Below are 72,089 nucleotides of genomic sequence, written 5' to 3' on the forward strand. Positions count from 1 at the left end.
GGCTTCCTTTAGACTGTTTTCCACACTCACAGGCTGGGCAGAGATTATCGTTGTTGTACTTCAGAATGGGGAAGCCTCGGACGAGTTCTCCGGTGACGAGGTTGTTGATATATCTGAAGTTCAAATGAGTTAGCTTGCGGTGCCATAGTCAGCTGACTTCGGATACTGCTTTGGATAGAAAACACAGTTGTAGTTTCCCAATGATCAGAGAGACGTCCAAAGGATACATGGTCCATTCGGACTTAGATTTGATCAAACAGGTGCTTCTATCACTTGTCATTATGTAGCAGTATTCATTATCAAATTCAACCCGGTGGCCTGCTTTGCATAGTTGGCCTACACTGATGAGATTGTGTTTGAGGCATTCTACGTAAGCAACCTTTAGAATAGAGAAGTTCCCTGTAGTAAGCACACCGTAACCCCGGATTATTCCATTCGCATTATTGCCGAATGTGACATTTCCACCGTTGCATATAGGCCTGAAATCCCGAAGGTATTCTAACCTTCTGGTCATGTGCAAGGAGCAGGAACTGTCTATTAACCACTCCTCTTCTTGTTCCTCCTTGCACATTGACTGAAAATTACACGGTTAGTTTGGGCACCCAAACAAGTTTGGAGCCCAGAGCGACAGATGGGTTTTTCGTAGGTGCATGAACCGAGGTTGTAGGGACAGGTTTTGTGTTAATCTTGAGACCTAGACCTGGGTGTTTGTGAACTTTTGGATTGTTGTGAGATTTTGTAAAGTTACGAGGTTTTTGAAAAGTGCGAGATTGGACTTGTGGTAACTCCTTTTGACGATAAAATCCAAATGAGAGATTTTCTCATTCATCCAGACACTATGTTTGGTCAACGGTCCGGAGGGTGTAGGATGAGTCTTATGACCAGTCCGAGAATGAGATCTGTCATTGGTGCCCTTGGAATTTGAAAAGGTACGATTTGAAGGAGTGTGAGCACGTGTAGATCTCCTAGGTTGTGTTTTTCTTTAAAGTTGAGGTGACTTGAAAAGTGTTGGAGTCGGTAAAATCCCCTTCCATTTTGGGTCGTCTGAGGAATAGATCTAAAAGCCATTACTTCGAAAAGACTTTACTTGCTTTTGGATTTTGTCAGAAGAGTTTGAAAAGGTTTTTGGGACAGTACATTCCTTTTTGCTTGATTTCTTGACGGAGGTGTTCTTCGAAAAGTAATTTGAGAAAATGAGTTTTTCTGGACTCTAATGTTTTGAAATTCTGGCATGTTTTTTGTTTTTTGAAAAAATTTCCCTCTTTTCGATTCGAGATCTAAGTTCCTCCTTGAAGTCCTATTTTGCCAGAGTTTTTGGAGAGCCGCAGTCATTGATGTTTAACTGCGGTTTTCTGGACTTGAGTCATCTGAACTAGAAGTTTCAGGACTCTGAGAGCATTGACCGTATTCGAAATTCTCTATAGGCAACTCATGATGAATTGGCTGAATAGATACTGAGCTCTTGACTGCAGTCTGCGGTAAGAAAGATTTGACTACCGCTTAATAAGTCAAGGTTGATTCTTTTGTGGAACACTTGATGGAAGGTGGTTGAACAGATTTTGGTTCAGGACTGCAGTGAGCGAAACTGCGGTCTGAAGGTAAAGATGGATAGTTCACAAGAACTTCGGGTCCTTCCATAAGAATTTCTTCATCAACAACCGATGAAGTCTGGGAGTTGGGATAAATTGTGCCACTGATGGGTATTTGATCACATGGATGATCCGAGGTTTCAGGAAGAATTTCCTCGATAACACAATTATTACTCAGATTATGGAGTCAACCAAAACGAGCTCTGATGTCTTCTGGAAAGGTTTTGTCATTGACTGGGAAATGGAATTCTCGGTCCGGAGGGACATAGGGATGGTCTGTGTTAAAACGGGGTATTGAATCCTCTGCGGTAGAGTACCCATTGGACCAACCCCAGTTGTACGTATTGTCAGTTGTCCCATTATTCACAAGATTCTCAATGGCCTCGCTTTTATTAAACAATTTTTCAATTAATAAGTTCAAGCGTACAATTTCCTTTTGTGTTAAATCCATCTGATCTAAAGCTATTCCTAATTGGGTTTCACATAACATTTTTGCATCCTTCTCTAATCCTAAGTCTTTTTCTACCATGGTCACTTTGAGTCTTTTGTCTTCTAGACGTCCTCGAACATGGAACATTTCATGGGACGCTATGTTCTTTTCGTCTAGGGCTTTGTTATAGTCTTACAGGATGGCAACACATGTGTCATTAAGGTTATCAAGGAATGGTTAACAGTCAGGCATGCTATAATTAAGAGTTTGAATCATAAGTTTTACCTGTTCGACTATGCTCAGAGTTCTGTCCTTGGCCATGTAGCAGTAGTTCTTTTCAGGCTTGATTGATCCATCTTCATCCGTAGTTGCCAACATGCAAATCTTACCCTTGCCCTTTATGTTGATGTCTTCATCCTCATCACCCGAAGACCATACTTGATGATCTCTTTTCACCTGGGCCACATATGCCCTTCCTTTTTCTTTATCATCCATCTCTTGTGTCATTCGGAGATAAAAGGCTTTTTCCTTCACAACATTTGCTTTACAGTCCTTAGCAAAATGATTCTCTTTGTTGCACTTGTGACAAATGACAACATCTTTTTTAACTTCAGTCGAGGGACCGGAGTCAGTTGGTCTAGTAGGTTGCGGTATTTCCTTAGCTTGATGAGGGTTTATAGGCTACGGTGATTGGTGAGGGTTTTTGGGGTAGCGAGAGTGATTATTCTGAAAGTTACAGCTAAAGGGAGGTTTAGTATACTGCTGATTTTTGCGAAAGGATGAGGGTGGTAGCCTGTTGAACTATTGGCTAACAAGACCAATAGCGTTTTGGAATTCCTCTTCATCATCGTATTCTGAATCTGCTTCGTATGACTGTGGTGGGTTGTCATACGAGGGTGATTAAAGTGAGGATTGAGGTGCTTGAGCTATGAGAGTGAGTGGGCCTCCGAAGTCTACACAATCTTTGAGCACGGTTGACTCTTATGCTTGAAGTTCACCATACAACTTGTAGAGTGATAGAGAATGAATCTTTCTATCTCCTTTGACAATCATTTTAGCCGTAGTCCAGTGTCTACCCAAACCGTTGAGAAACTGCAGGTTTGTCTCATGGTTACTTCGGACGGTGCCAGCATTTGATAGCTTCGTAACAATCAGATTGAACCTTTTGAAGGAGTCTTTTAGACTTTCACCAGCAAGAGCTTTGAAGTTGTTGAATTCATTGAGTGCGGTTGTGAGCTTTTTATCTTGAGCATGTTCTGAGCCTTCATACAGTTTCTTAAGAACATCCCAGATTTCTTTAGTTGATTTGCATTTGATGATGATATTGAAGTTGTCAGGAGCAACTCGGCACGATATCTCATAAAAAGCAACAACATCATTTTCCATCTTATCAAGTTCATCTTTGGTGGGACGATTCATGGCTGGTTGACCTCCTCCCAGTCTGGCTTGAGCGCCATCGGCTTGAACTGGAGTAAGAATAGGGACATGAGGTCGTTCTTCTACAGATCTCCACACATCTCTTCCAAGTCTTCTAAGATATCTTTCCATCCTTTGTGACCAGTGATGATACTCGTTGCCACTAGTATTGGGGATCTATTCGAACAACCAACACTGTTAGAAACACTGAGTGATAATGTTTGTGCCATATTTCCTTGTTTTGAAAAAAAAATTGAAATGAGCTTCAGTGGTATAGAAGGCCTTTTAAAAACAGAGTTCTAGTTTAAAAAGCAACCACTTTGGCTCTGATACCAATTGTTAGAACCCATTTTTATACGAACGGTGGATGCGGAAGAAAAATATCTCGAGATTTATCGTGTATAAAAACATAAGCATGAAGAACATATGATGAATTCATAAATAGATAAGAAAAGATGAAAAGAAAGAAAGAATGCATAAAGAACATGGGTAGGAGAGAAGACTCTCCCTTGGTGGGAGAGATCTCACCACTTTCTTTCTCTCTCTCTAGAGATTACATTTTGAGAAGGTGCACTACTAAGAAAATGACCAACTCTCCCTTTATATAGGACGGAGAGAAAATACACCTAAAATACAATAAAGGGAAATAAATAACCTAACTATCACTCATTATTTGTAGAGCATTTCCATGCTCCAACAGTGTTTTTGGGTGCATGGAAGTCTCTCTCAAATTCCACATTTGTTCATGATGTGTTGTGACTTCATTTGAGGCTTCCACACTATTGGGGCTAAGCTCTTAAGGCAAAATACATCAAGACTTCAAGCTACATAAAAGGTATGTTACCCTCACTAGTTTCTTGTATGGTATATGTCAATTGCATGCTAGTTATAGGCTTAATACCTTGGAAACATCATTGCATGTATAATTAGTGAAAACATAGATCCAAGGTATTTAGGGCTGTATGTGCACCATAGGATGTTGTAGCATACCAAAACCCATCACTTGTATCCAAGTGGGACAGTTGTCAGGTAGATTTGATTAATTGGTTTTCATTTTCTTATCATGTTTTAATTATGTTTAAAGATCCTAGTATGCTGGTTCTTCTTGACTTAATAGGTTTAGCCAAAAATCATGGCTTATTATTTTAATTGGTTTTTATTGTTCAGGACTTGCAGATGCACTTTCTGTAATGTTGTGCAGGTATCTCTCTTATTTCAACTTTTTTTTTACATTATTTATCATGTTGGCTGATGTGTCGACAACAAAAAAATATAGTCTCAATGTAAATTTATTGTAGCCTCCAAGAGCAAAGCTTTGTCATGATTGTGAAAAATGTGTTCTTCAGTTTGATCATCATTGTGTTTGGCTGGGAACATGTGTAGGACAAGGCAACCATTGCCGATTTTGGTGTGTACATCTTTTTCATTTTTAAATTTTATACTAAATTCGATTAATTGTGTGCTAAATTTTACCTTGGATCCAGATAAAATATCACTTTGCCATGTAAAATCTTTTAGTCATTTGACTTCTTTCAAATTTAACCTCTTTGTGTAAAAAACAAAATATCCCTGTTGACTTTCTTCTTCAAGAAAAAAGTTCAATATGTAACTATAACAAGTTAACCACATTATATATGAACACATGCAATTAAGGGAACTAATTTACGAATATGTTCTATTTGGATAATAATTGACAGTCGGTATATATATGAGGAATTTGCTTTATGCATCTGGACTGGAATATGGTACATTAATTACCTCAATGATCATGTGAAAGACTCATGGTTTGTTCTTCCTTTGACACGTGTACTCATTTTTGTATCTTATTTTTTAATTGACTGTTATACATAATTGTAGGTATATATATATATATATATATATATATATATATATATATATATATATATATATATATATATATATATATATATATATATTTGTGTATGTATATCCACACTTCGATTCTAAATGACTTATAAGTGAGAAAATTTACAGGAAAAAAGCTTTAATGGAAGGTCATGATTTAGAGGTATTGGGTGAGCAACTTCAGCTTCATGTTCATAGTTCCCTTATCTTCCCTAGAAGAAAACATAGAAAAACACTTTTACTTTCAAGACATTGAGAAAATCATGTCAAACATAGACATTTAGACAGAATACATGGTAGGGGCATTTATGTCTTTTCACCAATATTGTTGCATATTCTTAACTTATCCAATTTTTGTAATTTGAATCATGCAAAATAACATTCAAGTAGCCGATACTGGTTGAGGTTGATGCATCTTCAAGTGGTGAGGTTTCAAGGCTTAAAGTTGCCATGGAGATTGTCAAAGGAGAAATTACTCACAGGTTCCTTTTAATGTTGTACATAATTTGTATTTCTTTCATAAATATTATGCAATATTAGCAATGTATAATATTTACTTACTATTGGAATGATTATTTGTATTTGACATATTACTGCAATGAATTATCTTTCTTATTTATTGTATTTTATTTTGTATTATGAGACTTTTAATGAGTTATTTAATTTGAAAATTACTAAATCTATCAAAATATATAATTTTTAAAACATTTAAAATTACGACACGCAAAAATGTGTGTCGTCTTTCTTTATGACAGGGGCTTTAATGATCCACAATGCGAGTTGTAAATGTGCGTTGTAAGGTTATGAAACGCAAATGTGTTTCGTCTTCTTTATGACAGGGCCTTCCTTGACACGCATTGCGAATCCTAGGAGCGCGTCGTAAGGTTACGACACGAAAATGCATGTCGTCTTCCTTTATGACAGGGCCTTCCTTGACACGCATTTGCGTGTCATCTGTGGCTTTTATGACAACCAATGTGTGTCATTAAAGAGTGTTTTTGTAGTAGTAAATGGGTTTTGTTCGCAAGTTTTTATGGCTTGGGTGTGTTGTTAGGAGCGTAGGGCTTCTCACCACCTTTTTGTGGATATAAGGTTCGTTGGAAACGGACCTAGGATGAGGGAGTTATGATAATTTGAAGTTATTAGCAGATTTGGTCCTTGATGGAAAAAGCTTGCATTTCAGCCCATGCATGCAAAGGCGGCATACGCGTGAGTACGCCCACCGTAGGTTGGGGTACGCCCAGCGTAGGAATGGAAAATTGGAACGCGAGCTTGGGAGCTGTACGCCCAGCGTATGTTCAGGATCCCCAAAACCCTAATTTTAAGGGTTGGCTCACTATTTAAGCTCCTTAAATCCATGGTGTGAGCCTCTCTTTCATCCTCCATTGTGTTAAACCCTAAATCTCGAGTCATAGCTTCATCCAATAGGGTTCTGTGCCTTGTATGTGCATTTTTGGTGGATTTTGGTGTATTTCGAGAAGTGGTGGCTTGGTGCAAGGTGGTGGTGCAAGGAAAGGCTTGTGGATCTGGACTCTTTGCTTCATTTTCAGCTCATTAAAGGTAAAAAAGTTCTTGGCTTGATCATTAAAAGTTGAGATCTATGATTTTATTTGGTCCCATTTTGACCTCATGAGCAAGATCTAGTGGTTGGACAATACTTCAGAAGCTTTGAGTTGCCACTCTTGGCAGATTTAAGGTTATAAGTTCATAAACATGCTTGATTGATGCTTAGATATGGTCCATGCATGTTCTTGTTGGGTTTTAATGGATTAAAATGGTCATTGGGTCATGTAAATACATAAAGGTGTCGACTTTATGCATTAGGAGCTTAGTTGGAAGGTATTCTGAGGTTATGATGGAAGGACTTAATGGATTAAGTCATGAATTAAGTTTTGGAAAGTTTACGGGTATGCCCCGCATACTGAGGCCTTCGTGGTACGCCCTGCGTACCATTTTGTACGCCAAGCATAAGTGGCCCAGTATCATTTTGGGATTTGTGGGCCCAATGGGCTTAAGCCGTATGGAACCTTTGGGTTTTCTGAGATTTTGTTATTGGTCTAGTAATTGTTGGGCTTTTGGGAAAGGCCACATGGATTTGGGCCCAATTTGGAAAATTAGGCCATTAATGTGCTTTTATGGATCTTATAGTTTTGGGCCTGATTGGTTTTGGGCTTGGGCCTTGGTTATGAGTCTTGATGGGTGTAACGCCCGCAGATCCGGGCTAGTCATTTTAGAGATAATAGGGGTCGAAAACGACTTTTCGAAAAAAATATTATTTAGAATAAATAATCTTAACCATGTTGTACAATATGCCTCAAGGGTTCCGTACATATAAAGAACGCCGAAATTCGAGTTATAACGAAGAAGTTATGGCTCGTCGAAGTTTTACGGCAAAACCGGCACGGCACCGGGAGACGTAAATAGTGAATTTACGATAGAGGAGTTTTTAGCCTTAGTAATCTAAACAAAATTTGTAGTATACGTTAAACGGAGAACATACAAAAAAAGAACGCCCAAATCTGACTTCGTATGAGGAAGTTATGAATTTTCTAAGATTTGACATAGCAATGCACGGCCCGAAACTCGAATTTTAGTTCGAGCGGTTTTTGGCCTACGCAACCTAAATGAGAGTTGAAGATATCACTAATAGGAACACAACGATAAAAAGACAGACGAAAACGGAGTCCATATGAAGGAGTTACGAATTTTTCGCGGTCATTTAACAGTCTAATCTCCTCCTACTGTTAAATTTAATATCGGTCGAGAATTAGCCGATGGATTCTAAATGAAAGTTGTAGATCTTGTTTTTACCTACGCGTAGATATAAATAACGTCGAAAACGAAGCTCGTATGCGAAACGTACGGGGTTTAGAAGTCGGCAGGGTGCTGCTGCAAAAGGGGTGACGTGGCACAATATAGGCCACCCACGTTTTGCCCCCAGAATGGTGACACCTAGCTTGGAATCGACGAGTTGGAGGCCAACTCGACGAGTTGAGCAGGAATCCAGCCTATAAATAGAGGTGTCGGGTGAAACTCTTTTCTCACACCTTGTTATCTATGCTGGATGAACGATTTTATACATGTTTTAAATGATTTAAACTGTATATGTATTTTATATCTACGAATATGTTGGGTAAAACATGGGTAGATGAACGAGGAGGGATGAAAGAGGATATAAGTAAACATTGGGGACTATGAGACTTAGTGCCTAGACCCTGGCGACTATGAGACTTAGTGCCTAAACCCTGGCGACTATGCGACGTAGTGCCTGTTGTATAAACCCTGGCGACTATGAGACGTAGTGCCTAAACCCTGGCGACTATGCGACGTAGTGCCTATTGTATAAACCCTGGCGACTATGAGACTTAGTGCCTAAACCCTGGCGACTATGCGACTTAGTGCCTGTTGAGTTAACCCTGGCAACGATGGATTTTGTGCCGATTCCTTTGGGCGATCCTTAGGAATGATTGAATGAGGAATAGCTAATTCTTAGGGTAGATCCTTAAGAGTAAAGAAGATAATGGGGATGGGTAATTGGGTTGATTATTTGATGTTAATAATTATATTATTGTTGGTTGAAAACCCTATGTACTCACCAGGTTTCCCAACCTGACCCACTCAAGCTTATTTGTATCATAGGTATCGATACGAAGCCACTTTACACTGAGAGATTTAAAAGAGATGTAGATCACTAGTGTAATTGAATGTAAGTTCTGTTTATGCTTATGTTTCTGTATTGACAATGACACCCCAAATGTTTTAAAATGAATAAAAATACATTTCTTCGTAAATGCTTTGATAATGTATTTATCATGTTTTACTGGGAACTAATTCCGCAACATTTTCATTAAAAGAAGTACTCTGATTTTTATAAAGCATAAACAAAATCGGTCTTTTCTGGCCGTGAAAATGGGGATGTCACAGTTGGTATCAGAGCATTAGTTTAAGCGAACTAGGAATATGGATTTATTTCTAGACTTAAACATAGAATGCTAAGCGATGATCGTGAGGAGTGTGTCTAATAAAATTTAGGTAATACACCTGAATAGACACAAGCACTAGCTTATTTAGGGAAAATGCCTAACATGCTTTTTATGTGCTAAATGCTTTATGATGTTAAATGTACGATCAGATCTATGGTCTGTTGCCGACCGGATCTGGAAACTTTATGTGTTCAGAGTTCTAAACGTTTAAATACGGTATTAGAACTGGCATGTAAATTTTTGGAGTGATGGGGAGGTTTACACGTCGATCTTAAATAAAATCTCTCCTATCTTAATTCTCGTCACTACACACCAAACGTCTGATTTGGTGTATAGATCAAAATGGCAAGAACCCGAAGAGGAGTTGTAAGGTCCTGAAACGGATCTCACCAGTGATCAAATAGCAAACACAATCAATAACAATAAAGAACAAGCAGAAACAAGAATGATAACAAGCTTGCACACGCTTTCTATTAGGAATAACGTCTGGTACAACTTGTAGTAATAGCAGTCGTGAACTCTGTGGCATCAACAACTGACAAAAGACCTAGCACACCTCTATATATACTGGACCTGGGCCGGCCTTGGGTTTACGGCCGTAAACAGGCTTACGGCCATAAACTCATTGTTGGGCCGTAAACTACACACAATCTACCAAAAACTATGAATTGACTCAAAAGAACCTATTACATAGAAAGCCTAGACCAAACCACTAATTAGACCCTTCAATCTCCCCCTTGGTTTGGTGCTAGCTTGAAGTCAATCTTTGTCCACGATCATCACATCATCCAACCCCATAGCTCCATTCCACATCCGCTTGTTTATAATCTCAGCAACCATAGTGGTGTATTCTTTCGCAGCAGACTCAAATATCTCCTCAGCAACCTGGATCTGAAAATGACTTAAATGATGAATGTCCAATTTTCTAAACTGGAGCAAATCCCTTCTATCATAGAAACGAATGCAACCCTCCTTAAGTTTGATGACAGCAGATGCTGTGGTTTCATCAAATACCCAGTAGAGCATAGAGCTTAAGGATCCATCCGAGTAATCTTGAAGCACGGGAATCTGTTTAACCTGATTTGTAGCAGGCCACATCATCACCTGGAGGGGATTACCAGTTTTGGGATCAATGACATCAGGATACTGCTTTATCACAGATTCAGCAGTCTTCATAGATGGAAAACCCTTCTTTACTTGATCTTCCAGAAAGTGTTTGAAGTTAGTTGCTTGCTGATTATCTGTCGGGTTTGAGAATGGAGATTGAGACAGCTCTGAAAGATACACCCTGGTCCAAGAGTTAAAATCATGACAATCCTTGTAGAGCTCCGTCTTGCCGCTCTTTCTGCGAACAATCCACATTTTCTGGGGATCATGAAAACCCCAAGAAACGATTCCTGACCTATCACCATACGTGTCTCTAAACCTTACGACTTCGAGATCAGTAACAGTGATTGTGGATTGATTTCCTGGTGCATTCTTGTCGGAACTCCTCTTGAACAGGAGTTGTCCCTTCTCGGCGGCTTTGTCTTGTTTATCTCGAATAATCTCTGCAACATGTGGGGCATGAGCAGGTGCTTCTTCAAAACGATTCACCACTCGGGAAGTCTGAGCAGTTGGCACGGCAATGGGATGAGCCTGAGAGTGAAGATCGATTCTATGCTCATCTGCGGATGTCTTATACTTATCACCAAAGTCTTCTTCAACCTTCTTCTTGAGATTAAAGTAGCTGGAGGTCAAAATATTGAAATGATCTTGGAGCTCAGAGATTTGCCTGGACTTGATTGCTTTATCTTCTTGGAGATCAGAAACTTGAATCTTCAAATTTGTATTCTCACTCAAGAGTTCTTCAACACGAATGCTTAGCTCAATATTTTTCTGATCCTGCACATTCACTCTTTTCTGAAGCTCGTCTATCACGGAGTCATCTTCTCTTGACTGACCTTCTCCAAAAGCAATTCCTTTGCCCTTAGAGGAAGGTGCGGTAGCTTGTTCCTGAGCAAGATGCAAGGCCAAACGCACAGAGGCTGCATCGAAATCAATTCTTGGAGGAGAGAATCCTGGTGGAATAGAAGAGCCACCGGCTTCAAAAAATGTGCTAGTGCCTTCACGTAAAAGTTCCGTAGTTACAATTGCAGGAGTGGTAGTTGGAGTAAATGGCAAGCCCTGAGACAAGTTAGAATCCAGATGCCCGAATCTAGGATCTCGTCGTCTTCTTTGGAACGGAGGCTGCGAAGTCTGGTCTGTTGAGAAATCACCCTGAAGTGGTTCAGATGTAGGTGAGACAACGTCAATGGGAGGAATCCCTGATACTGTCACCATTGGAATTGTAGAAACAACCACTTGTTCTGTAGTTATGGGTGTTGATTCGAGAACGTCTTCTGTATCCCCACTATCCGTTGCCGTGTGAGCAACATCACTGAGATTATCTAGCAGCGAGTTGAGGTTGACATTTGACAGAAAGTCATCATTGGTTCCAAAAGTAGTTGGGATCTCATCTCTATCGAAACCTGTGAGATTAAGGTCTTCATATTGATTAGGCTCAGCAGTATTCTTGGAAGACCCTTCATTGTAATCTCCTTCAACTTGGACTGTTTGTAGGTCACGCTCCTCGGCTACTGACACAGCAGGAGCAACAGTCTATTATCCTTCTTGATCTGACACAGTGATCACATCTCCTTCCGAGATCACTTTTTCTGACGAAGTGGGCTCCGATGATATCTTATCTGAAGATCTGTGTGACTCGGTTGCTTCATTTGGTTCAGCAAATCGTCTGAACTTAACCAAAGGATACAACCCTTGAAAGATCACCTTCCCCCTGCGATTTTGTTTGATGAGCCCAATGGTGTGAGGGCCCAATGACTTCATATCGAGCGTTTCTCCCTCCTTTACCAAGTCAGGAAATTGTTTATTGATGAAGAGCTGAACGAACCGAGGGTACATTAGGAAGGTATCCCGAGTAGTGGCATTAATGTTGACCACAAATTCGTCCAGGATAAACCTAGAAAAATTGAAGCCGATCACCGCAGCAAGAGAAACTATAGCGCCAGTGTTTCTCAGGGATATTTCATCAGCACCGGACCTTCTGCCGGAGATGCAGCTCACGAACACGTGGGCTAGAAATCTCCAATAGGGCGGCAGAAGCTTCTTCATTGTAGGTGGAGAATCACCTTCGTACCCCATCTTCTTTAATATCTTCTGAGCATCTTCAGTACCAATCTCCGTGGGAAAGCTTGGAAGGTCATTGATCAGCAAGGTCTCTCTCACAAAAGGCTCATCGATAACAATCTTGCATCCTTGAATGATCGCATCCACAGTCACAGCTCCATCATCGTCTCTTGTCATTTTGGCAGTCTGCCAGAATTCCCGAATGATTTTCTGATAGACAACAGTGTTCATAGTGATGGCAGAGGCCAGACAGCATTCTCGTAATCCATGAATCATTGATTTGAAGTCTCCATGAGCCACCGGAGGATCAGCGAGAACCATCGCCGGGTTATGCATATCTGCAAATTTTAATGCTGCCATTTTATCTGCACTAAAATACACCAAGTAAGACAAGAGAAAAATTTGAGCAAATAATATTTTAAATAATTTAATTTCGAGCCTAAAAGTGAAATATTAATTTTTAAAATTAAATTTCAAGTCAATGGGGAGTTTACGTTCAATGGAAGGTTACGGTCAACGGGGAGTTTACGGCCGTAAACTCGTGACCGTAAGCCTGCGGCCGCAAACTGAGTTTACGGTCGTAAGCTCTTCACGGCCGTAAGCTTGGGCCGTAAACTCCGACAAACCCATTTTCGTCGATTTTAGGCTCAAAAATCGTTTAATCTTTGAAATAAACACATATCCACGGTCGAAAACATGATACCTTCGAAGCTATCGGAGCAATTTCACGAAAAAACAACAAAAAAAAAATTTTGAAGAGAGAGAGAGAGAGAGAGGAGGAGAGTTTGCGGCCGGAAATAGAAAATGTGGATGATTCCGGCTGTAAACTCCTTAAATACCCAAGAACCTTTTACCTGTTGGCCACACAGTGTAAGACACAGTCCAAGTTTTTCAAAAATTTTAAAAACAAATCTTTTTGAGGATTAAAATTACAACTGAAATTAAAAATAAAACAAAACAAAATAAAATACAATTAATCTGCAAAATTTAAAAATTAAAAAATAATCGTTAAACTTTAACAGTTAATTAAATAAAAAATAAAAATAAGATTAAAAATTAAAAAATAAAAATAAAAATAAAAATAAATAAAAGTAACATCAAATAAAATATATAACTTAAAGAATTTAATTACTGAGAATAAATTTGTGATGCTGGGATCAAAGTTGTTGGACAGCCCTATTCCACTTGTCGGTACCCTTATTTTCACGTCTTCGTCTGATCGATCGCCAGTATTGTGGTCCACTTAAGCACGAAACATTTGTGACATAATTTTGGACAATTTACCAATAACATGACATTTTTAGCCCTTATTCTTAAATAAATTTCCTAGGGACCATTTAGTTGACGACGACCAGGGATATTGTTGTCCACCTAAATTGAGCAGCGAGATCTACAAACAATATGTATGTGTTCAATTTTAATTGTACTAGAACGTGTTTCCCGCTTCCTGATATGCTCCAGCCATCAAGGACTTCCAGAATACTCCTTACACCGGGTGAGCAAACAATTATTAAGAGAGAAAAAAGATTTAGAGTGCATATGCTATACATCCAGGTCGGATCTCTTCCGATCACGCAGAGGATGAAACATATGACTAACTGAAGCTTTAGAGCGATTGAGAAGAGAATGATACATATAATGTGTACGAGGTCGGATTATGAGTCACGCAGAGGAGACAGTATATGGCTAACAGATAGAAAGAATTGCATAGAGAGAAGATGCAGAGAGATAGAATTGCATATGTCACAGTCCAGGTCGGAACTCTCGATCACGCAGAGGAGGCAACATATGACTAACAGACATAAAGCAAGAAAATAACCTTCTACAGACCTAGTTTATCGGAATTCCCCAGTCACCCCATCAAAACCGGAATTACGGACAGAATCCGCACATCAAGGAAAAGTGAATCCACAGTTTTAGATATGGGTTCTTTAGTGTGACCAGTAGATTCTCGTGTATATCTCCCTGCTCAACCTATCCGAGCGTCGCAATGTCAGGCTAAACGGATCTAACTAGGTCAATGTTTGTCAAGTCCTTGAATTACTTAAGTTCAACTCTCCCTAGTCAAGTCCATTTAAAATATTTCGTGCCTACCAGCGCATCGAGCACAGAGCGTAGACAATTCAATTTAGGTACGTTACGCAGATTTAGATTGCCCGTTATCATTTGCTAATATCATTTCCCGTCACAACACCTGCAAACAAGACTATCAGCAATATTTTTTATATTCTGATTTTTTTATGTTTTTGGATTTTTGAAATTTTTATTGTTTTTGGATTTTGATTATTTCTCCCCCTAAATTTGTTCATGGGTGAGAATAAAAATAAAAGGAAATAAAATGCGCAAATTTAAATTATCCAACCTACAGAAACATAAATAAATTTAAAAAATTAAGAAGAATTAAGAAAACAGGAAAACAAAACAAAAAAAAAACTTAATCCTCAAAACGAATCATTTTCAGAAATCCCACAAGCACATCGAAAAGAGCTTTGTTAAAAGGCTTAGTGAACAGATCCGCCACATTGTTAGCAGTGGGAACCTGTTCCAGCCGGATTAGAGAACGTTCATAACAATCTATGATGAAATGGATTTTAATATCGATGTGCTTGGTTTTAGAATGTTGTACTGGATTTTTGGCAATTTGAATTGCGGCCTCATTATCACAGTAAATGGGGGTTTCTAAGTAATTCAAACCGTAGTCCAACAGTTGATGTTGGATCCAGATAACTTGAGAACAACAGGCAGATGCAGCAACATATTCCGCCTCCGCTGTTGAGGTTGAGACAGTGTGTTGCTTCATGCACTGCCAAGAGACTAGTCTGTCACCAAGATATTGACACCCTCCTGAAGTAGATTTCCTGTCAAGCTCACAGCCTCCATAATTACTGTCAGAAAAGCATATAAATCAAATTCAGAATTCTTCGGATACCAAAGACCCAATTTTGGGCTACCTTTGATATACCGAAAAATTCTTTTGACAGCAATAAGATGTGAAAGTTTTGGATTAGCCTGATAACGTGCGCATTGACAAACTGCAAACATAATGTCTGGACGACTTGCAGTAAGATACATCAACGATCCGATCATCGATCTGTAGAGAGTCTGATCTACGGAGTCGCCATCAGTATCTGGAGTCAGAAGAGGTCTTTCAGCCATTAGCGTCGATGCAGATTTAGCATCGTGAAACCCGAACTTCTCAAGAATATCCTCCACATACTTGGCTTGATGTAGCAGGATGCCGGTTGAATTTTGTTTGACCTGAAGCCCCAAAAACATGGTCATTTCCCCCAATGAACTCATTTCGAACCTCTTTTTCATAACACCTTCGAATTCCTTGCAAAGCTGCGGACTGGTCGACCCAAAGATAATGTCGTCAACATAGATTTGAACCAGAATCTGATCACTACCGACATGCATGATAAACAAAGTTGGATCGATAGTGTCACGGGAGTAACCATGCTCGAGCAAGTGCTTTGTTAGAGTCACATACTACGCTCGAGGAGCTTGATGTAACCCATACAATGCCTTGTCCAACTTGTAGACATGATTAGGAAATTTCGATTCAACGAACCCAGGGGGTTGATCAACGTAGATTTCTTCCTTCACCTTGCCATACAAGAAGGCAGTCTTGACGTCCATTTGGTAAACGGTGAAGTTCATGTAAGAGGCATATGCAAGGAAGATACGAATAGCCTCCAAGCGAGCTACTGGAGCATAAACTTCAGTGTAATCAAGACCCTCGACTTGTCGAAACCCGCGAACCACCAATCTAGCTTTATTTCGCACTATAACCCCTGAATCATCCTGCTTGTTTCGATAGACCCATCGTGTGTAAAGAGACTTTTTGCCCTTTGGCAACTCAACCAACTTCCAAACCCCGAGTTTTTCAAATTGATGTAATTCTTCATGCATTGCATCTACCCAGCTGGGCTCATTCAGAGCCATTTCAACATTCTTGGGCTCTATTTGAGAGATAAAGCAAGAGTAAAGACAAGTATTCACATCTCCACTCTGACTTCTGGTTTTAACGCCGTCTCCCAGCTGACCAATGATGTTTTCGATCGGATGATCGCGTTGAATCCTGGAGGGTATCTCTTGGCTGATATCATTAAGCGAGACAGGAAGATTGTGAATATTGACACCTCCTTCATTTGCTGATCGATCCGCACCAGACGACTCTGCCACAAACTCATTTGAAATATCTTCAAGAAAGAGTAGCTCCATAAAGGTTGAAGTAACAGCGGAAGCATCTTTAGACATGAACTCTCTTTCTATAGGAGTGAGCGGTGTAGTTTCAGCATCAGGAGTATCACTCTGAACTGGAGATTTTGGACTATCATGATGTACGGATGACTCCCCCTCAGGCGAAGCAGAGGACTCCTCCTCAGGTTGTGAAGAGGATACCGTTGGAGGTCTGTAGACAACTTCTTCGTCTTCGTCTTCAGAAACATTCTTCGAACCGGAGACAGATCCAAATGAGCTACCTGAAGACACATTTATGGACTTGAGAAGAGATGTGTAATCAAACAACTAATTCGGACCTACTCGAGCATCCGTCTCATTTTCTTCCAACCAGCGCACGTCATAAGATTCTACAACCTGCTTTGTCTTCTTATTGTAGACCCTATCAGCGGTGCGAGCAGCATACCCTACGAAGTAACAATCATCGGCTTTGTCATTAAACTTCGGGTTGGTTTCTAAGTGAAGAAGGGTGCAAGGGCAGCCAAATACACGGAAATGACTGACTGAAGGCTTGTGACCATATAGAATCTCATACGGGGTCTTCATCTGAGCTTTGTTGATCAACATGCGATTCTGAACGTAGGAAGCAGTGTTTATCGCCTCGGCCCAAAAGAAAACTGGTAGTTTGGAGTCACACAGCATCGTCCTTGCAGCGTCTTTTAAAGTTTTGTTTCTCCTCTCAGCAACACCATTTTGTTGAGGTGTGTGAGCGGAGCTGTATTGACGCATGATACCCTTTTCTGCGCAAAAATGATCGAGTACAGAGTTCTTGAACTCTGTTCCGTTGTCGGTACGGAGCGCCTTCACCCGGTTGTTAGTTTGGTTCTCAATCAACACAATGAATTTCTTAATAAGATCAGCAACTCCAGCTTTGTTGGACAGAAAGAAAACCCACGTAAAATGAGAGAAATTATCAATCACAACCAGACAATATGAATTTCTGTTAATACTGAGAACGTTGACTGGTCCAAACAGATCCATATGTAGCAATTGAAGCACCTGACTAATTGAGTTGACCTGTTTTGGCAGGTGTGGTTTTCTGTGATGCTTACCTTGGGCACATGACACACACGTTTCAAACGTTATAAAGTCTTTGACAGGCAAACCACGGACCATCTCATTCTTTGCAAGATGATTCAAGTTCTTCGCGTTAGCATGACCAAGTCTTCGGTGCCATAGCATTGCATTTTGTTCTGAGATCTTTGAAAAGAGGCACGTAACTTGTTCTGGAAGATTGCTATTCATATCAATGATGTAAGCGTTTCCATCCCTTTTAGATTTTACAAGAATCCACTCTTCTGGGATGACAAATCCTGGCTTGAGAATCATGCATTCCTTTCAGTGAAATGTGTAGAATAGCCTTTGTCGCATATCTGAGACACACTCAACAAACTATGCTTCAATTCGGGAGCAAAGTTGACATTCTCGAAACTTAACACCCCATTTGTGACGGTTCCTCTTTGAGTGATTTTGCCACCTTCTCCACCCGCAAAGGAAATATATCCCCCATTAAAAGATTAAATGTTATGCAGTTGGGTGATATCTCCTGTCATATGCCGGGAGCAGCCGCTGTCGACGAACCAAGGTCTGACGACATTCCCCCGCAACTGTCCCTGCAAAATGTGCGGGTTTATTTAGATTTGGGAACCCAGGTCATTATTTTCCTGGGTTGTCCCGATGCCTTTTCAGATCTGTCATTATTTAATAACCTTTCAAAGGACACAGATGATGGATTGGAGGCTAATTTGGGCAACCATTGATAATTAGGTTTTCTAACAGTCCCGGGTGGTTTTGAAATTGGATTTTTATCAGTTTTCTTGGAGCACTTGGGTTTTCTACCAGAATTGGTTGAAGACCCATTGCTGCTTCTTGACGAAACCGACCTTGGCTTGGCCATGTTCGGTTTTGGCAAACTGCTTGGGACTTTGTTATGAATAACCTTTATATGCTTTTGAAAAACAGCCCGTTTTCTACTCCGATCATCCTTCCAATCATCATTCCGAGAACGATTTCTAGAGGACTTTCTAGTTAAAGACCTTCCTCTGAATTCGTTCTCTCCTCTTGGTGACCCAAAATGTACAAACATTCGATTAGAACAATTCCTAGCTATATGACCACCAATACCACAATTGAAACAAATTTGTTTGCTATTGTTAAAACTTGTACTGCATTGTTCAGATTTGTTTTCCATACCAACACCCTTGCTTCTCTCACATGAACAAGAATAAGAATTAGGTTGTGAGACAAGTGAGGGTGCATTAGATGGAGAAACTTGTGAAACTGGTGGTTTTTCATTATTAACATCACAAACATTAGAATTTCCAACCACATCATCAAACACTTTAAAACCATTCAAAAAGGTATCAGAAGATGTAGAAACATCACAAGAAACATTGTCACTAGCAACATCAGAAAAATTAAAGTCTTTATTTAAAACTAAAACTTCAGGTTCAGACTCAGTTTTATTTTCAGAAACAGATCCTTCAACTTCGTGCTTTGACTGATTTAAGGATTGATCTGCAGGAGAAGTAGAAATGTTAGTACTTTCAACATTAATAAATCCTCCCGAAACAAAACCGGATGGCTTGCCATAAACCATTGATGGTTCATTGGCAATCTCTTCCTTGGACAAAGGTTGAAACTGATATGAATGATTGAAAGGAGGAGGCACTTGATTATACCCTAGACCCTTTGACTGATTACGTTTAAATTGCATGCAATGGTCTATCATATTGGCAACTACCTCACTTGATACATCATATTTTCGAAAATCAAAATCAGCAGTTTCAAATTTGCCCTTTAATGTTTCAATTTCAGTCACTAACTCAGCGTTCTATTTCTTTATGAAGTCATAATTTTCACATTTATTACTATAGTCTTCCTGAAGTTTTCTAAAGTCCTTTATTTTAGATTCTAACTGGGCCTTAAGAGGTTTTTGTCCTTTTCTAAGTTGGTAACCCTCATACCTAAGGTCCTCTACTTCCCTACGTAGTGTCTCAATTTCCTCATGGAGAATTTTAACATAATCAATACAAGCTTGAGAGCATGAGGGTAGACTTACCTCGTTTTTATTTGGTTCATGAGAAGAAGATACCATCAACGCAAACTGCAGCTCCATCATTTGATCTTCAGCTGCAACAATCTCTGTCGGAGCATCATCACCAACCTGTGCGAAATGAGCATTTTCAGGTCCTGATATGTTCAGGGCCTGCATCTGATCCTCCCAGTCAAACGATTGCGCAACCATGGCCTTCTCGCTGTTGACCTGAGCACCGCTTCGATTGTTCCCAACTACAACCATTGTCCGGTCATTATACAATCTTCTATCCGGCTGCGGACACTCACGAGCAAAATGCCCTGGCTCGTGGCAGTTGAAACAACACAGCTTTCCCTTGCTAAACCCAACCTTCTTGTCAGCACTCATCCCCCAGTTGTTCTTTCCGGTCTTCTTGGCAAATTGTTTCGCCCTGAAAACTACCATGGCAATTTGCCATGTGATATCCATCTCTTCTACGTCTTCAGGGTGAATCTGATCGAGATCGGCAAATGACAATTGGGGTGGAAGATCTCGAGCTACAAGTGCATTGTAGCAGTTAACAAGCCCTATAGCAAGAGCGAGATTTTCATCACCCTCCTTTCCTTTTGATGAGGAAGCCACATTGGAGGAAGAAGCAGCTTGAGCAGCTATGAATGATTGGTTCTGAGCTTGCTGAGCAACAAAGGGTTGACCTGCAGAAGAAAAAGTGAGAGATGAAAGAGCATTGTTAGAAGAGATCCCAAGGTTTGCAGCTGAGTATGAATTCACATGATTTATCTCCCGCTGCTTGTCATCAATATCACAGGCCTTGATGACTGCCATCACTTCAGCAAGAGAGAGCCGGCTTAGATCCTTAGTCTTCTTTATAACAGCCACATTCATGTCCCATGACTTTAGGAGAGCATTCAGTAGCTTCTTGTTTATCTCAGACTTGGTGTAAAAGATCCCGGCTACAGTCATCTCAGTGGTAAGAGTTGTGAATCGCTGCAGCTGTGCTTCAAGAGTTTCTCCAGGAACGTAGTTGAACATGTTAAACCGTTGTCGCAGCATATCTTGGCGACTCTCCTTCATGTCTTCATTCCCTTCATAAACCTCGATTAGGGCTTCCCACAAAGCCTTAGCAGAAGTGTACTCCCTAAAACCTTGAGCTATAGCAGGAGATAGGGCCATAGTCAGAGTGGCCAAAGCCCTTTCTTGCTCTTCAACCTTCTCGAAGTCTTTATCTATGTAATTCTCAATCTTCTTGTCAACCACTTGCCCTGCAACAGTGGTGGTTATTCTGACAGGATCTTTTATGATGCATCTCCAAATTTTGAAGTCCTTCATCTTGATATACTTCTCAATCCTATACTTCCATTCAGGGAAACCTTCAGCGGACAGCAGTCTTGGAATTCAAGTGGTTGTGCCCATTACAGAATCCAGCTCGTGGTGGTGTGTTTGACATTGTGAATCCATTAATATTAAATTAATATTAAATAGATATTAGATTATTAAAAATAAATTAAGTTTCCGGTCAGACACAAGTTCACAGTCAAAGGAGAGTTTGCGGTCGTAAACTCTGTTCACGGTCAAAAGAGAGTTTGCGGTCGTAAACTCTGTTCACGATCAAAAGATGTTTACGGTCGTAAAGGTGTTTGCGGTCTAAGAATCCAAGTTTCCGGTTGTTAAAAAATCCTTATTCACGGCCCAATAACCAAATTTACGATTCAAGAACTTATTTGAGTTTGCGGTCGTAATCTAAGTTTACGGCTGTAAGCTATGGTCGTAATCTCCCAGAAACACAGTTTTTTTGAATTAAGCTTGAAACTCTTTCGCAGCAAACACCAACTTCAGTCATAAACAAAGAAGAACACGGTCAAAAATTCGATTGTAGGATGCCTTGACACTGGTTTTGCTCTGCTACCAATTGTAAGGTCCTGAAACGGATCTTACCAGTGATCAAATAGCAAACACAATCAATAACAATAAAGAACAAGTAGAAACAAGAATGATAACAAGCTTGCACACGCTTTCTATTAGGAATAACGTCTGGTACAACTTGTGGTAATAGCAGCCGTGAACTCTGTGGCATCAACAACTGACAAAAGACCTAGCACACCTCTATATATACTGGACCTGGGCCGGCCTTGGGTTTACGGCCGTAAACAGGTTTACGGCCGTAAACTCATTGTTGGGCCGTAAACTACACACAATCTACCAAAAACTATAAATCGACTCAAAAGAACCTATTACATAGAGAGCCTAGACCAAACCACTAATTAGACCCTTCAATCTCCCCCTTGGTTTGGTGCTAGCTTGAAGTCAATCTTTGTCCACGATCATCACATCATCCAGCCCCATAGCTCCATTCCACATCCGCTTGTTTATAATCTCAGCAACCATAGTGGTGTATTCTTTCGCAGCAGACTCAAATATCTCCTCAGCAACCTGGATCTGAAAATGACTTAAATGATGAATGTCCCATTTTCTAAACTGGAGCAAATCCCTTCTATCATACAAATGAATGCAACCCTCCTTAAGTTTGATGACAGCAGATGTTGTGGTTTCATCAAATACCCAGTAGAGCATAGAGCTTAAGGATCCATCCGAGTAATCTTGAAGCACGGGAATCTGTTTGACCTGATTTGTAGCAGGCCACTATTCCACCAGGATTCTCTCCTCCAAGAATTGATTTCGATGCAGCCTCTGTGCGTTTGGCCTTTCATCTTGCTCAGGAACAAGCTGCCACACCTTCCTCTAAGGGCAAAGGAATTGCTTTTGGAGAACGTCAGTCAATAGACCCTTCAGGAGTCGGCAACGCAAATGGAAACAGAAATCAACCACCATTGATTGAGCAAATACCTGTTGTGGTAGCCGCTCCTGAGCCAATCACGATGGTCGGAGTGCAAGCGTTGATCCAGATGATGTTGGATCGTCAAATGGAGGAAACAAGGCGTTTACTTCAACAAAATCGAGAGGAACTTACGGTGCCTATTGAACAGCCCGAGTTGAATGACGGGCAGTCTGAGGAAGGGAACGACAGCAGGACCATTGGTCAAGCTGATCCACCGATGATTAGGAGGAACAACCAAGATGACGGAGTCGAGAGGAATGGATGCAAGTAGAAAGATTTTCTAACTTGCAGGCCATCGACTTTCACTGGGAAGGAAGATCCGATCGGAGTCATGGATTGGATCTCAGAGATGGAATTAGCCTTCGTGACATGTGGTTGCAAGGGCAAGCTACAAACCACGTTTGCAGTACGTCAGTTCAGAGGAGGCGTTGTTCGCTGGTGGAACACCCTGGGGAAGACTCTAAGCCCCAATGAGCCCCTACAACCGACTTGGGCAGAGTTTTTGGTGCATTTCAAGCGCAAGTACTGCTCAGCCCAAAATTTGCTCGAGCTAGAAAACTAATTCCTAACTTTGAAGAAATGGAGCATGTCCATCGATGAATACACCAACAACTTCACCGATAAAATGGAATTTGCCTTGCGCCTTGTCCCATACGAGCTGACGAAAATTGACAAGTACGCAAAGGGAGTTCCATGGGAGTATGCGGTGCCAGTACGCCAGTAACCTACTCTTGAGGCGGCTATCTGGGCTGCTAAGTCTGTAGAAGAGATGATCAAGAGTAGAGCCGCCAACAAGGTCGAGGTTGGTGAGAAAAGGAAGCATGAGGGATCTTCAAAGACCAACAAAGAAAGCAAATTCTCAAAATTTGGAATTGGAGGTGAAGCTAAGTGGTGTGAGGGGTGTAAAAAGAAACACTTCGGGAAGTGTAGCGAGGAGATGACTTGCTACAAATGTGGAAAGACAGGGCATTACGCCAACAAGTGCGCGTCCAACAAGAAGGTGTGCTACGGATGTAACAAAGAAGGACATATTTCTAGAGATTGCCCAAAGAAAAACGAGGCAGCGAGGCCAAACACACCACCAAGGCCAAGGGCATTCCACATGATCCTTCATGAAGCAGAAAACAACGCGAGGAATCAAGGATGAGGACTTCATCAAGTTATGCAGTAGCCATATGGATAGTGTCATATGGTGTAGCCTATTAGAGGCATAGTCTAGGGTGAACTTGAACACCTATGTAATAATTTCAAGGAGTAATATAAAACCTTCGTTTTGTTATCTGGTGTGTTAAATTGTTATGTGATCTTCTTGTATGGTGACTTGGAAAAACTGTGGGACAATACTTGGGACGAGTATGAGTATGTGTGAAAGGTAGTAGATGCCTATACTACCGGAAGCATAGGACTCACGCTTGGATCAAGGAAAGTCACAAGGTTACCAAGAAGCTAGTAATTGATACCATTTTATTCAAGTATGTCGTTACCATTGTTTCGGTAATGACTAAGAAGATTGTTGTTATTCCGACCCTAGTGGTCATATCGAATTGAGTCCGACTACCAGGAGTATGTTACGTGGTTCGGAGAACCATGTTTGATGTAACATCTGACTTAAGCCGGAAGATTGAAATAAAAGATAAATCAAAGCGATTGGTAGAGGTATCGCGATAGTTGCTTGTAGCTAGAAATGCTACCATTTAACATATGATTAGAACATGAAGGAAGGTATAGTCTGTTCTGGAATTTGACTCGAAAATACCTGAGTCCAAGCAATGCATCATACAATGAGAGGTCATTAGAACATGACCCATTGGTCAATTATGATAATCGAAGGAAGAAACTTATCTCAAGTTTGTTAAAGAAGGAGTCTCCAATAAAGATTGAGATCGTGACATGAAGATCATGATTGGAAGTCTAACATGAGATGGAGAGCGGGTCCAAGATCGGGCACCGCCTGCAGTCAGGAAGTCTTAGAGTTAGATACTCGTTCGAAGAAACATCAAAGTTCCGGTTATTACATAGGATGAAGAGATAACGTATGGAGTCATCATGTGAGCCCTGTTTCGTTGATGATTCTGGGACATAATCATCCTAAGGGGGGGGGGGATAATTGTAACGCCCGCAGATCCGGGCTAGTTAATTTAGAGATAATAGGGGTCGAAAACGACTTTTCGACAAAATATTATTTAGAATAAATAATCTTAACCAAGTTGTACAATATGTCTCAAGAGTTCCGTACATATAAAGAATGCCGAAATTCGAGTTATAACGAAGAAGTTATGGCTCGTCGAAGTTTTACGGCAAAACCGGCACGGCACCGGGAGACGTAAATAGTGAATTTACGATAGAGGAGTTTTTAGCCTTAGTAATCTAAACAAAATTTGTAGTATATGTTAAACCGAGAACATACAAAAAAAGAACGCCCAAATCTGACTTCGTATGAGGAAGTTATGAATTTTCTAAGATTTGACATAGCAGTGCACGGCCCGAAACTCGAATTTTAGTTCGAGCGGTTTTTGGCCTACGCAACCTAAATGAGAGTTGAATATATCATTAATAGGAACACAACGATAAAAATACAGACGAAAACGGAGTCCGTATAAAGGAGTTACGAATTTTTCGCAGTCATTTAACAGTCTAATCTCCTCCTACTGTTAAATTTAATATCGGTCGAGAATTAGCCGATGGAGTCTAAATGAAAGTTGTAGATCTTGTTTTTACCTGCGCGTGGATATAAATAACATCGAAAACGGAGCTCGTATGCGAAACTTGCGGGGTTTAAAAGTCGGCAGGGTGCTGCTGCAAAAGGGGTGATGTGGCACAATATAGGCCACCCACGTTTTGCCCCCAGAATGGTGACACCTAGCATGGAATCGACGAGTTGGAGGCCAACTCGACGAGTTGAGCAGGAATCCAGCCTATAAATAGAGGTGTCGGGTGAAACTCTTTTCTCACACCTTCAAACCCTTTTTTCTCTCTCTAGAAACTCTCTCTATGCCCCTCAAACCCCCCAAAGCCTAGGGTAACTCCCTAGCACGAGGCGGAAGCCCCGGAGCGCCCGACGGCTCCTAGAAGAAGAGCCTTTCGGCTCGGAAACGCTGCTCCAGTGAAGCCCGGTTTTGAGAAAAACCTGTTGTAAGTGAGCTACGCCTACCCTATCTTTAGTATAACTTATGATTCAATATAGTAATGTTATTAGGACCTTAAAATAATTATTTGGGCTATTATTATGAGTTATATAAGAGTGTTGTTTAACGCTTATATAATAGTAATAATAGCTAGACTATTAATTAGTCTCGGTGAATATTAAACTAAACCCTAGTGGTAATGATACTAGGTTTTGTCGAACGAAGTTGTTTTAAGTAAACGAAGCACTGTCCGAGTACCGAGTCACCACCTTTCAGGTGAGTGCATAGTTACTTTCATCTTACACATAGATATGAAGTATTTTATATAAATTACGTGCTATGTGTGCATATTATCTGTATACTTGTTATCTATGCTGGATGAACGATTTTATACATGTTTTAAATGTTTTAAACTGTATATGTATTTTATATCTACGAATATGTTGGGTAAAACATGGGTAGATGAACGAGGAGGGATGAAAGAGGATATAAGTAAACATTGGCGACTATGAGACTTAGTGCCTAGACCCTGGCGACTATGAGACTTAGTGCCTAAACCCTGGCAACTATGCGACGTAGTGCCTGTTGTATAAACCCTGGCGACTATGAGACGTAGTGCCTAAACCCTGGCGACTATGCGACGTAGTGCCTATTGTATAAACCCTGGCGACTATGAGACTTAGTGCCTAAACCCTGGCGACTATGCGACTTAGTGCCTGTTGAGTAAACCCTGGCAACGATGGATTTTTTGCCGATTCCTTTGGACGATCCTTAGGAATGATTGAACGAGGAATAGCTAATTCTTAGGGTAGATCCTTAAGAGTAAAGAAGATAATGGGGATGGGTAATTGGGTTGATTGTTTGATGTTAATAATTATATTATTGTTGGTTGAAAACCCTATGTACTCACCAGGTTTCCCAACCTGACCCACTCAAGCTTATTTGTATCACAGGTATCGATACGAAGCCACTTTACACTGAGAGATTTAAAAGAGATGTAGATCACTAGTGTAATTGAATGTAAGTTCTGTTTATGCTTATGTTTCTGTATTGACAATGACATCCCAAATGTTTTAAAATGAATAAAAATACATTTATTCGGAAATGCTTTGATAACGTATTTATCATGTTTTACTAGGAACAAATTCCGCAACATTTTTATTAAAAGTACTCTGATTTTTATAAAGCATAAACAAAATCGGTCTTTTCTGGCCGTGAAAATGGGGATGTCACAATGGGCCAGGGGTACAATGGTCATTTACCCCAAGTTTGGTTCATGGATCATGGTTTGGAATTCAGTTGCTAATTGAATATTATTTTGGTAATTATTAGTTAGGGAAGTCGTCAAGGCAGCAACTAAGGATTTCTTGCAGTGAGCTTTAGCATTCGAGGTGAATTTCCTCCTGTTAGAACGGGTCGAAGGCACTAATGTCAGCCCGTGTTTATGATTATATGTTTCCGGATTACGATCCGATGTCGGGCGGTACCCGATGAATATTTATATGCTTTCTGGGTTTCGGTCTGATATCGCGAGGTGCCCGATGAATGTTTATATGCCTTCCGGATTATGGTATGATGTCGGGCGGTGACCAATGAATATTTATATGCTTTCCGGATTACGGTCGGATGTCGGGCGGTGCCCAATGAATATTTATATGCTTTCCAGATTACGGTCCGATGTCGGACAGGGCCCGAGGAATAGTTTTATGCTTTTGTCTTCGTGACTCTTGCATGTGTTTGTACTCGTATGTTTCCGGACTAAGGTCCGATGCTGGGCGGTGCCCGATGACTATTTACATGCTTCGTATCTATGTGATTATTGTATGCGTATGTTGTTTATCTGATTTATGATATGTGTATGTCGAGTTCAACTCGATGTCGGGCGAAGCTGGATGTCGGGCGGGGCTCGATGTCGAGCGGGGCCCGATGCCGGATTATGTCTAATGTCGGGCGGGGCCCGATGTCGGACTATGTCTGATGCCAGGCGGGGCCCGATGATAGGGCGGGGCCCACTATATGTGATTATGTGTTGGGTATGTGGTATTTGGGAAACTCACTAAGTTTTGTGCTTACGGTTTTCAGTTTTGTTTCAGGTACTCTAGTTTTCAAATGAAAGAGCTCGAGACGATCGCAACGCATACACCCGTGTTTTCCGTATTATGTGATCTTTGGGATTAGACTCTTATATTTGTTTGACTGAATTGTTTTTTTTTCAATGTCTTGAACAAAGTTACATTAGTGTTTTGGTTATAATAAAAATATAATCTTTGGGATTAGACTCTGATATTTGGATTTTTGGATTGCAAAACTGAATTCTCTCAAGTGCACTTTGGATTCGAAAAGAAGATCGAATACATTTTGGATTCGGGTTAAAGATCAAGTGGATTCTTCATCCTGGTAGAAGATGAAGTCCTTACAAGAATGGTCACCAGATAAAACATTATTCATCGTTATATTCTGGCAGAATAATCTACAATAGAATGATAAAACTATATGTAATAGTATACTCTGGTAGAATAATCTACAAATTGTGTTTATTTTTTATTAGTGAGTGTTACATTATCATAAAATAGTATATAAAGTTATTCTTCAAGAAGTAAGACTCTTTATTAATTTATGGCTTGTATTTTTATAAAATATTATTATAACCGAATGTCATTCTAACAGAATAAAACCGGATATGATTAAAAATTACGTTAGAATTAAAAATGAATTAATTAAAAAAAATCATAATCCAAAATTAAGATAATCAAATATCCCTTAAAATCCTAAAATTTCCTTTTTTTTAAATTGTGTTTCCTAATTTGAAGGCAATACAAATGTACAATATTACCCTTCTTTTAATTAAATTGTATTTTTATATTTTTTTAATTTAAAAATATAAGTAAATTAGTTTCTTAAAATAACTAAAATGATTGGTCCACAATCAATTCTACATCCACATAATAGATAGTTAGAATACAATAACCTATATTGGTTTTGAAAGCTTAAATAGTCTTTTTCTTATTTTCAATGTAACATTTTTACAATTACAAGATGTACGGCTTAACGAAAATTTTATATGACATAGCATCCTAATATGTAATTAAAAATTTCTTACTTGTTTGTAGTAATGTCTGTTTTTTATTAAATGTAGTTAGTTCTAATATCTAACGTCGTATAGTTGTTAATTTATAGGGAAATGAAATTCTTTTAAAAGGCATGGCACCTTTTCCACTATATATTTGGTGTGATTCTCATAACAATTCCTTAGGGCCAGACTGGTTGGAGATTCTCGGTTATATGTTGACCTACGAGAAAAAGCCCACACTATGTAGTTAGTTTGTTTGGCGATGATATATTGGAGGTTTTGGAAAACACCTTATCTATGTGTTCAAGTCTAGCAATGACATTGTGGGGTTACCAACATGTTAGTCTTACTCCTTTAAGACAGACTAAATGGTAAGTTTTATGATCCTAACAAGTTGTCGGGTATCTAATTTATGGGTTACATGTTACTCTACTGGATTTTTTGAATGTTCTTTTGAGGTTTTGACAAACCTACGAGAAAAATGATAAAACTGGTTTGAATCCAGTGTGATTATGATACATTGGTTTTAAACAATACTTGTTTGAAACCGATCCGCATCAATTTTGTATCATTTATGTACACCTATAAATTAAAGGTGCACAAACAAAATCAATTTTGGTCAACAAAATTCAAAACCAAATTGAGTTAAAACTGGTTTGCAAACAAAAATATCCAAACCTCTAGGAACTGGTTATGATCGGTTTGTAACCGGTTTGAAAAAACCTACTTTTTTACCAAACTTTCATATTTTCCGAACTTGCTTTCAGTAACGGAATTTTTAACGAAATTTACATTGTTGATAAAAAAAACAGGTCAATAAGTAAAACTCATCGGTATGCCATCGGCTAAAGGAATTTTTCGGGTATTCGAGAACGTTAGCGGTTCAAAACGGTATTTTTTAACTTTTAATTTTTAGAAAAATATTTTCCTAACATACATAGTACAATGGGTGAAAAGCATACATGAAAACCCCTTAAAACTTTTTATAAAAAAAAATCTTGAGGAAATAATGAGTGAAAACATATTTTTAAGAAAATCGGTTTTTTATAAGTTTTCAACCCAGTTTTAATTGTAAAACCGCCGAATCAATTTCAAATCGAACCGTTTTTAACCAAATCGCTTGCTAAATCGGATTGGATCGGTTTAAAAATGGTTTGGGAAAATAAAGAGATATTTTGTTCAATGAACAAGTCATCAACTCTAGATACTTGGCAGCCCATTAGTAACATTGGATTGGATTCTATTTGGGCTTAATAATGACATACATTTGTCTCGTTAGTCGTTAACTCGTTAGGGATCTTATCTCAAATTCTCAATCGTAACTTTGCTTCATGTATCATTTATGGTTGTTGCCTATACGATTATTTTGTACCAAACAAAATAAGCAAACAACTGCCTCATTTGAGCCATCGAATCGCAACCTTCACCCTCCTCCTCTCAACCACCTTCATCTCTTCCCATTACATCTATAAATACTCCATTACTCCCATTCGTCCGGAAATAAATCAAATTTCTGTTTAGATATTAAATAATAATAATAAACGCTTCCACTTTTTGTAACAGTCGTATTCGGGTGGCGCCACCGCTCTCCGCCGTCTTCCCTTCCATAGTTAAAGGAAACGCACCTAATTCGGGTTGTTACAGGAAAGATACGAAGAACAATACAATATTAGTTTGTACTTTGTAGTTGATTAGTACGTAACCTAATTAATTATAACAATAATTCTTCAAATCAATCATGGGTTTTCTCCATAATCTCTGGGACGAAACGCTCGCCGGCCCCACCCCTGACTCCGGCATCGGAAAACTTCGCAAATACAAGTCTCTCCGCGTCCGTTCCGGCAGCAATATCGATCCTTCAAACGCCGACGATATCTCTCCGGTTTCCCGCAGCATCACCATCCTCCGAAGCAACAGCCTCTCCGCCTCTTCTGATTCAGGATCCTCCACCTCTTCTCCCTCCACCCCCGTCACCCCCGGCTCACCATTCTCACGTAAGCCCTGCAAACATTACACACACACACACATCGATTCATGTATCTCTGAGTTTCGTTTTCTTGCTTTGTTCATCAGCAACAAGTCCTGGCGGGAATATCAAGAAATTGACCCGAGCAAAGTCAACTGCCGGCGGCACGCATTCTTCGAGGACAAAACATCCTACGGGTTATGATTGGTATATGATTATATCTCTCTTTTTCTAACGTTAACTTCTACGACAAAGATTTCTCACATTAATCATGATATTGGATTCACAAAGCTTGAATCGGTTGAGTTATATTTAATAAAGGAAATGATCTTGTTTGTGCAGAAAGGTTAATCTTTTTGTTTCTTCATGGGTATAATTGCAGGATTGTTTTGAGTGCATTGGATCGTTGAAATATACGAAATCGATGAGTTTCGGCTTCCATGAGAAATGTCTATATGTATATATATTTAAAAAAAAAAAAAATCTTTTCCCAAATCCCCTATATAAAAATCTGTACATATATTAGGTATAATTATACTTATATCGCAGCCCATGATATGATCGATGTGGCGGATGGTTTCCTTTGTTTTTTTCTTCTTCTTTTTTCTTTTGTGTACATATATATGATTTAAGGTTATATATGCTGAACTTGGTTTGTAAAATGTGGTGTATTAATGACTAATAAAATTATTGTGATTTCTGAATAACATGTTTGAAGCTTCCATGTTTGTATAATACGCATGCATGCAAAAAAGTTTCATGCTGATCTTTTCAGCAAAATGGAAATTTATTAGTACGACATCATCTTAAACAAATTACAAACCCGCAAAAATAATCAGAAGGAAAAGAAACCAAGCAAATTTGGTTATATATCTGATCATATAAGTGTTGCATGCGTAAGTTTAAAAACTTAAGCATCTGTCTTCACTTTCTCGATCAGATCAGCAGCATCTTGAACAGTCGAAATGTTCTCAGCTCCACTTTCGCCAATTGACACTCCAAACTTTTCTTCCAATGCCATCATTATCTCAACCTGTTCAATGATATATCCATTGAATTAATTATAACACAGATCGATGACTAGTGGTTTGAGTTTAATTGGTTCGATTCAGATCAAATCAAAACAAAACTTACAGTGTCGAGAGAATCAGCACCAAGATCGGCGAATTTAGTTGCAGGAGCGACTGTACTCTCATCAATCGACAACTGATTAGCAATGGTGGCCTGAACTATTTTCAGTGTCTCTGGTTGAGCCTGTGGGTAGAAGATGACGATGATTATTCCTTTCGATTAACATATGCGAAAAAAGATTAGAATAAATAATCTTACAATGGAGCATGAAATGGTGGTCTTAAAGCAGTGAGAAAGTGGTGATGATCTTTTCTCTGCCTTCAAGATCACAAATCTTTGTCCACCCTGCAACAAACAAGTTTCAGAACAGATGGAATTAATAAAGATTGAAATTAAAATTGAATAGAATATATAGCACCCATAAATTAATTAAGTTACAGAGATCATGGAGACGCTAGCGAATTGGGTGCATTGGATTCTGGGAGTTGTGGGAAGAAGAAGGGCAGATGAAGGAGTAGCTGAAGTTGAAAGAAGGGAAGCCATGGAAACTGGAAAAATGAAGAATTAATGGATTTGATTATTCGTTGAAGGTACTGAGAAGGGAAAGAGGTGGGGGATAATTTATAAAGAGTGGGTATGTAAGAAAGGCGACGCTTACAAGAGGACAGCCTTGAATTTTAGTTTTGGGCGATCAAAACAATGAATATTTAATTGTCAAAATGAAAAGTTTACATGGACTACTCCCAAAAGTGGCAAAGTGGTTTGTTTTGTTTCAAAATACAGATTCTTTAGAAGCTTGTCATCAATTTTAATTTAAAGGGGATGTAGCTCACATGGTAGAGCGCTCGCTTTGCATGCGAGAGGTACGGGGTTCGATACCCCGCATCTCCATTTTTTTCTGTTAATTTTTGTGACAGTTTAGCTGTGTTAAAATAAAGTTAAAGGAGATTTTAGTTATCACTTAAAAGATAGAATAGCAACTTATCCTTTCACTTTGTACTTTTTAGATTTTCTAATAATTTTTATATCTAGTAAGTCATTGAACATAAAACAAAAACTATTTCCTTCTTGTATTACAATTTTTTGAACTAACTTGTTGACAAATATACAATTCCACAAACAATTTTTGAACCAAAATGATTGCTGGGATATGGACAATTTTAGGGAGCCAAATGAGAGGAAAGTGGGTCATGGTGGTGGTGATGTTCTTACATTTGTTTTTCTGTTGTAATTAAATAATTCTAATTTATTTGATATTATTATTTAAAAAGTTAAGGTTGAAGTGTTAAAAGTTTAAGTTATATGTCGCCCTTGTTCCAGAATTTGAGTTAAATGTTTGTAACTTTAACTTAACCTTATTTATTTATGTTGGACCTCTTGTAAAAACATTTATTATTTGAAGTCAAACTAAATATAAGGATAGATAGTTTGTTGTTCAAAAAAAATGTAAGAAAATTGAAATGTATAAAAATAATAATAATAATAATAACATATATTTTTGCAAAAGATGAAATTGAGGGACTAGTCTTGTCAAATAAGAAAACTTTAGAAGACTTAGGACATCCACAGTCTATTGAACTCTAGAAAGTTCAACGGATTATCATATCACTGCCACATCAGTATTTCATTTTTTATTCAATTATATTCTTTAACATCCACGTTCCATTAAACCCTGTAAAGTTTAATGGATTTTTATATTTGATTTGAAATCTAATAGAAAAAAAAAAGATTAAATCTATTGAACCACTCAATGATTATACAATTCTCCTAGTCAACTCTATTTTATATCATCACACACACTCCATTAAACTTTTATTCAATCCTAGTCATCATCTATTCAACTCTTATTAAACCCTCATTGTGGATGCTCTTAAGGTCTATCTAGAGTTCTCTATTTCATTTGAACGGTTTTAGGTATAATATGAACTGTGTACCACAAGTTGGAATAGTCAATATGAAATTTGACCCTCCTTTAGGAGAAATGTCCTAAGGAACCTTGATGATTGGATCTAACAAAATATATTGATATTTGTTATTATACTCGGATCCTAATGTTGATCGAAAAATAAAATCGTTGAGTATTTGAAGGACCGGATGATCCATGCCTCATATTTGATTTAGACACTGTAAGTCAAAAAGATGAATATTTAAAAGCCAAGTTTTTATATTATATGTGTTCTATAATGAAAAACCTTGCATGTTTAGCCTTTATTCCGACATTGGTAGCACTAAAATGGTACTAGGCATAACTTTTGTCTTGTGTTTCACCTCACGTTTTAGGAAAAAAAATAAGGAATCACACGTAGACGGACCTCAGCATTCTCCTGCTCTACGGAGCTAGTGTTGGGGCTGCTTGACACTCTTCTCCTTTCGAGTGAATTACTTATGCTCTAATGCCTTTGATCAAATGGAAGGATGGATGTCAGCCTTTAGCAACTTCGTTCGGTACATTCCTTCTACCCAGCTCTATAGATGAGAGCTGAGGGGAGACAACGTAAGTGAGTGAATGTGTGTAAGCCCAGTCAAACATAATTGTTCTAGGCGGGGTGGGCCGCCCACCTTCGAATGGTGTTGGTCCTACGGACTGTGAACGGATTCGCTAGAGCATTATTCTGCAAAGTGTTGGAATATGTGGATTAAACATAACATACTAACATGGATTTTGTGGACCTTTCGGTTTTTTGCACGGTAATATGGGTTTTGTGGACCTTTCAGAACAAGCTGTTGTTTGAAGATAATCCTCCTAATAAGAACATGTTATTTGATTTCATAGTTTCTTTTTCTTATGATTGGTTTAGTAATATGAATTGTAAGAACACAATTAGTTGGAGTTCGTGGATAAAAAACCCGATCTTGTAATCTCTTTTTCTTTTTTGTTAGCTTCTAGCTAACCTTTCACTACAAGAAAAACGCGATTTTGCTAGGGAAGGAATCCGTTGCAAAAAGATGAAATTTCGTTGCAAAAGACGAATAGCGATGGAATTTGCAACGGAACAGTTCTGTCTCAAAAAACCCCGTAGCGAAGGTGTTGCAACGGAAACAATAATTTCGTCGCAAATGTGACAATGGAATGAAATCTGTTGTAGATGGTATTCCGTCGTGTATTCCGTAGTAGGATTCCGTTGAGAATTATGTGGTAGTTATTCCATCAAAAATTCCGTTGTAGTCGATCCATAGCAAAATCCGTGGTGATAAATCCCTAGCAAAATCCATGGTGATGAATCCCTAGCTAAATCCATTGTGATGATTCCCTAGCTACATCCATTGTGATCACTCCCTAGCTAAATCCGTGGTTTTGGTTCCATAGCAAAATCCATAGACAATTTTGTACAAATATATAAAAAGAAAAATATCAAAAAATCAAATAAGATTTATATCATAAAACAAAATAAAAATATTTATTACATGGAAATATCAACACTCTATGATCTACTACTTTCCCACATCTGATGTAACTAAACTAGACATAAAAGAATCTATACATCTGTTTTTTATTTTTAAAAAAAAAAAAACTTAGTTTCTTCAACCACATCTTCATCCATGCCCCATGAAATAACATCCGCAAGTGGTGCTTCTCTTTTTGCTTGTAGAAGTGAAGCTTCCATGTTACACTTCTTTTGTCGAATTTTAAGATTTTAAAAACTTGCAAGTCTTTTTCCTTTTACAACAAGCAAGAAATAGTTAATGAACTTCTATGGCATCATATGAAATGAAAATAGGCTTCAAGTTAATGAGATAGTTGAAGGGCCTTACCAGAGGCATTAAGTAAGTTGGTCCTTGAAATATCTACAACCCAGTTGAACTGTACGTAAAGAAACAAAAGCAAGAATACGTGTTAAATTCAAACAAATGACGCAAAATGATAAAATAATAACATAAAAATGAAAGAACTTACTGGCCAAATCGAAGAACATCACCAACATGGTGCTCCATATACACCTTTTTCTTCACCTAATTAGTGAAAAGGGATAAAAAAAAAATATAAAGATTATAATGCCCATCATACAATAGTTAGTTGTATTGATGTATGAAGTTGAAATCAACAATTCAAATATTATTACAACTGAAAAAAAATACTTATTATTATTATTATTATTATTATTATTATTATTATTATTATTATTATTATTATTACCTTTTCATTGGAAAACTGAACAATCCTGCGAGATGTAGGAAGAAAATGAGAGACACGGGTCCCGCTTCCTGAACCACCATCATCAAATTTCTTCTAGCCATGGCCTAAACTGTCTTTGCAAGGAAGCATGACTAGGGCTAACTCCACTTTTCCTCTCCCTTACACAAAGAAGCATCATCCCTATATTTCTTACATTCACAAACAATCAAATATTACAAAAAGTAAGATAAGATGATGCTTCTTTTGAACTTGATCTATTAAGTTATATATGATATATATGCATACCAACAATGTATGTGCTTGAGACTCCATCTTTTCATTTTATTTGCTTATATCGACATGCATTCCTTGCAAGGGCATATGTGTCAATTCCATCAGGGAGAATGCAGGGATCATCTCCACGAATGATATAATCTAAGTTGTATTCATCAAACAGTTTCCTCATGAATTCTTCAGTTATGGCATATGGTGCATCAGGAATGACTTCATCTACCCACTTCACAGAACTCACCATAATCATCCTAAGATACCAAAACCATATCTCTCCCTTCATTAGTTACAAACACCTGGAAGTGCAAGTTCAAAGAATATTTAATCTTTTAGAGAAACTTGAGTTAATCCCACTGTAATATGATTTTTTTTCATTTGAGCATTTCATCAAACACCTTCTCTTCATCTTTGTTTCAATGATCTCAACAACAAGAGACTTAACCCTATGATAAACTATAACCATAATTCTTCAACATTAACACAACTATATAATAACAGATCATTAAAAACTTGCAAAGAAAAGAAGAAATTAGAACATGAAGAAGAATGAGAAATCGGTGTCTGATGTTGATGAAATCGCAGGAGAATAATGAGAAGGAAGACGCATATAATAAAGTCGATGAAGGCAGATGTGGCGTAATCTCCCCTGACAACAAAAAAACTATAAGTCCATTGAAGCTTATACCAGAATTCGAATTGAACAAGCAAATGGGAAATATGAAGCAAAGATTGGCTCACCTGAGCTTCGATCTGATGAGTTCCAAAGAAATCAAGGAAAGAGTGGAAGATGACATATTTCAAGCTAATAAGGACCCAGTTGTTGTCATCGGTGCATGTAGAAACCGAGGCCATCTTTGATCTCGAAAAATTATACCAGTACCGTCAAACCCTAGCAAAGTGTTGGTGTTCATCGAAGCAACCATATCGACTTTGGAGAAAGGGTTTTTTACGTTCTCATTTTGGAGGTGGGGGGATTATGTCAAAAAATTAGAAACAAAGAGGGAAATTAAAAGATGAAAATGAAAAACAAACTTTGGTGTGGCGGGAAGTTTTTAATTTTAGGAGAATTATGAGCGCTAAAATGAAAATAACAATAATATAATAATATAGTGGCACAAAAAAAGATATGCCACTAAAAACGATGATATATCGTGGCACAAAAACTCATATGACACTAAAAATATATTATAGTGGCACAAAAACGAATGTGTCACTAATGTGGTGTTTGTTTTTTGTCTGCAGATCTGTGTGGTCTCTTCTGTCTGCGTCGCGCAGACCACGTGCAGACATTAGACTTCGCAGACTGTTTGTTTTTTTGAAGACTGCAGACCTAAAAATGTCTGTGCGCCCTCTTCTTGGCGCAGATGTGGACCAGAGTCTTCTAACATCCTCAGACATCTTCTAGCTTAAAAAAACACATATATCTTCATTTTTTTAAGTTTTTTTTTATTTATATTTTTTCCAACTTTATTAATGATAAACAATTTGAAAAAAAAATTACAAAACTTAAAAAAAAACGTTCGACGATACAAGCATGATATTTTTGACAAATTTATAAATAAATATTTATTACAATAATAGTCGTTGAAGTTGTTTATATAAATATGAAAAAAAAAATCATAATATATTCTTATATTTTTTTTGCCAAATTTTGTAAAACATTATTTAATACAGTATCGTCAATTTCTCGAGAAAATATTTATGATACGCTTTTAATGGATTTAATTGAAAAAATCGAAGTTTATTTCCATCCATTTATGTATCAAATTCTTTGATCCCTAATTATAATGTTTAGTTATAACTTTGCAACCAAAGTTGTTGGTTTTTATCAAATATATACGTTAATTCATACCATTTTTATTTTTATTTTTTATACAATAATAGATAAAAGTTGATCTAGATTTGTTAATTATTTATAACAAAGTCATAAAAATATTAAAAAATCACTTTGAAGTTTAAAAAATTCAGTTCATTTAGATTTCAGTTTATTTTAGTAGCGCACAGATGTTAAAAAAAACAAACAGTCTTCTTTTTTCATACTGTAGACGTTTGGTCCACCTCTTCTACTGCAGAGACTACAGATGTGGTCCGCAGACTGCAGATATTTTGCATCAGAAAAAACAAACAACACCTAAAACTTTGTGACACTAAATGTAATATTGTTTGTAGTGATAAAAGGTAATTCTTACCAACATGAAATCGAGATATGGTTGGATGCTCAAGAATATAATCATAAAGATCTACTCTCCTGAAATGTTATCTCCATTCTCATACCTAGTCAATAGCAAGCAAATATAACTCAGCAAAATCAACAAAGATTAAAATTAGGATTAACCATTGCACATAATCATCCTCTATTTGTTTCAGATAATTAATCATCGTTTTTCTTAAAAACATGGTAGATGCATAAATTAGGGCGTAAGGGTTATGACATTAAGTCATATGGGTTAGGGTTTAAGGGTTAAGGGACTAAGTCACATGGGTTAGGGTTTAAGGGTAAGTTACATGGGTTAGGGTATAAGGGTTATGACATTAAGTCATATAGGCTAGGGTTTAAGGGTTAAGACATTAAGTCACATAGGTTAGGGTATAAGGGTAAGTTACATGGGTTAGGGAATAAGGGTTATCACATTAAGTCATATAGGCTAGGGGAAAGTCATTAAGTCACATGGGTTATGTGAGAACAAGATCTTTGCGCAGGGACAAGGTTTAAGTGTTGGTTTATGAGCATTCTAACACTCCTAAGTGTACATGCAACCCTAAATACCTTGGATCTATGTTTTCTCTATTATACATACAATTATGAACATCCAAGGTATTATCCTAATCTAGCATACAAAATAATAAATATAACAAGATAGAATACATACCTCTTTGATGTAGAATGTCTTCATGAAGCTTGAGTGCCTAGTGCCCCAAGTGTGACACCTCAAATGGTTCACACAACACCAACTACACTTGGAATAACTTGAGAGAAACTTGAACACTCCTTGAAATCGTCTAGCCCTCACACTCACACATTAGTGCACGATTTCTTGAGCCATGGGATTCTTTTATATGGTGGCTATTAGGGTTACACCATGTAACTCATAACTTTACCCATTCCTTATGCTCCATGGATTTTAACCTCCATGGAGTATCCATGGGTCACCCCATGGACTTAGTCCAACATAAGGAATCTTGGATCACAAGCCCACATATATAAGAATGAATGATTTACACAATCAACCCATATATTTAATTAGTCTCCTTTTGATCACTTAATTAATTCCAAATTAATTCTTGATCAATACTAATTAAATAACCTTATTAATATATTAGAACTTATAATATATTAACCAACCTTAAGTGTTATTTCTCTCATTATAGTCTATCCAAATGCATGATGCCATGCAACCCAAATGGACCATGCCGGGTCGGGTCAAGTCTTACCAATTATAGTTATGGACTTAGACATTAATCCAACAGTCTCCCACTTGGATAAGTCTAAAACTATTATTGCGTATGACTTCAGGAACCGATCAGCAATCGTAGCTCTCAAAAGCGTCTGTCGAACTCTGACCTTGTCGATGAACTCTGACCTTTGTCAATGACTTGTCCATTAGATAAGGGATCATATATTCCTCCATTCTAGATATCATATGGACTGAGACATGGATTATAATCATTCTCTCTGTCCATTTGTTGTTTCCCGATTTTCGATTTATGATGACTGACTGATTGAACAAATCAAATCAATCCTGGCTTGGCCAAGCACTCACATGTGTCATCGCTAAATCATCGAGGGGCCCACAGATATCGCTTTTATCCCGAAGGTAAAAGGAATGGATAAACTTCAACTCATATGGCTTGTTCTACTACTTGTTGAATCATACACAAAGACACGTTTTATAACATCGAGTTACCAAATGCGTTTTCGTGCAATCAATGTATAACCAACTCATAGTAACAACTCATATCTCTAGGTTTGAAGAATATAAGATATTATCGTCTCATGATCACTCGTGATAAAATCCATGAAGTGATTCAAATGAGCGTGGGTTGAATCCAATACTCAGAACTTATGAGCACTCATGAGTGTTGTAGCACCACTTTGTCCACCAACTTGGACCTCTACAAACCAACCCATGACAGTCTTGATTCATATCTACTTCCAACATATGACCGACTGTGGATGGTTTGAATAACTTAATCATTCAGGAAGAGCGACTTAGTTATTCTGGAAGTCAAAACATGCAAAGTGAAACACAAGAATAAATGAATCAAATATGGTATTAAACCCTATGAATATAAATAAACACTTTTATTTATCACCATACTGATTACTCATTATTCATTGTTTCGGTTTTATCAACTTTATACTTGAATTAAAAACACTAGTTGTCCCATGCTCCAAGCATGTACACTATGTTTTTCTTAAACAATAGTTTTGCCATACACCAAGTATGCACTCTATGTTTGTCTATGATCCTTACTTTGTGAAATAAACCAATTGAACATAATTTCAATTATTCTAATTTCACACTCCCAAATCCTTATCGAAGAATGTGAGAATTTCAAATTCCTATCATTTATCGAAATCTGTTTAGATTTTAAACTTATATGCACTGACCCTCCTGTAATGAATATGTACAAAGTCACAAAGACTTGTCAACAGTCATTATAAGGTATTCCAATGGAGATCAACTCCATGGAAACTAAGTCTCATATTCAAAGTACATTGCTTTGGACATGCTTCTTGCATTAAGTTTTCTAATCTTACACAGATAACTTCCACCTATGGAGACAACTCCTTATTCTCATTTTGACTATCACTTCTGAATAAGAGATGCCTCTTTTCAGAATATGTCAATATGGTCCTTCCAAAATTAGCACTATACTTCCAACTGTCCCTGAGCAACCAATCTTTGGTAAACCTCAGATTGTCCTCGACAATTGCTTAATCATTTTAGTCATATCCAATTCTAGACCTTTTCCCTTCTTAATGCCTCTGGGCATTTGGAAAAATTTAGAAATGACAAATATTATAGCACATGCAATCGATCCTGTACCCAAAGCAAATGGTACACGATTCATGATGTCTCACATAAAGACATGATTCTAGACCAGTCTTTTGCTACAATATTTTTATTTGCCATGTTTTCAAAATTTGACTATGAAGAGGGATGCCGTAATCATAATCGAATTTTGAGAACGCAATATATAGAATTTCCTTAAGTTGAACCAATCCAACATGAAATTCATATATATATTCTTGACTAAAGATGATTAAGGTCTCAATCTAAGCCTTTAGAACTGAAATGAAGTATATCCTCTCCCTTAATTATAGCAAAACAACTTTTTCAATCCCTGCAGCCTCACGAATTGAAACTTTTGTTTTCTATAATTAACATTGCTAACTTGCAACACTAACAATAATTATCATGCTCCCACTAACATGATGATTATTAGCATAACACTTATGCTCCCACTAGCTTTGACATGTACTCAGAAATCAGATGGACTTCTAGAAATCAATACTTTATTGACTTTCTTACCAAAGTTCAGATTTCTGATACGAGATGCTTTGATAAAACTTTATCAAAATCATACACCTTTCCTTAGATAGCATGCATGTGTGTCTAAAAAATTTCAGAACTATGAAAAGGGATGACGTAATCATAGTCTCAATTGTTTAGACCTTTTGCCATCTGCTTCAAATCTACTTGGTGGAAGTGTTTCCTCACCATCATTTTCATGAATCGGAGAGAAACCTTATGACCCTTAGATTTTATGGTGTATGTGTTCTTATCCATGTGAATCGTCAAAACCATAGTCACAAGACAAGGATAATGACAAATCCAAACTCATATGGACTGAACTTATGCAATCTTAACTTCTTGCCACCTGGCAGTACAGGGCCTGCCATTGCTTCCAAGTTGTTATGCAACCAATTGAGAACTTTCAGAACTCCTATGCAAAGCCAACTTTAACTGGAATGGGCACATAATATGTCAACACGATAGGTTATAAACCTCAAGTCGTGTGCTAGTGAAGAACCTCAGGTTTTATTCTTGATTAGTTCTTGAAATTCTTTTTAGGATCTTTAAGACTCCCACTATCCTCTTGACATATAAGACTATCTTGCCAAATATTCAAAAGATAGTGCGGATTCTTTATCAAGACAAACACTTCACACAATTAGCCTTAGTTGGTCTTTGTTTTATTCAAAACATCACAACTTATCAATTTCAAATGTACAAGAGTAGGACACTTTTACTCTTACATTTGACAAGTGTTTTAAACCTTTCTTTAAGATATGTCACTCAAGTTACAATCTTGGAGTATGACTCTAAGAATTGTTTTGGAACGAAGTATGACTCATCTTCCTGATCTAACCATTTCAACAATTCATGACTCCTCTTCTTAGTCATAAGAATGGACTAAGATGACCTTTAGAGGACTAATTGTGATATGATTTCTAAATCATTAAGATGATCACAAACATGATACTAAAGTACTCTCCCATCTTTTCAGATTTGAGAAACTTTTATCTTTCTGCCTAATTTGATTCTTCCCATTCGTTCTGCCATACATTGAGACTTTTCCAATGTTTCAGAATAATACTTAAACTTGTAAGTATAACCATATTTACTAAACTTTAGTAAATCAAATAGTCTTAACGAGCTTTGTGGTGGACATGACCAGTGCACAAGAATGTGTACTCGATCCCTTTAGTCCTTCACTTGACTCACACATCCATGTGAACAAGTAATTAGTCTTGATTTTCCAATGCTTGAAAGTTCTCATTCATCATACTATTCAACTTGCATGATTCCAAGTTTCGGTCCAATTGAAACTTGGGTGATGAGGAACTTTCCTGATTTGGTAAATTTAGACACTACCACAAATGAAAGAATCAAATCCATTTTCCAATATTGCTGTCAGTGGAATCATATAAGCAACAATTTTCCACAAATGCCATTGTAAGGATACTTCAAATAAACAAAATTAAACAATTTTCTTTTATTTTAAAACTTTGCGGAAAAACTTATCCTTACAATCCACATGGAAAATTGTTGTTATCTATTCCTTAGCAATATATCATAACTTCTTAAGCAACTGCTCAAAATTCTGATGCGATCGAAATCCACCTTCGCGATCAGAATCAGCATATACTTCCTTTAAGATTTCTCTCTATTCTTTGATTCTTAAAACATCAACATGTGACCCAGTCACATCATGTAATGAGGATCTCAGAATAGAACTTAACAGAGTTAGATAATGGGCTCTACCTGATGTAGAGTCAAACTTATTGACTTTAACATCCTTAGGTAAATTTGGCAGCTTTGCAATCAACGCCCCTTCCTTTGGCAAAATAAACATATGGACCCTTTGGTAATGGGACTATCTCAGACTTAGCCTTTCTCTTTACCATTTGGTCAACCGGGTTGACTATGGCCAATCCCTTTCCATTGGGAAGAGAATGCTTTTTCTGGATTTCCAGTGTCACTATTGTCACTGTCCATAAATTTTTTTGGAAGTTGATCTTCTAATCAAATTTGCTTTACTATCGTTCCAAATCATTGCTGATTCAGCAGCACCAAGCAAATAGATATGATCATTAAGGTTCATGTCATAGTCTGTTTCATAGTAGTCCCAAAGGAACTCACTATGTGACTTAGAAAGTGATTGAACATCCAACTTTCTCAAGACTTTGACACCCAACTCTCCCGGCTTGTCAATATGTGACTTCATCTCTAAGATGTGATCACACATAGACCTTGCTTGCCATTAGGGCTTGAGTGACCTTGAACTTGTGGGTTAGGGAGAATAATTGGAGGAGGTGGAGGAAGAGAAGTATGACTTCCATGAGCCAAACTCGGGAAGTCATATTCATTAGGAAAGCTTGGTTTGGGAAGATCATTGTTGTCTAAACCAGACATCAACAATGGGAGAAATTCACGTAAAGTTGATTTAAAGTCCTTAATATGACACACAATATGAAATATTAAGGCTAGGACCCAACAAACTATTTTATAACTTAGAAGAGGGATGCCGTAATCCAAGCTATAAAATATTTGAAGGTAGGTGAATGACGATTCACCAATTTCCACCATGAAAAACGAAATAATTTATTAGGTTTTAATTGGATTTGAAAGTCCTAGATCTTTGAGATTCATTGAACTGTTCAAAGGCATGTTTCAATCTCGAGTGTGCCCTTCAGGTTTTGTGACTGGGATGCCGAGGATCACAAAATAAGGTGTGAATAACCATGCAAATATACTTGGTACCCTTAATATTTACCCCTTAATCAGTGTGCCGGTTAACCACACACGCTCCACCGATACTATGATAAATATTAAGTTACCCTTTGCCTACCTTGTTAAGTCCAGGTTAGTGTGTCGGTTAACCACACACGCTCCACTAACGACTTAAACAAAGTGCAAAGTGTAATTTCATGGGTTAGCACCAAATTCACATTTTCCTAAGTAACTAAGATTGGGTATCAATAAGAGTTTAGTTACTTAGTATTTATCATTAATACTTTTAATGAAAGGAGAATTATAGTCCTTGTCCTACCCGTTCGGCTAACGACCCTCCACCAGTCAAGGAAGCGGTGGGTGAGAGTGGACACCCATTAAACTGCCATTTTATAGGCAGTAACCTTATACCCCCCTTATAGACCGGCTTCGTGAATGAGGCCTACTAACGGTAAGACTGACTTTACTCTTATACATATATATAAATATTATTAACTTATAATATTATAAAGTATAAGGGTTGAATTTTAACTTTTAAAATTCTAAGGGCTAACTTGGAATTAAAGTATTCATAAGTGAAAACTTTTCAAATTCCAAAACTTGAGGGCAAGTTTTGAAACTATTCAAAACTAATTTATTCCATAACTTATGAGTTTAAAGTAGTTTTAATTAAAAAAAAAACTCTTCAAGTTCCATAACTTGAGGACAAGTTATGGAATACTTTAAACTAATTAATTAAAAAAATAACTTTTTTTTATTGTAACTTATGGAACTAATTAAGGTTACACTTTTTTTTTAATTTAATGAAGAGACTCTTGAACCTCCATAACTTGAGGACAAGTTATGGAGTCATAAAACCATTTAATTAGAACTAGACTCTTCATTTTGTAACCTTTGCCAACTTTTATGAGTTTTATGATTCTTAAATGTGACTTTTCATATAACTTGAGGACAAGTTACAAAAACACACTTTGGAATCAACTCTTAGATTAAAATGGATTGAAAACAACTTTTCTATTAATCAAAGAACCTCATAAGAACAAGATAGTTCAAATCATCAATCTTCAAGAAATTAGCATGAACATACAAACTAATACAAATCTTGAAATTATGACAATTATCTTAGAAATTGGATTAGCATGAACATTACCACATCAAAAACAAGTTTATAAGTCCAAAAACATCTTAGGGTAATGTTCCTAGTCCAATTCCAGCCAAAACAATCGAATATATGCATCCAACTTGATTTTTCAGCTACTTTTGCAAGTATAACAAGAAAACAAGCCTAGGCTCTGATACCACTGTTGGGTTATGAGCATTCTAACACTCCTAAGTGTACATGCAACCCTAAATACCTTGGATCTATGTTTTCTCTATTATACATACAATTATGAACATCCAAGGTATTATCCTAATCTAGCATACAAAATAATAAATATAACAAGATAGAATACATACCTCTTTGATGTAGAATGTCTTCATGAAGCTTGAGTGCCTAGTGCCCCAAGTGTGACACCTCAAATGGTTCACACAACACCAACTACACTTGGAATAACTTGAGAGAAACTTGAACACTCCTTGAAATCGTCTAGCCCTCACACTCACACATTAGTGCACGATTTCTTGAGCCATGGGATTCTTTTATATGGTGGCTATTAGGGTTACACCATGTAACTCATAACTTTACCCATTCCTTATGCTCCATGGATTTTAACCTCCATGGAGTATCCATGGGTCACCCCATGGACTTAGTCCAACATAAGGAATCTTGGATCACAAGCCCACATATATAAGAATGAATGATTTACACAATCAACCCATATATTTAATTAGTCTCCTTTTGATCACTTAATTAATTCCAAATTAATTCTTGATCAATACTAATTAAATAACCTTATTAATATATTAGAACTTATAATATATTAACCAACCTTAAGTGTTATTTCTCTCATTATAGTCTATCCAAATGCATGATGCCATGCAACCCAAATGGACCATGTCGGGTCGGGTCAAGTCTTACCAATTATAGTTATGGACTTAGACATTAATCCAACATTAAGAACTCAAACGTTGAGTGAATGCTTGAGATCAATGTCTGCTCAATAATGGATGTTCAAGTCGAGACTGGAAAGACCAGTCAAGTCTTAGATAATCAATTCAACAAATGATCAAGACATTAATTTAGAACAAGTAAATAGTGATCAAGGTAAAGTTAATAAATGAGGAACAAGAAGAATGTTTTAAATGTGATAAGAGTAAATGCCAAAAGTGAGAGAAAGATCCGTTGTTGACTTGTATTGAATGCTCTTATATAAAGGAGAGAATGTTACAGCGAATTAACCCAAGTGTTTACAAAGGACCGGACAAAAGATACAAATCTGACATTCTGATTGTCCTAAATCAACTTTAGACTAAGTCCTATGAAACGTTACATCAAAATACAAGACAAAAGTAATAAATGCATAAGAGACAAAATAACTTCATTCCGGACAAGTGATGTTCCGGAGATGAAAGTTTGGTCCGGATCAGCATGCATTCCGGACTTCAGGATCAGCTCCAGAATGTGTTCTTCTTCAAAATACTTCACTCCTTTTCTTCAGCTCCGGACAGGTTCCGGATCACATCTTCCTTCGGAACCAACAGCCTTCGCAATATGTACTTAGGATTGCTAGAGGTTCACTTTCAGGTTCCAACAATCTCCCCCTAAGTGAACTTAGCAACCCATCGAGCTTAGTTCATTTCTTCTTTGATGAAGGTGTATGCTCGGAACAACCATTCAAGCACTGTGATGTACCTATTCCGGAGCATCAGACTTGGACGCCCGGGATATGAATTTCTGCAGAGCTTTGGTAGGAACCAGGTGTTTGTCAAGGACTCGGAAGAAGTCCTTTTTGTTTGTTCTTCTGATGGTGTAGACAAACCCTAGAACCGGTTCTTTGATCGGACCATCTGCAAGAATTTCAGCTTCCGGAAGAACAAAGTCGATCTTTGCCACGAATTGTTCGGTTCCGTAGAGGTGAGCAAGTTCGTAATCACATCTGCAAAACTCAGCAACATAGCCTTTGAGAAAGCTGAGAGCTGCGTGATAGGCACCCATACTGATGTCATCCTTTTGATTTTCTCTGAAGTACGCAGCAAGAGTAAGGATGTCGTTTGGATTCATAGAAGGAAAATCTGCATCAGTAACAGTCTTTGGAGTTGGTTTGTTCCGGAGAAGATGGAAACGGAACAGAGGACAGTTCAGCTCAAATTCTACCACGATTTTTCTTCCGAATCCATGAACCTTAGTGATCCTCTTTCTTGTCCATACCTCCTTGAAGGGTAGAGCATTCTTGGCGTAAAAGGTTTTGAGCCTTTCACGTTCGGTCCGGATGATCACTTCCGGATTGTCGTTTGGGTGGAGCGGAGCAAACTTTGTTTAGAACTTGCTGAAGGGAGATAGAGGAAGATCCAGTTGATCAGTGTCTTGTGAGGGAAGGTCATAGTAGAGAGCTGGGATGATATCCTTGGCTTGAATGATGCCTTCTCGACACAGAGGAGAAATGTCACGCATCGGATCGGGATGATCTTTCAATGCTTGAATCAAGATGCTATCCTCCAATGCCTTGTGAATTTCTTCCTCAGACCATCCAAATTTTTGTTTAAGGGGAGGTCCGGAATGAAAGGCTTGTTGTTCGGAAGTCATCGGTTTCTTCCCTTTGTCTCTCTGAAGAGCATCAATAACCATCTTCATGTTTTCGTCAATGACGAATTCCGGAGTAGGAATTGGAAGTGGTTCTTCCGGAATTTCATCTGGAGTACGGAGAGGAGAGCCTTGATCAATTGGGGCTATTTTTGGTTCCGGAATGGGAGCAGGAGGTATCATGGAGGGAGTGGCTCGGAATGCTTGAGCGGTAAGGAAGGATTTTGCCTTAGCCATTTTCACGGCCATTTTAAAAGCATCCGGAAGAGAGGATGGCCATGAGATGGCGGACCAGATCCTCTTCTGTTCTTTTGATAATACTTTCGGAGCAGTCAGCTTTGGGGCTTGAAGACCGAGAATCCCTTTGGGAGCTTCATCCGGGATGTAAATATCATAGTCTTCATCTTCTTCGTTTCCTTCAGTAATACCCAGGATTCTGGAGACAAATTGGACATCTTCTTCGGAATCAAGGTCCTCATCCCGGAGTGAGAATTCCGAGGCTGGCTTCCATCTCCTGCTTGGGCCTTCTCCCCCTCTTGCATCGGTGACCCTGGAGACCGGTGCAAGCGATAAGTCCTCCTTGATGTCATCAAGTTTGGAGAAAACCTTCTGAAGACCGGTGGAGAGTTGAAGAGTCAGGGTCTCATAGGCTTCAGAAGTGGAAGCTTGTTCGGATAGATGCTTGAAGGTGCTGCTAAGGATTTCAATCATCTCATCAAACTTCCTGTTCGGAACATCAACAATGTTCCAAGTTGAGCGCAGGAGTTTGATGAGGACTTGTTGGATGATCAGATTCATCTCATCCTTCTTCCGGATCTCCTTCTCCAATCGTTGAATTTGTTTCTCATGACGAACATGAGTCTGCTTGATTAGATCGTTGGTAGCAGACACAAGATCGTCATGAACCTTGAGCATGGAAGAGATGGTGTTGAGGTAGTTGTCGACAAGAGCATCGTACTTGGAATCAATCTGCTCAACGGTGTGTTTCAGCCGGATGGAGATTAGCTGGTCAAGATGGGCTTCTCTCTCTGCAATGGATGGTCCGGATTGGTGGGAAAGAGACTGAAGGATGGCATCAAGTTTTGAATCAAGTCCGGAGACTTTTTGATCCAGTTTCGAATTCAGCTCTATTACGGATGTCTCTACAGATGACACTTTAGCCATAGTGTCCGAGACATTGTTTCGGATTTCCAGAAGGGCAAATGGGTCAACATGGTCACCAGCTGATGATTCTGTGTCGGAATCAGAATGTTGTGGAGGAGGTTGGTGTGCATCCGGATTTGAGGAGGGACCAGGTTTGGTTGTGTCATCATCTTCTTGAGGATTGGAGTGGGAACTAGCGTCCGGAGTGGTAGAGGAAGAGGATCCGAAGTCAAAAGCAGACTTGGATTCGGATGCTTTGGATAGGAAGTTAACGGAGGTCATGAGATGGGCATTTGGAACAGTTCTTGCCTCTTCTTCCAACATGACTTCCTCAGATACTTCTTCTTCCGGATCAGTGTGGAAGATACTTTGATTAATGATGATTGGGGGTAGCTCCGTAGTGAGTTCATTGATGGCGTCTTCGTCGGAGGGATGGACATAGGGCATATTGTTTTGGATAGCCCGGTTCCTCATGGAGATGAGAGTGGATTCAACTTGAGCACGAGTCAGGTCCGGACGTCTTGATGCGGCTCTGTTCACATAATCTTCCCACAAAGGATCATTAGAACCTGGTCGTCCTATATGCCTTCCGGGTATCATACCAGTTGTGGCATCGGAAGTTGGAGAGACTGCTCCTCCTTCCGGATGCTTAGGTTCCGGAACAACGGTTCCGGAGTGTGTGGGTGTGGAAGAAATAATGGGATTATCAAAAGTGACACGTGGGTGTGTTCCAGGGGGCTGCAAGGAGCTTTGTTCAACACCGACATCACCCTGTTGGGAGGGTGAGGGTGGAATATGTGTAGACTCCCCGTGAGTGTGTGCTTGTGATGATGAAACATTGAGGGGTACCTCAGATGAGTGGACAGGAGGGGTGTGCGGACGGCCAGAATCAGCCGGAATGTCATGGGTGCCCTCCTGTTGAGAGGGGGCACTGACTTTGGTTTTCTTTTTGGCCTTGGGTTTGGTGGGTGAGGCCTTTCGTTTGGCCGGTTGCTTAACCTTGGGTCCGGACTTAGTATGAGTGACCTCTTCCGGAATAGGCTCAACTGAGACCGGGGCAGGTTGTGTTGGGTCGAATACAACCGAGGTCTCAAGATGGTGTTTCAGGAAGGGAGATCCGGAAGGAATGAGGGCCAACATATTGTCCGGAAGTCGTCTGACCGGACCAAAAGATGATTGGTCCGGAATTCTGTAAGACTTAACAAGTTTGAAAGATACACATACCTCCGGAGGAATGGTGCTCACCGGAATGGGGACGTTAATTTCCTTGAAGATCTGTTCAATCGTCAGGGCCCAAAATCTAGGGCTCGAAATCTCGTTCGGTTTCCTCTTGATGGCAAACTTGCAAAAGTCTTGCCATAACACTTCCGGAAGGTCGACAGCATTGTTGCGTCCGGAATAGATGTTGAATACAACATTCAGCCAGTCCTTGCTGAGGGTATTAGTGCCGCCGTGCTTGCCCGATAATCCACGGATGATAAAGTGCATAAGGACGGTCCAGAGCCCTGAAACTGCAGTCTTCTTAAAATCCTTTGCCCGATAGTCTTGATTGTACCCGATGAAGTTAAGAAACGTCTGGAACTCTTCAGCAGTTGGTTCAACAACTTTGAAACCAGCAGGGTTGGGTGAAATTCCAATGGCCTTGAGAAAGGTCGCTTTGTAAACGGGAATGGTGCGATCATCGATGATGGAGGCTAACAGAACATCATCTTCAAGTTTGATGCTAGTGAATGCACGATGAAGATGCGAAAGAGGGAGGGGAGGATCTGGAATTTTGGTAAGTGGAATGGAAAGAGGATGATGAGCAAGGAACTCAATCATGATCCTGATTGATTCGTCGTAGTCAAGGGGGTTTAAGGAAAATAGTTGGGTAGTGTCCCTAAGAAAGGGTTCTTGATCTGCCGACGATGATGATCCCTTCGATCCTTTCGATGATCTCTTCCTGGCAATGGATTTCTTTGGAGTTTGAGCAGTAGAGGCCTGGTTCTTGGAGGACTCCATTGTTGAAGATGATGAAGGCTTGAAGAACACGAAGAACTGTGAGGGTTTTAGAGAGGTTTGAGAGTTAAGAGATCGTAAAGTGGTAAAGGTAAATGTGAAAAGGTATTTATAGGTAGGAAAAGTCGGGTCGGGTCGAAAAAGGTAATGATGAGGATCCGAGATCCATCGGGTCACATTTAATGTGGGGAAAATGAGATTAGACAAGTGAAGTGAAAGGGCAAGGCAATTGGTCTAAAAAAGGGGAATGTAACCGTCAATTCGTTTTCCATTTTAGAGGGCGTGCAATCGTGTCAAGCAAATCGAGGAATATTGGATAAGGATCTTCCCAAAAAGTAACCGTTGAGAAAAAGCATTTTACCTTATTACCTCTTGGTATTCCGGATGAATTGTTCCGGACAGCGCATGATCCGGAAGATAAAAGAAATGTTCTGGAATATATATTATAAAAAGGGTTTTCGGAGCAATTTTGAAAATTCCGGAGCAAATTTTGAAATTCCGGAGCAGATTTTGAAAATTTCGGAGCAAGTTTAAAATTCCGGAGCAAATTTTGAAAATTCCGGAGCATATTTGAATTTCCGGAGCATATTTGAAATTCCGGAGCAAATTTTGAAAATTCCGGAGCATATTTGAATTTTCGGAGCAAATTTGAAAATTCCGGAGCAAGTTTAAAATTCCGGAGCAGATTTTGAAATTTCCGGAGCATATTTGAATTTCCGGAGCAGATTTGAAATTCCGGAGTCGATTTCTGGAATGAGTTCCGAAATGGTGATCCTGATGATGGTCGATTCTAGATCGTCGTGAAGAAGAGAATAAACTGTACAGCTTAAGAAACTCAAGGGATAATTAGTAAAAAAGACAGGTAAAAGGATCCTATGTATTTAGAGGGAAAATAGTTCCGAAGCAAAAATAAATGAGTTCGGAGCATATTTTTCTTCTGAATACTTCTATCAAAGAGAACATGTCTCCTGAAAGAATTGAGGATCAGGCATCATCATACCCATTTTGTTCAGAAAACCATTAAATTTGGTTTCGTCTAATGCCTTAGTAAAGACATCAGCAATTTCATCGTCAGATGGAACAAAAATAAGTTCGATGTTACCATTTAGAACATGATCTTTAATAAAGTGGTACCGAATGTCAATGTGCTTCGTCATGGAGTGTTGAATTGGATTGTGTGAGATTGCAATGGCACTTTGAGAATCACAGTAGATAGGAATGCGTTGAAATCGATAACCATAATCCAAGAGTTGAGATTTCATCCAGAGAACTTGAGAGGTACAGCTGGCAGCAGCAATGTATTCAGCTTCGGCTGTAGAGAGAGCAATGCAGTTCTGTTTCTTGGATGACCAGCTGACTAAACGACCACCTAGGAATTGACATCCTCCTGATGTACTTTTCCTATCGAGTTGAAGACCACCATAGTTCGAATCAGAGTAAGCTTGCAGAAGGAAACTTTCATTTGCTGGATACCAGATTCCGAGGTTCTTTGTACCTTTGAGGTACCGGAATATTTGTTTCACAACCAAAAGATGAGACATCTTCGGATTGACTTGAAATCTGGCACATAAGCATGTTGAGAACATTATGTCCGGACGACTTGCAGTGAGATAGAGTAAGGATCCAATCATTCCACGGTACTTCTTTTCATCTACTAAAACACCCGAAGGGTCGGCAAAGATTTTGTGACCGAAGCCCATAGGTACCTTGGCTGAGGCACAGGTGTCCATAGAGTATTTCTTGAGAAGCTCAGAAATGTACTTTTCTTGATGAATGAAAATACCTTTGTTAGTCTGTTTGACTTGAAGGCCAAGAAAGAAGCTTAATTCTCGATTCATGCTCATTTGAAAACGACTGACCATCAGTTTGGCAAAATCAGCAACCATAGATGAATCCGTGGATCCAAAAATGATGTCGTCCACATAAATTTGTACCAGCATGAGATGTTTTCCATTTGATCTTCGAAACAAAGTGGGATCCAGTATACCTCTTTGAAAACCTGAGCGCTTGAGAAAATCAGTGAGTGTCTTGTACCAAGCCCGAGGAGCTTGCTTGAGTCCGTAGACAGCCTTTCGGAGTTTATAACAGTAGTTCGGAAAGGAAAGATTAATAAATCCGGGGGGGCTGTTGAAGGTATACTTCAGTGTCAAGTTCACCTTTAAGAAAAGCACTCTTAACATCCATTTGATAAACTTTGAAACCTTTGTGGGCTGCATAAGCAAGAAAGATTCTGATAGCTTCAAGTCGTACAACAGGAGCAAATGTCTCGTCGTAGTCAAGACCTTCAATTTGAGTGAAACCTTTAGCTACCAATCTTGCCTTATTCCAGATGATAACTCCTGCATCGTCTAGCTTGTTGCGAAATACCCATCTTGTACCAACAATGGGGTGATGTTGAGGAGGAGGTACAAGAGTCCACACTTCATTTCGGTCAAATTCTGCCAGTTCTTCTTGCATGGCTGTAATCCAATCAGCATGCTCTAATGCATCCTTGATGGATTTGGGTTCAACCATGGATATAAAAGCTGAAAAATGGCATTCATTTTGGATGTTAGTAGCTGAGCGAGTTTGTACACCAACATTCGGATTGCCTATCACTTGGTTTGGAGGATGATCCTTCGTCCAAACATGCAATCGAGGGAGTTCTTGTGCAGCGGAGGATCCTACATCAATAGTAGAATTGATTTGCTCCCCCTGAATGATTTGAATATTGGGATGATGCTCCCCCTGAACTTCTGAACCGGAGAGGTTGACATCATCATCAGAAGGAAACTCAAAGAAATTTTCGTTTTCATCAATGTTGAGAGAGGATTTGAGTCATCGAAATCAGCAGCTGCATCTTGGAAGCCATTCACATTTGATTCAAGAGAGGGATTTTCATTATTCTCCCCCTCAACCTGAGAAGGTTGAAACGGTTCGGAATCAAATGGAGGTAGGCTCGGAAGAGGACCGGAGAGGTTGTGAGAAACTGGGTCTTCCGAAGGAGGAATGGGAATCAAAGATGGTCGTTATCGAGATTCGGAATCAAGAGCTATTTCGGAAGGACCAAAGAGGGTTTCAAAGTCAACCTCGAGAATGGTTTGAGGGTTCGGACATCCTGGCGGAGGAGCATCAGACTCCATGATGTGAGTTGTGATGTGAGTGGGGCCAGAATTCCGAACAAAGTTGTCATCAAAGGTAATATCGAAGCTTTCTTCCAGAACACGAGTTCTTCGGTTGAGAACTCTGTAAGCTTTGGATTTGGAAGAGTACCCGAGAAAGATCGCTTCATCAGCTTTAGGTTGAAACTTTGTAAGCTGATCACGGTTGTTTTTGATGAAGCATCTGCATCCGAAGACATGTAGAAATGAGATTGTTGGCTTTCGACCATTCATTGCTTCGTATGGTGTCATGTTGAGCCGTCGATTGATAATACTTTGGTTTTGAGTGAAGCAAGCAGTGGATACAGCTTCAACCCAAAGATAGAGTGGAAGGTTTGCATAGTTCAGCATGGATCGAGCAGCTTCAACGAGTGTTCTATTACGTCTTTCAACTACACCATTTTGTTGTGGAGTGTATGGAGCTGAGAAGTTGTGATCGATTCCTTTTTCTGTGAGGAACTTCTCGATGGTGGAATTAACAAATTCCAAACCATTATCACTTCGGATTCTTCTGATCGGGAGTTTGATAAGAACTTCTATTCCTCTGATAAAATTGATGAGCTCAGAGGCTGTTTCGGATTTCAGCCTTAGGAAGAAGACCCAGGTGAACCTTGTAAAGTCGTCAACAATCACAAGAATGTATTTCTTATGATGAAGACTTTCTACAGTGGATGGTCCACAAAGATCAATGTGTAGGAGTTCTAAGGGATCCGAAATGGATTTTTCGATGATAACAGGATGACCCTTCTTTGATTGCTTACCACACTCGCATGCAACACATAAATGATCATTTTCGAACTTGAGAAGAGGTAAACCTCTTACCATTTCACCTGAGACAATATCATTCATGTACCGAAAGTTCAGATGTGCGAGCCTTCGGTGCCATAACCAACTAACGTCAGGAACAGCTTTGGAGAGAAGGCAGAGCTGCGGTTTTCCAATGATCATATTGATGTCAAGTGGGTACATGTTTTTGTTGCGAAGAGACTTTATCAAACATTCTTTTCGGTCTTCAGTCATCACATAGCTATATTTTTTGCAAAATTCCACGCGTCGGCTTGAGTCGGTGAGCTGAGCAACACTTATCAGATTATGTTTCAAGTCAGCTACATAAGCAACATGTGAAATAGAGAAGTTTCCATTGGTGAGAGTTCCATAACCACGAATTTGAGAATTGGAGTTGTTGCCATACGTCACGTAACCAGCATTTGGAGAGAGCTTTAAATCTCGCAGAAAATCCTTCTGCCCCGTCATGTGCATGGAGCAAGCGCTATCAATATACCATATTGTTTCTTGCTCCGAAGCACAAAGTGCCTGCAAAATTAGTGAGCAATGGAGCTTTTAGGCTCCGAGTTAGACTTTGGGACGTAGGCATGGACTTTGGACTTTGTTTGTGACTTTGGAACAACTACGTGTTTCTTGGTGAGATTACTTGAGTTCTTTGAAAACAGACAGAATGCTAAAGTCTTTTCATCTATCCAGTAGTCATATTCAACTACTTGTGGGTTCGGAGCTAACTTCTTCGGAACGGTGGTATCCGAAGGATTGACACTTTTTGTTATCTCCGAGTTAGTTGTTTTGTTAACAGATGATTTGATTTTCCACACAAGATTTTTGTTTGAAGATTTTGAAACAGTGGTTTTTGAAACAGTGGTTTTTGAATTTGTGGATTTGTTTGATGACACATTGTTCTTAGAAATTTTTGGTTTAAAAATTGTGCCATCAGATTTTGCAATAAAGACAGATGAAACATTTCGAGGCGCTGGTGAAGTGTTTCGGATGGTTTTGACATTAACATGAGCTTGAGGAGATTTGGAGCTGAGGACTTCCTTTGGTTCCGAACGAACAGGAGGTTCGGAAGGTCTTTTTAGGATTCTTGTGGGAACAAACGAATTTTAACTATGGTTTTGACACAAGGACTTCCTTGTGTTGTTCCGAGATGAGTGTGCTTTAGAGTTAGCAAGGAACCTGGAATTTTGTCTATCCTTAACTTCCTTTTTGTAAGCATTCCTAGCTTCTACCTTGGGATCTACAACATCTTTTCTATTCAACATTGGTTTTCAATTAGGATGAGGAGAGGATCCAGAAGTTTGTCCTTTGGATGGATTTGAAAACTTAGGAGTAATGGGAACCAATTTGGTTTTTGAAATAACTACGGAGTCCGATTCACATGAATCAGAGGACACATTGCTTGAGACATCAACTTTATCATCTAGAGATGCCCATGCAAATTCCGAGGCATTGACTTCAGTTGTTTCCGGAATAATTTCCTCAATCACACAGTTGTTGACGTGATTGCTTATAGGAACATGGTCTACACAATTTGGAAGACTATAATGATATTCCGTGGTCCGATTCAGGTCCAGGTTTATCAGAGGCGGAAGAGGCGTGGAATCAGGACATTTGACAACTATTGGTTGGAACTCAGGAATTAGGGACTCAAAAGATCTTTTAGTCTCCGGAAGGGGTGACAATGGAGAAACAGGAGTGTCCGAATGTTTAATGTTCGGAACCTCTCCCATGAATGTCAGATTTTGCAAATCCTTCAGGGGACTAACAATTGGTTTCGGAAACTCGCTTCCGAGACCAGGAGCTTTGGACCATGGATGACGAAAATTATTAGTCATCCGAATGTCAGCTTCAAGCATGTCAACAGAGTTATGCAAAGCATCTATTTTGGCATTGAGACGTTTGTTATCAGAAATCAAAATATTTCGTTCGGAATAAGTGATTTCACATTTATCTTTCAAAATGATACATTCATCTTTTGACATTACAAGTTCATGCTCTAAAGACTCGATTTTCAATTTCTTATCCTCAAAACGTAATCTAATACGACTTAGTTCACAGTCTTTCTTCTCACTGGCTTCTATGGCGGACTAATAGGCTTTATAGATGGTGTTCAAATCTGTTTGGATCTGGGTCAGATAAGGTTCACATAAAGTCAAATCAAAATTATTATCAGAGATCATGGATTTTACCTGCTGAACAATGCTTCGACCTGGTGGATCGTTAGTGGCCATGTAGCAGTAGTGAGGTTCAGCAACATCTTCTTCATCTTCGGATCCAGAAGACCAATAACCTTCATCACATACAACTATTTGTCTTGCCATCAAACACATGTTTCTTCCAGTTACTACATCATCATCATCTCCGGATGACCAATATCCTTCGACATCTCTTGAAACTATAGTGACAAATGCTTTCTCACTTTCAGCCATTTCTTGTGCTTTTCTGACATAATAAGCTGAGTCCTTGACTTTTGGTTTTTGTGGAGCATCAGCTAGACAATCTTTGGCAAAGTGGTTAGCATGACCACATTTACGACACAAGATCTTTGGTTTTTCTGAGTTGGAATTTTTAGAAGATTCCGGGGCTGAGTTTGGTTTAGTGAGGTTGGGCTTGTATGGAGGAGGATTTTCGGAGAGGTGTTTTGGTTCTGAAGCGGAATATGGTTGAGGATGGTTATGGTGAGGAGCACTGAATCTGTTTTGGTATGGTTTGTAAGAAGAATTGAAAGGTCGTTTGTATTTCATGGAGAGTAAGGAAAATTCTTGTTGGAAACGGAGTTCAGAATCCAAGGTTCCGGAATCGTCGTCAGGATAGATGTGTGTGGGTAAAGAAGTTAAGGATGACTGAGTTAATGGAACAGTGGGTTTGTAAGGTTCCGGAGCAGGTGGATTCGGAATGGTTGATTCAAAAGAACTGACTAGAGCAAATGGTCCTCCGGAAAGTTCTCTTATGGTTTGAGCAACATTTGATTCATGTCCTTGAAGCTCATCAAAAAGTTGATAGAGTTTTAATTTTTTTAAGGAACCATTACTTTGAAGACAAGACTTTACATTTCCCCATCCTTTACCAAGACTGTTAATGAACTTGAGATTGTATTTGAGAGGAGTTCGAACAATCCCATGAGTAGTCATGTTGCTGACAACGATTCGATATCGGTTGGAAGCTGAGGCAACAGATTCACCTGGAGTAGTAGTGAAGGTGTCAAAGTCATTGACAACTGAGGTGAGGCGTTTGTCCTTCATATTTTAAGAACCTTCAATCAGATCCTGAAGAGTGTCCCAAATTTCTTTGGCTGATTTACATAACTTGATGTGCTCAAAGAGTGATGGAGGAACACCAAACACCATTTCAAAGAAGGCGACTTGATCAGCATGCAGTTTCTCAATATCATCAGCAGTTAGAGGGGCTGGACGAACTTCATCTTCTCGCATGAGTTGAGCAGCTACATCTCTTACAACTATTCTTACAGGAACATGAGGGCCTTCTTTGACGGATCTCCAGATTTGTTCACCTTTCTCATTGGCTAGTAAAAACCTTTCCATTCTAACTTTCCAATGATCATATTCTTCCACAACTAGCAATGGGGCACGTGTAGGGCCACCCACGCTATTTGTGATTTGCATTGAAATCATTTGTTGAGGATTTGAAGCAGCCATTGAAGTCAAGATATCTTCAAGCTTAAGTGGTATATAGAAGAACTTTTATCCTTAACACAGAAATGGTTGAAATACCAAGGTAAATTCTAACCAACTATAATCTGATCTTATGGATTCAAAGGACAACCACTCGAGCTCTGATACCAATTGTGAGAACAATATCTTTGCAAAGGTTTAAGAACTCAAACCTTGAGTGAATGCTTGAGATCGATGTCTGCTTAATAATGGATGTTCAAGTCGAGACTGGAAAGACCAGTCAAGTCTTAGATAATCAATTCAACAAATGATCAAGACATTAATTTAGAACAAGTAAATAGTGATCAAGGTAAAGTTAATAAATGAGGAACAAGAAGAATGTTTTAAATGTGATAAGAGTAAATGCCAAAAGTGAGAGAAAGATCCGTTGTTGACTTGTATTGAATGCTCCTATATAAAGGAGAGAATGTTACAGCAAATTAACCCAAGTGTTTACAAAGGACCGGACAAAAGATACAAATCTGACATTCTGATTGTCCTAAATCAACTTTAGACTAAGTCCTATGAAACGTTACATCAAAATACAAGACAAAAGTAATAAATGCATAAGAGACAAAATAACTTCATTCCGGACAAGTGATGTTCCGGAGATGAAAGTTTGGTCCGGATCAGCATGCATTCCGGACTTCAGGATCAGCTCCGGAATGCGTTCCTCTTCAAAATACTTCACTCATTTTCTTCAGCTCCGGACAGGTTCTGGATCACATCTTCCTTCGGAACCAACAGCCTTCGGAATATGTACTTAGGATTGCTAGAGGTTCACTTTCAGGTTCCAACAGGTTAGGGTTTAAGGGTAAGTTACATGGGTTAGGGCATAAGGTTTATGACATTAAGTTACATGGGTTAGGGTTTAAGGGTTAAGGGATTAAGCCACATGGGTTAGGGTTTAAGGGTAAGTTACATGGGTTAGGGTATAAGGGTTATGACATTAAGTCATATAGGCTAGGGTTTAAGGGTTAAGGCATTAAATCACATAGGTTAGGGTATAAGGGTAAGTTACATGGGTTAGGGAATAAGGGTTATGACATTAAGTCATATAGGCTAGGGTTAAGGCATTAAGTCACATGTGTTAGGGTTTAAGGGTAAGTTACATGGGTTAGGGCATAAGGGTTATAACATTAAGTCATATGGGTTAGGGTTTAAGGGTTAAGGGATTAAGTCACATGGGTTAGGGTTTAAGGGTAAGTTTCATGAGTTAGGGCATAAGGGTTATGACATTAAGTCATATGGGTTAAGGTTTACGGGTTAAGGGATTAAGTCACATGGGTTAGGGTTTAAGGGTAAGTTACATGGGTTAGGGTATAAGGGTTATGAAATTAAGTCATATAGGCTAGGGTTTAAGGGTTAAGGCATTAAGTCACATAGGTTAGGATTTATGGGTAAGTTACATGGGTTAGGGAATAAGGGTTATGACATTAAGTCATATAGGCTATGGTTAAGGCATTAAGTCACATGGCTTAGGGTTTAAGGGTAAATTACATGGGTTAGGGCATAAGGGTTATGAAATTAAGTCATATGGGTTAGGGTTTAAGGGTTAAGGGATTAAGTCACATGGGTTAGGGTTTAAGGGTAAGTTACATGTTTAAGGGCATAGGGGTTATGACATTAAGTCATATGGGTTAGGGTTTAAGGGTTAAGGGATTAAGTCACATGGGTTAGGGTTTAAGGGTAAGTTACATGGGTTAGGGTATAAGGGTTATGACAGTAAGTCATATAGGCTAGGGTCTAAGGGTTAAGGCATTAAGTCACATAGGTTAGTGTTTATGGGTAAGTTACATGGGTTAGGGAATAAGGGTTATGACATTAAGTCATATGGTTTAGGGTTTAAGGGTAATGACATTAAATTTATAATCATATGTTAAATTTTAATTTTATGTTTTTCCACGTAATTAATAACTATAATAATTAGAAGTTCCCTCCATTAATTTCACCAATTTTGATTTCCCTCCTTTAATTTCAGCGATCTTGATTTCCCTCACCACTCAAAGTAATCTACTTCTCTTTTTCTATCTTTCTTAAAACTTTTTTTATTTTCCTTTTATTTATCTTAACCTAATAGATTTTCCTCTTGGACTATTTGCTGTATACAAACAGTGGACGGCCCTTCTCCACGTCGTGCCAAAAAACAATATTTCAGCTCCAATCGGCGACACCATGTTTCTTAAATAGTAATTTCAATTTTCCTAATTTCTGATTTGTCTTTGACATTCATTATTTCAGTATAAATCAAAATCGACTACTCTGTCATCTCGTCTCTTCTAATTCTCTGTAATATATATCTATGCTCAGGTTTCTATTCTAAGGATTTTGCTTCTATGGACTTCGAAAAAATGATTAAAATGGATAGAGACATCAAAAGTCATTTATATTTGATCTTATATGACCTTATTATAACTCATCACCTTATTATGACCTACAATCCCGACCTTAATATACTTCTAATTTAAAATGTTTATCTCCACCCCCAAAATTTCTCCCAAGTTATTCCCGCAATTTACGTGTCTATCCTTCACCATTCTCCCCACATTCCCCATATTTTTACTCTTTTCCTAAATGGATAACTACAGTAAAATCCCAATATTTTTGAAAAAGTTTAAATATGTTTTTATATATATAAATATTTTTTCAAAGTATAAATATTTTTTCTATATAAAGTAAAAAAAAAACTTTTTTAAGGAATAAAAGCATATAAATATGTTTTTATATGCATTTATTACATTTATATGTATCTTTTATGTATAAATATGTTTTTATACGTATAAATATGTTTTTTAAAAATTTACATATGTGTTTATTTGATAATATTCCTTAAAACGAATTTAAAAATATATATATTTAATTTCGTTTTTAATAATAACAATAATAGTAATAATTGCATTAAATCCTCGGAGCGGTATACAATAATTACAATAGTAAAGGACAAACATATGAAAAGACATCTAGATTAATCAGTAGGCTTTAGATTTTGGATGGTAAGGTCGTAAGTTCGACCCTTCCCAAGGTCATTTTTATCCTATTCGAAATCTTATTTTTATTAAGCAAAGAAATTTGGTAGGTATTATATATAATTGTTCAGCATGAAAAACCTTAATAGCTTTTAGCCTAGTTGGGGAATACCTATGTCTGGGATATTGAGGTCATGAGTTCGAACCCCATCTAAGCCTTTTCTCAAAAAAATCCCATTTTTTAAGTCTGCAAGCATTTTTGCTGACATGGCATGCCACATCAGCTGCCATGTCAGCAATCCCTTCCAACTTGGTATGCCACATAGGTGTTTACCTGCTAAAAGGGTAAAAAATGAATAAATTGAAGAAATTAGCCGGTTTTCTGGACTTTTTTATTTAAAAAAAAAATTAGGACTTTTTTAATTCATTTTAATGAACAATCAGTATTCTCTATAAACATCATTTACACCCTTTACACTTGCATGAATAACTTACTTAAGAATATAATCATACTTTAAGTGGTTAAGTTATGTATATCGACTAATATCAAATTTAATGATAACCGTTTTTGCCCATTCTTGCTCTAAGTAATAGCCACATTAATATTTCACGGTGTGACTATTATAAATATAGTGGACATATATAACCACCAAAATTGTTAGTGATATGACTCTCCAAAATTGAAAACATTTTTACTTTAAAAAGTAGTTTTTTGCCCATATATATTTATACTTTTTCCCATATTATGTAGCTTTTTGCCCATAAATGTTTATACTTTTGCCCATATTATATTTTTACACAAATATAAATGTAATTACCTGTATATGTACTTGTATATGTATTGTGTGTATGGTGGTTATTGTCCACATATAAGAAAGTTTTCACCAACGAATGTAGTAGTTTTTTTTTATTTGAACATAATATTCTTCAACAACACATATTTTACAATTCCGTAGCACAATTCCGTAGGTAAATAGCTATGAATGCTACTTCCATAGCAAAGCAACTATGGAATGTTTTTCCGTTGAAAAATTTCGTTGCAGATTAACAATGATTTTTAATTCCGCAGCAGAATTACAACGGAAAGTATTTTCGTAACAAATTTCGTTGCAAAATTTCTATGAATGGTTTTTCCATAGAAATATTGGTAGCAATATAGCAACGAATTTCGAGGTGGTAACAGTTTCCGTAGCAATGCACATGTTTGCTACGGAAAATTAATTACGTAGAATCTCGTTGCCTACACCCTTAACGACTTGCCACCGAAGTTTCACTATATTGCTACCACAATTCATCACCGTGGCCCTTTACCTACCTTCATGGAAACTCGTTCCATATTAATTGTCAAAGAACGAAATATACTTCAGGATCAACAAAAGCATACGCCTCCAACTCATTCCGACGATTCTTGCCACCGAAGGACCAATGCAATAGCCAACCAACTGATATCGAGGTGGTGGTCATGGTGGAGGTCGGAATGGTCACGAGGGTCGGGGAAGCAGAAACGATGGTGGTAGGTTTGGTGGTGGTCAACGACATCAACACTCATCGGCACCCCATAGACGGGGGTTGGGCTGGTATCCTTTACTGAATTCACAACAACAACAAGCAGGCTTGTTGCCTAGCCCTCTCACGAGAGCCCATCAACATGTGCCAGCCAAAATGTCTTATGGTGGGTCTATTCAAGCAGGCCTCCAACCATTTAATTTTTTTGGCCCACCAGTTGGTCCAGTCAATAACATTATCAAGATTTCATTACTCCTCCTCGGCCTCATCAACATTCATGGACTTCTCCCTCACTCCCAAATATTCAACAACCTATTGTTATTGCACAAGCATTCTAACTACCTCAATGAGTGATCCTGGCAGTGGAGGATGGTATATAGACACCGACGCAACATCCCACATACATACGGATGCGGGTATTCTTAACAATGTTGATGATAAAAATATATTCCCATCTGTTTTAGTTGGGGATGGATCTTCAATTCATGTAAGTAAAGTTGGTAACTCCACTCTTCCGCATCTCAACCATATCACACTTTGGTCTTGAAAAACGTTTTGATCGCTCCTTAAATCATAAAAAAATCTTATTTATGTTCATCGTTTTACTCATGAAAATAGATGCACTATTGAATTTGACCCGTTTGATTTTTCTGTGATCGATTTCGCACCAAACAAACTCTCATGCGATGTGACAGCACGGGTGACTTATATCCAGTCACTACTCTAACACCTCAAGCTTTTCTTTCCACCGCTTCGCTTGTTTGGCATCAACGTCTCGGTCATCCCGGTCATTACATTTTCAAGCATCTAGTTGATATTTGTTTTATTCATTCTTCTACAAATAAAATTCTGAGTCTTTATGAACCTTGTTAGTTAGTGAAACATGTTAAACTGCCATTTAGTTTGTCTAGTTCTGTTTCACAATTTCCTTTCCATATTGTTCATTCAGATGTTTGGACATCTCCGGTTATGAGTTGTAGTTGGCTTAAATACTATGCTATATTTCTTGATAATTATTCTTATTTTGTATGGATTTACCCATTACGTGCCAAATCTAAGGTATTTTCTAAATTTATGCACTTTCGTACTTCCATTAAAAACCACCTCAACACCAATATTAGATTCTTTCAATGTGATAACGGAGGTGAATTTGATAATCGCCAATTTCATAATCTTTGTGATCAAAACCACATTAAAATACGATTTTATTGTCCTCCCACCTCTCAATAAAGCGGAAAATCATAATGTATGTTATATACACTTAATAAAATCATTTGTACCCTTCTCCTTCATGCTCGTATCCTTCCCAGATATTGGGTTGAGGCATTACATATAGCAGAACATCTCTTAAATATCCTTCCATCCTCTACTTTAAACAACAATACTCCCTTTCACAAACTTTATAATAAACTCCCTAATTACATCCATCTTCATGTCTGCGGGTATCTCTGTTTTCTTAGCATTGTCTCCCATCATAAACTTTCACCTAGATCAACACCATGCGTTTTTCTCGGATATCCTTCACACCACAAGGGGCATCGATGTCTTGATCTTCATACCAAGAAAATCATTATTTCCCGCAATATCATTTTCGATGAAACCGTTTTTCTATTCGGTTCCATGACACCAACTTCCGCTCCCTCCTATTCCTTTCTTGAAAATATTTCTCATATAAATCACACCCCGTCACCCACTACTGAGCCACCTACCATATCCTCTCCAATTCTACCCGTATCTCCCACCTTCGGTGACTCTTCTATTCTTGATGATGTCACCACCAATGATACTCTATATCTTGAACATTTTGTTGCTAATGGGGTCAATTGTGACGTCACTACCTTCTAGGCCTCCTACTACCATGAAATCTACTCCTCCTTCTATCTCTTAACCCCAGTCTCAACATCCTGTGCTCACTCGTTTAAAAGAGGGCATTAAGAAACCTATCAAAAAAATCATCCTCAATGTTGATCACTCTTCTCCTACTCTTCGATCTTATTTACAAGCGTTTTCAGGAATCTAACTGGCTAAACGCGATGCAAGAGGAATATTCTTCCCTTATCACAAACAAAACTTCGATTTTAGTGCCACGACCCACTGTTGTAAATGTTATTAATTGCATATGGATTTTAAAAAAGATGCTTAATAAGGATAGCTCTTTATATCGGTATAAATCCCGTCTGGTTGTCAACGGCCACAGTCAAAGACCTGGTATCTACTATGATAAGACTTTCAGTCTGGTGGTCAAATCGACCACTATTTGTATCGTCTTGAGTATTTTTATCACATATAAGTGGCCTATTAGAAAGTTAGATGTGAATAATGCTTTTCTTCATGGGCACCTTCAGGAAACTGTTTATATGCAGCAACTACCTAGATTTCGAGACTCTTGTTTGTATCCTTCAAAGATCTTTATACGGTCTCAAGCAAGCCCCAAGGGTGTGGTTCCAATGGTTTAGTATGTTTACTGCACGTATTGGTTTTGTTAACAGCAAATGTGATTCTTTCTGTTTATTTATAGACAGGGCCCTCATATTTCTTATCTCCTATTATATGTGGACGACATTGTCCTTATGGATATATCATCTCATCTTCTAACACACATCATCTCGGTTCTTGGGTCTGAGTTTTCCATGTCAGATCTTGGTGATCTTCATTATTTTTGGGTATATCTGCTACTAGAATTGCTGATGGCTTATTTTTGTCTCAACACAAATATGTAAATGAGATTCTTAAACATGCTTCTATGATGAATTGTAAACATGCTACTACTCCTGCTGATTTGCTACAAAATTTGATGGTTCAGGACCTCCTGTCGTCGATCCTACGCTATATCGTAGTTTAGTAGGTGCTCTCTAGTACCTTACATTTACTAGACCAGATGACACGAAGGATCATGTTATATAGTTAGGGATGTAGTATCAGGTTATATAGTTAGGGAAAACCCCTTAATAACAATGTACTATCAGATCCCCTTAATATCAATGTATTACAATTTTTGATAACTTGTTTGACATGATGTTATTGGATGAAATTGATTGTTTTGGTATATATTTGTTTCCATATTTTTGTATTATGCGTAAATGAGTATCGTAAAGGCACGTCGTAAATACATATCGTAAATGGTTGCTGAAGTTTATGACACGCAAATGCGTGTCATCTTCATTTATGATAGGGGCTTTAATGATACGCAATGTGAGTCATAAATGTGAGTCGTACGGTTACGACACGCAAATGTGTGTCGTCTTCCTTTATGACAGGGCCTTCCTTGACACTCAATGCATGTCGTAAATGCGCGTCGTAAGTTTACGACACGCAAAAATGTGTAATCTTCCTTTATGACAGGGCCTTCCTTGACACGCATTTGCATGTCATCTGAGGCTTTTAAGACACGCAATGCGTGTCATTAAAGGGTATTTTTGTAGTAGCGCTGAATGGGATTTGAGGACATGTACACCACACTCACATTGTCAAAATAAACAAAAGTAGCTTGATGCGGTAAAAAATGAAGGTTAAGGAGTAGGTTTCGAATGCAACACATTTCAACAACCACATTAGTAACCCCACAATATTCAGCTTCATCACTAGATTGCAATGTAGTATTTTGATGCATAGAAGACCATAATAAAAGATTGTGTCCGAGAAAGACACAATAGCCCGAAGTAGAATGCCTAGTGATGGGATAACCGATCAAGTTTGCATCAAAGTAGGTAATAAGATCACGTGGAAGAGTACTAAAGAGCTGTAAGACATGATGTGCAATACCAATAACATATCTCATAATACGTTTCAGTTCAGTGAAATGAGGCTCTCGGTGATCATGCATGTAGAGACATATTTGTTGAATAACATATGTGATGTCTGGTCTAGTAAATGTAAGGTACTAGAGAGCACCTACTAAACTACGATATAGCGTAGGATCGACGACAGGAGGTCCTGAACCGTCAAATTTTGTAGCAAATCAGCAGGAGTAGTAGCATGTTTACAATTCATCAAAGAAGCATGTTTAAGAATCTCATTTACATATTTGTGTTGAGACAAAAATAAGCCATCAGCAATTCTAGTAGCAGATATACCCAAAAATAATGAAGATCACCAAGATCTGACATGGAAAACTCAGACCCAAGAACCGAGATGATGTGTGTTAGAAGATGAGATGATATATCCATAAGGACAATGTCGTCCACATATAATAGGAGATAAGAAATATGAGGGCCCTGTCTATAAATAAACAGAAAGAATCACATTTGCTGTTAACAAAACCAATACGTGCAGTAAACATACTAAACCATTGGAACCACACCCTTGGGGCTTGCTTGAGACCGTATAAAGATCTTTGAAGGATACAAACAAGAGTCTCGAAATCTAGGTAGTTGCTGCATATAAACAGTTTCCTGACGGTGCCCATGAAGAAAAGCATTATTCACATCTAACTTTCTAATAGGCCACTTATATGTGATAAAAATACTCAAGACGATACGAATAGTGGTCGATTTGACCACCAGACTGAAAGTCTTATCATAGTAGATACCAGGTCTTTGACTCCAAGTGTGGATGGCAAGTAAGGGCTTGAAGCATTAGCTGAAACAAAAAAACTTTTATTAATCACACAATCAACAAACTTTAGAAGTACGTTATAAGAAAGTGTGAGTATTGAAGTCCCGAGTTTTCATACATAAGCCTTAAAATTTGAAAATACAACAAATGAAAAGATTAAATTTAATAAAAAAAAGTTATTTATTAAGAACGCGATAATTGCGGGCTGTTACTTTAATAAAAAGGCAAGTCATTAACTGCCAATGCAACCTCTATATGTAATACATGTGTGTGTTTAATCAATAATCAGTAAATGGAAGTGGATTTTTATAATTTGAAAGCTTTTTTTTCCATTGGGAGTCGGTAGCAGCTCGAATTGCTACCATTTACCTTAATTTTTGCGCTATTGTTGTGGTGGTGCTGTTTGATAGCTCTTTAGTCTTGTTATTTTGTCAATCTACAGTTTAGTTATTTTGTTTATCTAAAGTTTAATTATTTTTATCAATCTATAGGTTAATTATTTCTTCCCTTTTGTCTCATTGACACTGGTCCCAGTCCCAGTCCAACACATACCAACCACATTACAACTTTTTCTATCATGTAAACTATTATAGAAAGTAATATGATGATTTCAAATATGTAAACTATTATAGAAAGAATCTCCTCAAAAAGTTCATTAATGGCCAACTTCTCAATTTCATCGACACTCAAAGAATCAAGGCGAAGCGAATCAGATGCATATAATCTAACAAAGGAACAATAATATCAATTTACTTTTAACTAATAATGAACAATAACCAGAATATTAAACTACAATATCCAATAGTTGCATGTCAAGCGATTACCAGAATAAAAAAGCCATGATCTTCCTCACAAATTCCTCCAAGATCATTCCCTTCTTGAACTGACCTATCAGATCCGACTTCAATCTTGGAAGACCCATTCTCCTTGAATGAAAGTAGAACTTTTCCCTTATAACCATAAGTTGCACCCCTGAAAAAATGAAAACAAAAAAAGTAGTGTGTGTGTGTGTGTCTATATATATATATATATATATATATATATATATATATATATATATATATATATATATATATATACTAGTCGTTTACCCGCGCCAAGCGCCAGGTGCAAGTTTTCTTTTTTCAGAAATTAGTTTTAGCCACACTGTCATTTTTAAGTTTTGTATTTATTTGACTTTTGTTGAAGCTGGTATGGTACTAATGAGTTAATTATAGGAAAAACTAAATGTTTAATACATATTTATTTATTATAATTATTGTTAAAGCTTTATTTATTTTCATAAATTAGGTATCTCATTGTGTTTATTTGATATTATTTCAAAACTTTTTAAAATCTACACAGTTTAGTACTATAAATGTTTTTTTATCTCAAATGTATGGTCACAATATGTTGTTATAGGATCATTTTAAATATTTTATTCATCCAATATTAGCATGTTTAATGGTTTAATGAAAGAATTTATCTTTCAATAACATTTTTTCCAGAAAATTAACATAAATGGTAAGTAAAACTCCATATGAAACGGTTATTAAATAAAAAATGTTCTTTAAATGGAAACAAAAGGGTAAAGATTATGACTTTAAAATTTGTATGGTAAAACTTTCATTTTTCTTCATATTTAGGGTCGACTTCTTAGCAACATGCTCAAATTACTTATTTACCCTTTGAGCTAGGTAAGCTGGAGACTTCCAATAAAACCTTGATGCAGTTCCAGAGCAATAATGAGTATCCATGAAGTAATAAAGTCTGGTAGTGAGTTCAACAAATAAAACCAAAAAGAACCATCCCTACAAATAGTTAGAACACATGAATAAGTACATTAGTGTATCCAATTAATGAAAGTACCCTTGATAGCCAAGAAATGACAATTCTCAATGTTACCATTAAAGATATTATCACTTCGATACCTCCATATTGTCTAGGCAAAAGCAATAAGTACAACCAAGACAGCTTTTTAAGAGAGCCCGCGGTGGTTTTGGAGCATGAAGCAAACCTTAACAGATCAAGAAGAGAGCAACTAGTTGCCTGTATCTCCTTCCACCATAGGTTTAGTCTTTTTTCCTACAAAGTTAAGTAAAAAAGAAACATTATATTTTATTAATGGATTCTTTTATTCCAGGCACGGTTAAGAGAAAAATAGTCACAGGAGAGTGTTAAAATACCCCATCCCCACGATAAATGCAACAAACAACATTAGTGAATTTTTAACATGAAAAAAGAGAATATTTCATCCTTATCATCATACCAAACATAAAACAGTACATAAGATGCGAAAAAGAATTGAAATTCCACGGGTTTTTTGATTGATTTAGAAATCCACATGTCAAAGGATTTCATGAATTTCAATAAAATTAACTCACTACTCGCTTGGAATCAAATGCAAGATTTGAATGGAACTGAATTCCAATTCGAGCATAAATCCCATAGAATCCAGCAAACCAAACACCACCCCTCCCATCAGTGCATTAGTTTCTACTTAATTTCATACAGAAAAACATGTTTATTATAGTATGTGCTAACTCACAGATAAGTGAACACCTTTTCGATTTGCAAAAGTCTTAGTTTTGTCTGCTTCCATGAGTGATGTGCTAACTCACAGATAACTTCTGGTCGACATAATCAAGCTGCAAATCATTAATTGTTTTGTCTAATGCTACTGGTACATCTTTGGTCCATGATCAAAGCACCTATAGATTATCATTGATTATTAACTAAAACTTGGAAGTCTATATGTATGTGTGTGGAAATCATTTTAGTAAGAGTATCATGAATTCGGAACAAATAGATATTGAAGGATTGGATGGACCAGACCCATCATTATCAACTGTCACAAACATCGTTCTCCAGAGGATTGACCATTTTCTAGCAGTTGAGAATGTTGTTGACTCTAAGATGTACCATTTGACTCCGACTATAGAATTTGTCCATCTGCAATTATTAATAACCTCAGATACAATTTACTAAGCAAATTATACTATCAAGGGTAAAAATGGTGGAATTATGGCATTTTTTATAGCATTTTTGCTTGTGCATTTTAAATCGAAAAGGAGGATTTTCCATGCCTTTTATTAAGGTAAAAAATGGCATTTTTCTTAGCAGGCATTTTCACAACAAGCTTATATACCATTTTCAGTAAGAGCTTAACAAAATCAGCAAGAAAATTAAAAAATCAATTTCTAAAAAAAAATCAGAAAATCAACTATTTTTTATGATACCATATGCTCAACGTTCTCAATAGTACATCATGAAAATTGCACTTGTTGATAGTTGATGCATAGTTAAGCTCAGAAAAACTTAACCATCTGATACATGATAGAGAAAAAACAGCGCATAGAACTTGTGACAAGCTCTAGACTTGCTTCTAAGGGACTATTCATATCAACAATCAAAATGTAGCCTCATTGAAGTCCATGAAATCCATAATTTAGGTCAGGAAAATCAGAATCTTGAATTTATGCTCAAAATAATAAACATGAGCATGTGTGTGTGGTGTTGTGTGCGACAGATCAAAATGGGATCAAGAAGCATAAAAGTAGGGGAGAAGGATGTCGCACATACGCAATCAAAGAAGAAGAAGAATAAGAAGAAGGGAGAAGGAATAAAGCGTACATGAGATGCTTAGAGAGTAGAAGTGGGGATCGAGGAAAGAGGATGAAATCATGATTGAAACCTGTATGGTTTTTCTGGTTAGGGTTTTACAAAGTAGAAGAGGAGAAGATTCAAAATCGAAATCAGAGGTATGAATAGAGTAGAAATAAGAACATGGATCTTGTCTTTGACATTATTGATGGTGTCGTTGCTCTCGACCTAGAGATGGATGGTTTTCCGGTTAGGGTTTTATCACAGGAATGTGAAGCATGAGCCCCCATGACGTTACTGTTTAGAATTTATAGAGAGGAGGGAGGGACGGAATGCAGGTCGTGGGTGGGTGGAGATCTAGAGGAGAAAATTCAGAGGTAGAGGGAGGCGGGGCACTCGAAATTTTTTGGGGATTTGGTTTCCCTCCTTAGCTATATCAAAGAGGGGGACGCAATTTTTATAAAACGACATTTCTACACGACACCCGTCTTATTTAGGTGCCCTTCGTGTTTGTATTTTTTTTGTTGGACATTTAATTTAAGGGCACGCACAAATGCGTGTCCTCTATCCTTCAGATTTTGGAAAGCTGACATTATTTTTAGGACACGAAA

At 38.1% G+C, this 72,089-nt stretch overlaps 2 protein-coding genes and 1 non-coding gene across 3 annotated transcripts; 2 read left to right on the top strand and 1 right to left on the bottom strand.

Moving 5' to 3' along the window:
* The first annotated feature begins 30,273 nt into the window (after nucleotides 1-30,273).
* LOC145168696 (Dormancy/auxin associated family protein) lies at nucleotides 30,274-31,387 on the top strand. Its single transcript, XM_079087429.1, has 3 exons — nucleotides 30,274-30,753; nucleotides 30,833-30,932; nucleotides 31,108-31,387. The coding sequence occupies exons 1-3, from the start codon at nucleotides 30,498-30,500 to the stop codon at nucleotides 31,133-31,135; spliced, it is 384 nt and encodes a 127-aa protein (XP_078943555.1). The 5' UTR covers nucleotides 30,274-30,497; the 3' UTR covers nucleotides 31,136-31,387.
* A 43-nt stretch (nucleotides 31,388-31,430) lies between these two features.
* LOC145168695 (uncharacterized) lies at nucleotides 31,431-32,431 on the bottom strand. The gene is made up of 4 exons (XM_079087428.1): nucleotides 32,235-32,431; nucleotides 32,055-32,141; nucleotides 31,860-31,979; nucleotides 31,431-31,758 (listed from the first exon to the last, which is right to left on the bottom strand). Exons 1-4 carry the CDS (start codon nucleotides 32,337-32,339, stop codon nucleotides 31,636-31,638), a joined length of 435 nt encoding a protein of 144 aa, XP_078943554.1. The 5' UTR covers nucleotides 32,340-32,431; the 3' UTR covers nucleotides 31,431-31,635.
* A 183-nt stretch (nucleotides 32,432-32,614) lies between these two features.
* TRNAA-UGC (transfer RNA alanine (anticodon UGC)) lies at nucleotides 32,615-32,687 on the top strand. Its single transcript has one exon. It is a non-coding gene; the product is annotated as a tRNA-Ala (tRNA).
* The last annotated feature ends 39,402 nt before the right edge of the window (nucleotides 32,688-72,089 follow it).

Source organism: Lactuca virosa, chromosome 4, assembly GCF_052849685.1.
Source record: "Lactuca virosa cultivar CGN04683 chromosome 4, Lactuca_virosa_CGN04683_v6, whole genome shotgun sequence".
Taxonomy (NCBI): domain Eukaryota; kingdom Viridiplantae; phylum Streptophyta; class Magnoliopsida; order Asterales; family Asteraceae; genus Lactuca; species Lactuca virosa.

Coding starts and splice junctions, on each gene's coding strand:
- LOC145168696 (XM_079087429.1), top strand. CDS start 30,498: ATGGGTTTTCTCCATAATCTCTGGGACGAAACGCTCGCCGGCCCCACC. Junction 30,754..30,832: donor CCCCGGCTCACCATTCTCAC/GTAAGCCCTGCA, acceptor TTTGTTCATCAG/CAACAAGTCCTGGCGGGAAT. Junction 30,933..31,107: donor CATCCTACGGGTTATGATTG/GTATATGATTAT, acceptor GTATAATTGCAG/GATTGTTTTGAGTGCATTGG.
- LOC145168695 (XM_079087428.1), bottom strand. CDS start 32,339: ATGGCTTCCCTTCTTTCAACTTCAGCTACTCCTTCATCTGCCCTTCTT. Junction 31,980..32,054: donor CCACCATTTCATGCTCCATT/GTAAGATTATTT, acceptor TTCTACCCACAG/GCTCAACCAGAGACACTGAA. Junction 31,759..31,859: donor GTGCTGATTCTCTCGACACT/GTAAGTTTTGTT, acceptor ATCATTGAACAG/GTTGAGATAATGATGGCATT.